Source organism: Nicotiana sylvestris, chromosome 2 (genome assembly GCF_000393655.2).
Source record: "Nicotiana sylvestris chromosome 2, ASM39365v2, whole genome shotgun sequence".
Lineage (NCBI taxonomy): Eukaryota > Viridiplantae > Streptophyta > Magnoliopsida > Solanales > Solanaceae > Nicotiana > Nicotiana sylvestris.
Genome location: NC_091058.1, coordinates 147,148,266 through 147,220,354, shown reverse-complemented (window position 1 = coordinate 147,220,354; position 72,089 = coordinate 147,148,266). Strand labels below are relative to the sequence as shown.

The window sequence follows — 72,089 nt, the reverse complement described above, 5'->3', positions numbered from 1 at the left end:
TACCATGATATAGCTACCCCTGAAAATGTAAACAAATATCAAGTAGTAGATTTTTTGTTATCAATGTCACCTGCCATATCAGCAACTGTATAGCCCTTCAACATTGGATCTGATCCTCCAAAGCACAAACAATCTCCCATGGTACCTCTCAGGTACCTGCGTACCAACTTGACTACTTCCAAGTGTTCTTTTCTAGAATTTTCAAGAAACCTACTGATAATACTAACTGCATGAGCAATATTAGGTCTAGTACATACCATTGAATACATCAAACTTCCGACGATGGGGGAATAAGGAACTTTGGTCATGCTTTCCTTTTCTTCCATTGTTGTAGGACACATCTTCTTGCTTAACTTCAGATGACTAGCAAGAGGTGTGCTGACTGGCTTAGCATTCTTCATGTTGAAGCATTCCTGTACATGTTCAATGTACCTCTCTTGAGACAACCATAATTTTCTGCTTGTTCGCTCTCGAACTATCTTCATACCCAGAATTTGTTGCGATGGGCCCAAGTCCTTCATATCAAATGACTTGGACAAATCTCCCTTCAACTTTGCGACCAGCCCCTTGTCTTTTCCTACAATTAACATGTCATCCACATACAACAACAAAATAATAAAGTTGTTTTTAGAAAATCTTTTGAAGTATACATATGGATCAGAATAGTTCTTTATGTACCACTACCTTGGTGCCAGCTTCAATCCATAAAGATTGTTATTCAATTTGCACATCATGTGTTTCTTTCCAGCTATTTCAAATCCTTCTGGTTGCTCCATATAAATCTGTTCCAAATCTCCATGAAGAAATGTAATTTTCACATCCAACTGCTCCAATTCAATATCTAGGCTAGCTGCTAAGCTCAAAATTGTTCAAATAAAAGTCATTTTGACAACAGGTCAGAATATTTTGTCAAAATCAATATCTTTCTTCTGTTCGATGCCTTTAACCACCAATTGAGCTTTAAATCTGACTAGCTTTCCATTTCCATCTTTCTTGAGTTTAAAGACCTACTTACATTTGAGTGGCCTTTTACCTTTTGGAAGTTCAACCAGCTTGTACATGCTATTTTTTTGTAGAGATTCTATCTCTTCTTGCACGGCTTTCATCCACTGGTTCTTTTCTGGATGGGAAAATACCTCTTTAAGACTTTCTAGCTCCCGTTCATCACTGATAAGGACATATTATGTGAAAGGGTATATGCATGACTCTACACTTGGCCTTTCTGATCTCCTCAGAGGTTGAGGTTGTTCTTCTTCCTGATTAGGGTACTCCACTTGCTCGACATCATTATTAAGTTGCTCCCCCGGCTCAATAACCTCATCAGGTTGCTCCCCCTGCTCGGCAACCTCGTCGGTCGTACTTTCTACACTTGTGGGATAGTTAGAAGTAGAAGGAATGGTGACAAGGTTATGGATTACACCATTCTTTGTCTTTTATTATTGGTCATCTGCAGTTCCAACTTTACTTTCTCGGAAGACAACATCTATGTTTCTGATGACTTTCTTCTTTACAAGATCCCACAATTTATACCCGAACTCTTCATCTCCAGATCCGATGAATATGCAGGGAACAAATTTATCATCCAGCTTTGTTCTCTTCTTCTTTGGTACATGTGCAAAAGCTCTGCAACTGAATACCTTTAGATGCGAGTAGGACACCTCCTTATTGTCCAAACTTTCTCTGGGATGTCAAACACCAATGGAACTGATGGACTCCTATTGATCAGGTAACAGGCTGTTTGAACTGTTTCACCCCAGAATGACTTAGGCAGTTTAGCCATTCAGAGCATGCTTCTCACCTTCACAATGGTGTGATTCATCCTTTCGGCTACACCATTGTATTATGGGTTTCCGGAAACTGTCTTTTCATATTTGATCCTATGGCTCAAACAGTACTCTTCAAATTCCTTTGAAGTGTACTCACCTTCATTGTCACTTCGGAGACGCTTTAGCTTTTTGGCATGTCTCCCATTCCACCAGGGCATGAAACTTCAGGAAAACTTGAAACATCTAATCTTTGGTTTTCAAAATATAAACCCATAATTTTCGTGAAGCATCATCAATAAAAGTAACAAAATATTTGTTACCGCCCATCGATTCAATTTCTATTGGACCACAAACATCAGAATCTACCAAATCAAGTATATTCAATTTTCTCTCAAACGATGTCTAAAATGAGACTCTATGCTGCTTACCAAATAAATAGTAGTCACAAGGTTTTACCATTGTACCTTTCGCATAAGAAATGAGTTATTTCCTAGCAAGAATCTGCAATCCATTTTCACTCCTATGACCCATTCTTTTGTGCCACAAATCTGCAGAAATATCATCTTGTGCCGCGTTCAATTAACCTTAGCATATTTCTACATTTGTCCTATACAACGTGCCACGAGCAACTCCCTTTGCAATCACCAATGATCCCTTGGTGAGTCTCCACTTTTGATTTGCAAAATACTTCTCGTATCCATCTCGGTCTAAAGCAATTCCCGAGATCAAGTTTATCCGCAAATCAGGTACATGTCACACATCCTTTAGAACCAAAGAGCATCCGACATTTGGCTTGATAAAAATGTCACTGATCCCCGCAATCCTTGAGTAACTCGTGTTACCCATTCTCATAGTTCCAAAATAACCTGCTATATATCTACAAAAAAATTCTCTTACCGATGTGGCATGGTAAGTTGTTGTTGTATCAACCACCCATTCTGACTCTGGACCTGGCAAGTGCATGCATTCCTCTTCCTCATTTATAAAGAGGACAACATTATCATTGTTTTGCACCATAGCGGTTGTATTGTCCTCATTTTTCTGGCCACTGCTTTCACTTTTGTCTTTCCTTGGATTTGGGCAATCTCTTTTGAAGTGACTTGGTTGATCACAATTGTAGCAATTTCTAGATCTTGATTTGTATCGGTTCTTAGACTTCCTACGAGCTCCGGATATACCATAGTTGCTCGAACTCCTTTGATAACTCTTGCCTCTACCTTCTGTGTAAGATTATGTCCTTGATTTTCAGGCTTCTTCTCATCTTCTCATTGAGTAGAAGAGCCAATGTGATGTCTTTCAACTCAATGGTAGTCCTATCGTGCAAGATTGTTATTTCTAAATTATCGTACGAAGATGGCAATGGGTTCAATAGCAAAATGACTTTATCTTCTTCCTCGATTTTCACTCTAGGTTGGCGAGCTGTGTGATTAGTACGTTAAACACATTTAAATATGACAAAAATTTGTACCTTAACCCATGTGTAGGGCGTATAATTGCTTCTTCAGGTACAATTTATTTATCGGCGTATTGGACATGTATAGGCTTTTGAACCTTGTCCAAATTCCATATACGGTGTCTTCATTAATGATGTTATTTATCACATCATCTTATAAGTGCAACCTGATTGCACTAGCAGCTCTTTCATCCAAGTCAGCCCAATCCTCGGCTTTCATGGTATCAGGCTTTTTGGCATCCGTATCTAGTACCTTGTGTAATCCTTGTTGGATGGGCAGATGCCTCATCCTTCTTTTCCATGTTGAGAAACCGTTATCTCTGTTGAATTTTGCTACCTCGTACTTTACTTTGGATATTTTTTTCACCGAGTATAGTATTACCGATCGTGAAAAGTACTTTTGTGAACGAGCAGAACTTGTGCTTTGATACCTGTTATTGGGAATAAACCCCCACAGAAATAATATTCATGGTAATAAAAGCGAATAATAACGTAACACCGAGATACGATAATTAAATGAATAAAAGAGTGACAACGACACCAAGATTTTTACGTGGAAAACCCTTTTGAATAAGGGAAAAAACCACGACCCTGAGAGGAGCAACTGATATCACTATAGCAAGGAATTTTACACTTTGTAGGTCCGAGTAAAATACTCCAAAGACTACTACAACACTCAAAAAAATAACTCCCTTTGGATATTCTCCCATCACTACAATATCGTTCACTCTCTATTTTTCTCGCAGACTATTTTTTTATACCTTATCTGTAATGCCTCTCTCTTTCTTTCTCTCTTTGTTGGTGCGATCAAATAAGAAGTTGAAGTCTTCTATTTATATGAAGAAGTGTCGTACCTCTTAACCAATTAGAAGTTGGTTTCGTGCAACTTGCGATTTGCATTTGCAAATCGAAAACCAAAATCAATTTTGGTCAAAAACGTGCTTCGGTCATCTGACATCCCACCACCAATCTTGCAAATTTTCCTTCCTATATATTTCTTCTTCATTATGGGGATAGACCCCTAATAATAGGTGAATTTAACTATATTCATGCCCTAAATAACTGCCTTCTTGCATAGTTTTGATAATAAAAGTGATAACAAAATGCTCTTATTAGTAATTTTCATGACTTGCAGGCTATATATGACTAAGGAAGGCTAGGGAGTACTTTTGGAGTCAAAAATTGAAGAAAGAGAGGTCATCCGTGAAATATCCCAAGTGAACCACGCAAAAACAGGCTGAATAATCAGAGAAATGATTCTGCCGCGGTTCCACCGCGACCGCGGCAGAACCGCGATGAAGACTGCTCGCGGACAGAATGAGATTCAGAGGAGCTATTTGGCCGCGGTTCCACCGCGACCACGGCAGAACCGCGGCAGGCACGAGAAAGTTCAGGGACTAAAGTGCAAAACACTGGATTTTTAGCCCAAAACCCTATTTTAAACACTAGACTTCGCCCAAGAGAGGCATGTATTGTTTTGGAGGGTATTTTTGGCAAGAAGAACAAGTGTGAAAGATCACCCAAAACATCTTGGTTTCTTCTCTCTTTATTTTTCTTGCAAGTTTTATGATGAATATTGTTTTAGTTTATTTACCCATAGTTATGAGTAGCTAAATCCTTTGTCTAAGGTTTTGATGGAACCTATTGGGGGATGAACTTCTTGTTTATATGAATACAAATTGCTAGTTTCAATTTTTATTTGTTCAACTATGTTCTTGTTGTAGTTAATTGACAGGATCCTCAATTAGTTGTGCCTATTTAGTGTGCATAACTCGGGAGAGAGTGCATATTTAGGTTATTGTTGAACAACACTACTCCCAAAGTATAAGAGGGATCAATAACTGCGGGTTTAAAGGCGGGATTAGGGATAACGAAGCCTTGAGTGCAATCTGAAGTGAACTGTGTTAATTAAAGCTATCTAGTGTATCTCGGGAGAGTGCATTGAGTATATTACTGTGATTACTCGGGAGAGATTTGCGGTAAGATGAGCGTTTATGATTGATAGAGGTGTGTTGGTAAATTTGTATGAAGCATAAACATAAGGGATTCCATCATTAGGGGAAGTCATTACCTTAGCATTTTCTCATTATTGTTTACAACCTTAGCATTTTAGTTTACAGCTTGTTATTTACTTGCAATCTTAGTTAGTAAAGAAACCATTGATGGTGATTCAAACGCTTGGGGAAGTTGGTTCTCAAGAGTTTAGTAGTTCTAAAGATTGTGATTGATAGGTTAATTCTCTGTGGATTCGACTCTGGGCAGAATACTCAGGTTATATTTGCAACGTTCGCATTGTCCTTTTTATAAGGCATAGTTGGGCGTGATCAAATCTTGGCGCCGTTGCCGGGGAGTTAACGGAATTATCAATTACCATTGATAGAAATACAAAAAAATTCTTAGTATAGTCAGTTTTCTCTACACCAAGATTTGATTGAAAATTTTGATGGTTGTTGACGTGGTTGCACAGGTGTATGCCTAGAAACTCTACGAGGACTGCAGAAGTACTTGAAGGACTCTCAGACCCCGAGAAAACATTACGGATATTGAACCGTGCCAACAAAAGACTTCAACAACCTCATCAAACACACAACCTCGAAATTGACATGGGTGATGTAGACAACGTCAACGGAAACGTTAGAGATTGGGCACCTCCTGTGCCTGAGGCTGCACTATATGACTGCGCACAACCCACAGCTAACAATCTGGCCACTGCCATTGTTGTGCCCGCGATACAAGCTGAATCGTTCCAGATCATGAACAACATGCTGCACTTGCTGCAAAATAAGGGATTATTTTCTGGGACACTAGCCGAAGATCCTCAGCAACACTTGAAGAACTTCTTGTCGATTTGCAAAACTCAAAGGCAACCCAACGTAACTCTGGAAGCAATCAGACTGTTATTATTTCCATTATCGGTGACAGGAGCTGCTCAGGGCTGGTTAAACTCACTCCCCATAAACTCTATAGAAACTTGGGATGAGTTAGTCAAGCAATTTCACATCAAGTTCCACCCGCCTAACAAAACAGTTCAACAAATTGATGAGATCGTGAGCTTTAAACAGAAACCAATGGAGACACTGCATGAGACATGGAGCCGGTTTAAAGGAATGTTGGTTATATGTCCACACCATGGTATTCTGTATCAGATGTTGGGACAATGGTTTTACATGGGACTGTCAGATAGCATGAAGAACATTGTAGATGCCTCAGCTGGTAGGGCGTTTTTGAGCAAAACTTGGAGGAAAGGTCAGAGTCTGCTTGACAAAATGGCTCAAAATTCGGGGTGGACGACAAGGAATGCACCTATCACTCCAGTGGTACACTCAGTGCCTTTTGACCCATCAAATTCCATGGCTGAAAATGTGGCGACCCTTTTGACACAGATGAGCATACTCACCAAAAAGGTGGAGGAATCGGGGCAGAAACAGCAAGTGCACATTGTAGATACCACCAATGGGGGCTTGTGCACATCTTGCATTAGTCAGCCAATTGGTAATCCGTGGAATGCTGAACATAATCATCATCATCAGCACCCTGAGGACATGAACTATGTGTCAAACTATGGAGGCCAGAGACAGGGCAATCAAAACTGGGGTCAGCAAACTCAGCAGCTATACAAATCACCTCAGCCATAGTACAACGCTGGAAACATGAGAGGTATGAGACCCCCCAACAATATGGCACTTTATCCAAGGTCACAGGGGTACAACAATCAACGGCAAGGGTATCTCCCACCTCAGCAACAGCATGGTGGAAGGCAAGAAGATGGGTTCACAAGACTTGAAGCAATGATGCAGCAGGTGATTAGGTCGAATGCAAAAATAAATGAAAGAGTAGATGCACATGACGCAACAATCAAAAATATTGAAGTGCAATTGGGCCAAATTTCAATGTCTCTGAACAATCGTCCTCAGGAGACATTACTTGCAGATACCCAAATCAATCCTAAAGATCAGGGCTCGAAGCAGCTGTTGGCGGTGAGTCTCCGTAATGGCAGGGATCTTGATGTAGAGCAGGAGAGAGCTCGTGACAATATACAGGCTGAGACACTCATTCAGGTACCCATTGAGCTAGATGATTCCACAAGGCTGACAGATGTGACAATCCAGCCTGCTCAGGAAGAAAAGAATACTCAGCAGGAGACCGAGAAAGTTGCTGAAGCAGTTGAAGAGCCGGTAGTAGAGATAGTAGCTGAGAAAGAAAAGTCCCAAGAGATTGGGAAGAAAAGACCTCCTGCTTCATTTCCACAGAGGTTGGCCAAGAATCAAAAGGAGGAGCAGTACAAAAAGTTCTTTGAGATGCTCAAGCAAATTCAGGTTAATATTCCATTGATTGAAGTTTTAAAGGAGATGCCTGGATACGCAAAAATGATGAAAGATTTAATGTCCCGGAAATTTGACTTCCAAGACTTGGTCACGGTGACACTTACTCAGACGTGCAGTGTAGTGGTAACTAGACCTGTTGCTGAAAAGCTCTCTGATCTAGGGAGTTTTACTATTCCATGCACTATTGGAAACTATGCTTTTGCGAAAGCACTCTGTGATTTAGGGGCCAGCATTAATCTTATGCCCCTGGTCATTTACAAAAGGTTGGGCATTGGGAGAGCTAGACCCACCTCTATGTTGTTGCATCTAGCTGACAGGACTGTGAAGCGTCCATTTGGGATCCTTGATGATGTACTTATTCAGGTGGGGAAATTCGTGTTCCCTGCAGATTTTGTGATATTGGATTGCAAAGTGGATGAAGAAATTCCTATCATCTTAGGAAGACCATTCTTGGCCACAGGGAGAGCTCTTATTGATTGTGAGATCAAGGAACTTAAGATGAGGCTCAATGACGAAGAGATTATATTCAATGTGCAGAAATTTATGAGGCGACCAAGTGAGTTCACCAATTGCTCTCTTATTGATGTCGTGGATGTAATCGTACAGTCTGATGATGAAGTGTTGATGGTTAAGGATACCCTCCTGCATGTTTCACGAATTTGGAGGAAGTGAATGGTGAGGACTTGGCGGAATGGGTGTGGGCACTGGAAGGTAGAGGGTCTTGGGAAAGAAATCTAGAGTTTGAGCCCCTACACTTAGAAAAGAGGAAGACTCCTCCAGCTAAGTCATCCATTGAAGAACCGCCGAAGCTGGAACTAAAGCCATTGCCAGCCCACCTCAGGTATGAATTTCTGGGACATGACTCCACTTTACCTGTTATTATCTCATCTGGTTTGTTAGATGTGCAGGTCCAATAGCTTCTACAGGTATTAAAGGAGTGCAAAACTGCCATTGGGTGGACCATGGCAGACATCAAGGGGATCAGCGCCGCTTACTGCATGCATAAGATTCTGCTGGAAGAGGGGCACAAACCTTCCAGGGAACATCAGAGGAGGCTGAACCCAAATATGAAGGAAGTGGTGAAGAAGGAGGTGATAAAGTGGTTAGATGCGGGAATTATTTTCCCAATCTCTGACAGTAGCTGGGTTAGCCCAGTTCAATGTGTGCCTAAGAAGGGTGGCATGACGGTTGTGAAGAATGACAACAATGAACTAATCTCAACGAGAACCGTCACAGGCTGGAGAATTTGCATGGATTATCGAAAGTTGAATCTAGCCACCTGGAAAGACCACTTCCCACTTCCTTTCATCGATCAGATGCTGGATAGATTGGCAGGGAGGTCACACTTTTGTTTTCTGGATGGGTACTCAGGGTACAATCAGATTTCCATTGCACCTGAGGACCGAGAGAAGACCTCCTTCACATGCCCTTATGGCATTTATGCCTTTAGGAGGATGCCCTTTGGCCTATGCAATGCACCCGCCACATTCCAACGGTGCATGATGGCCATATTCACTGACATGGTTGAGGATATAATGGAGGTGTTCATGGATGACTTTTCAGTGGTGGGAAGTTCATTTGATGAGTGCCTGGTGAATCTGACGCGTGTGCTGAAACGGTGCATCGAGACTAATCTGGTGCTGAACTGGGAGAAGTGCCATTTCATGGTACAAGAAGGCATAGTCTTGGGGCACCGGGTGTTAAGCAAGGGAATAGAAGTAGATCGAGCAAAGGTTGATGTAATAGCAAAGCTGCCTCCACCAACTTCGGTCAAAGCAATCAGAAGTTTTCTTGGACATGTCGGTTTCTATCGGCGGTTCATAAAAGACTTCTCCAAAATCACCAAACCTCTCTGTAAGTTATTAGAGAAAGATTACCCGTTTGTATTTTCTGATGATTGCAGGGTAGCGTTTGAGGAGTTAAAGCAGAGGCTGGTCACAACACCCATCATTGTTGCCCCCAACTGGGAGCAACCATTCGAACTAATGTGTGACGCTAGTGACTACGCAGTGGGGGCAGTGCTAGGCCAGCGGAAGGACAAATTGATGCACCCAATCTACTATGCCAACAGAAAGCTGAGTGGAGCCCAGTTGAACTATACGGTGACTGAAAAGGAGATGCTAGTTGTGGTGTTCGCATTCGACAAGTTCCGATCCTACCTGATAGGATCAAAGGTAATCGTCTACACTGACCATGCTGCCATCAGGTATTTAATAGAAAAGAAAGACTCTAAGCCACACCTAATTCGTTGGGTGTTGCTGCTGCAAGAGTTCGATCTTGAAATACGTAATCACAAGGGCACTGAGAATCAAGTCGCTGATCACCTATCACGACTTGAGGGAGCTGAAAATGCAATTGAAGTTGAGGAAATTCTGGAAACTTTTCCCGACAAGCAACTGCTCGCCACCACTCATCAGGAAGCGCCATGGTATGCAGACTTGGCCAATTACCTGGCCAGTGGTATAGTTCCTCACGACCTTTCATCGGTCCAGAGGAAACGATTTTTTCGTGAAAGCCGCTTGTACTATTGGGATGAGCCTTATCTCTTTCGAATATGCCTGGATAAGATGATCCGGAGATGCGTCTCCGAGATAGAACAATCTTCTATTTTGCAGGCTTGTCATGCATCGACTTATGGTGGACACTTTGGAGGGATCAGGACAGCAGCAAAGGTGCTAGAAGCCGGATTTTTCTGGCCGACTGTGTTTAAAGATGCTCACTCATGGGTGAAGGGTTGTAATGAATGTCAATGCACCGGGAACATTTCCTGACGCCACGAGATGCCCATGAACCCAATTCAGGAGATAGAAGTGTTCGACGTCTGGGGGATTGATTTCATGGGTCCCTTCGTCAGCTCCTATGGCAATAAGTACATCCTTGTTGCTGTAGACTATGTGTCCAAGTGGGTGGAAGCTGTAGCATTGCCCACCAATAATGCGAAAGTGGTGGTGGGGTTTCTAAAGAAGAACATATTCACCCGCTTTGGGACACCACGTGCGATTATCAATGACGGAGGCACTCACTTCTGCAATAGAGCCTTCGAGAAGTTGCTTATAAAATACGATGTGCGCCACAAGGTGGCTACTCCATACCACCCGCAGACTAGTGGACAGGTTGAGGTATCCAACAGGGAAATCAAGAGTGTGTTAACGAAAACTGTGAATGCCACAAGAACTGATTGGGCAAGGAAGCTAGATGATGCACTCTAGGCCTACAGAACAGCTTTCAAGACACCAATTGGTATGTCACCATACAAGTTAGTGTTTGGGAAGGCATGTCACCTACCTGTAGAACTCGAGCATAAAGCGTAGTGGGCACTGAAACAATTAAACTTAGACATGGAAGTTGCGGGCACATCAAGAGTCACAGAATTGCATGAGCTCGAGGATTTCAAGTATCTTGATTTTGAGAGCACAAGGTTGTACAAAGAGAGAATGAAGAGGCTACACGATCAGAACATTGTTGAGCGAAATTTCAAACCTGGGGAGATGGTATTGCTATACAACTCAAGACTGAGGTTATTCCCGGGTAAGCTGGAGTCACGATGGTCTGAACCATTTCGAGTAGTTGAAGTTTTCCAGTCAGGAGCGGTTGACGTTGCCACTGACAATGACTCTCGTACATTTAGAGTCAATGGTCAGAGATTGAAGTTGTATGTGGGTATGAGCGAGCCCAAGGAAGGGTCTGAACTGCAGTTGACTGAACCACGGAGGTCGAGCGAGCCTTAACTACACTCATCTAAGTCGTGCCGCGACGTTACATCAGGCGCTGCATGGGAGGCAACCCATGAAATTGTTGTAAGTGTAACTCTTCTTAAAAAAATAAAAAAAAAAGCATCAGAATCAGAGATGGGCTCAGACCGCGGTTCCACCGTGACCGCGGTCAAACCGAGGTCCTGACCCTTCTCTGAACATAGCTTACCGTGGTCCTACCGCGACCACGGCAGAACCGCGGCAGACGCAGACGGGGTCCAGGTAAGTTTGTTTTAATTTGTTTTTTTTCTTTCTTTTTCTCTCTTTCTTTTCCCCTTTATCCAAAATACCCCCCACCTACCACTAAACCCTCCCCCACACGCCCAGAACCACCAAAAATAACCCCCCCACTCCTTTCTCTCTAATTTCTCTCTAACCTCTCTCTATCTTCTCTCTTCTCCTCTCATCTTCACAAAACTTCATTATCATCCTCACCTCCTTTCCACCTTCACCACCCACTTCCCCTCAACCAAACAAGTAAGTTTCTCTTTCTCTCTCTCTATTTCATCTTCTAACTTAGTGTAAATTTGGTCTAAACTTATTTAGTTAAACCCTAGGTAGGAATAGTGTAGATTTCCTTTCAATTTTTGCTTCTTTTTTTTTATTGTTGTATTTGCTTCTTGTGGATTTATTTGGTGCTAAAATATTTGGGTCTTTCTTCTACTTCAATTGTGGGGGTTGTTTAGATGCTTTGGAGGCCTAGAAATAATTTTGCGGTGTAGCTTGGTGGTGGGACCTTTTTGGCCGGAAGTTTGGGGCTTGTGGTGCTATTTTGAGGCATTTTGTGCCTACCCTAGGTTGTGGTGGTATTGTATTTGGTAAATGGTGGTGTTATTATTAACGTGACTCACTTGAGGGAGTAAGTGTGGGGTGTTGTATGCTTGTGGGGCCATTGTGGAGATTGTAACTTAGAACACATCACGAGTTGAGGGTTTGGCATAGTGTCTAAATGGAATAAATGGGAGATATTATTTGGTGCCATCGGGTGGTGAAGTCTGAGTAACCATCCGGCTGGCACATGTAGGATATATTTTATGGTTCTTCTATATTCTTTGCAGGTCATATGGCTCGTAAGAAGCAAAAGAGATCGGCAGGCACGTCCCAACAGCCTACTTATGATGCTTCTAGGTTCGAATCCGAAGTGGCAGATGACGACTTTCATGCCAAGGCCTCAAAGAGCTTCATCCCTGAAATACCGATTGACAGGGCAGCCCTCCGTGCAGAAAAGGAAGAGATGTATGCGGAAATCTGGCGGAGGGAAATGGAGTTCTTATTTGATGAACCTGAAACGGTGAACAGGATGCTTGTCCGAGAGTTCTACGCGAACTGCCCAGCTCATATGTTGCGGGAGGTGACTGTGCGAGGCACATGGGTAGATGCCTCAATTAAAACTATTCGATAGGTATTGCGGCTGCCCCGGTTTACTGGTGATGTCGACTATTACCAGGACACCCAGGTGTCACTTGGGATACTATGACTGATGTACTCTGCGCAGGGGGGCAACCAATCTGGATACGTGACCACATCACCCTGAACTCCAATTCGTTCACCCATTTGGCTAAGTGTTGGCTCACTGTCATTTGCAGTCGGTTCTTTCCCTCAAGCAATAAGACTGATGTGAACTTCCAAAGAGCCCTTTTGACGTGGTGCTTCGTCACAAAGAAAGATTTTGATGCGGCAAGGCTTATTGGTGACGAGATGACCACACGGTCCCCCGCTGAGGTCAAAAGAATTCTACTTTCCCTCCCTGGTGACTACATTGTGCCTGCAGAAGAATGTCCCCACAAATCCTGCTGATGGAGAGTTGCCCCCTAAAGCAACCTTTAAAGCTTCGAGCATCAGAGTGGGCAGGGGGGCACGCACCAATATTGAGATCGATGATGAGGATGATGACCCGGTTCCCATGGCACCATCCAGGAGATCCTATGACAGTGTCGGACCCTCTCGGCGTCCACATGCTGGGGCTAGCTTATCCAGATCACAGTCCACCCATCCTATGTTGCGTTCTATGAAGGAAGAGGTCATCGATCTTCGCACCTCGGTGGAGGGCCTACACACGCGTATGGATGCCATGTCTCAGTGGCAGGCCAGGTCTGAGAGCCGGTTCATGTCCTGGTTACGTGCTTTGGGGAGGGCTTGCCATGTGGACCCCAACACAGTCTCCAACTCTGATTGAGTCTCAGGGAAGTCTTCTTACCCTTCTGCTCTTTACCTTCTTGATATGACATGGGGACATGCCATGACTTTAAGTGTGGGGTGGGAGACTTGCTTTAGTGATATGTGTACTGTACATAAACATTGTGTGTGTTGTAGCATGAAATTGATGTTGTTATATACAATTGACTGTACTTATATGAGGAGTCTGACTTGGCCCAACGACGGACACTTGTCGACGGGTCTCTTGAGGGTCCAAATTGGATATATAAAAACAAATAAATAAATAAATAAATAAAGGTAGAGGACTCTTCCTGAGGACGGACCACTTGGACAAGTACTCTTGAGGTAAGTAGTCCATGAAGATTTTTTTTTCTTTTTATTTATTTTTTTTCCTTTTTAGGTAGTGTAGTAAGTCCCCCTTGGTTTTTCTTTTGGCCACGGTTCTTTTCCAAGGGTTTTTCTTGAACCGGGTTAGGTAGATTTTCCTTTTGTAGTTAGGACTAAGATAGGTAAAGGCTAGAATGCTACCCTGGATGTACACACCTACAAACAACTAAAATGAACTTAAGAGTGTGACGTCTAGGCTCAGTTGTGGACTTGTAAATCTATGCCTTAATTTTTCACATCTTGCTTTGCTTGAACGCTCGTGTGAGTGTGTTGATAAACTAATTCAGAACGAGTTACATGCTAAGTGTGTGTGAGATTTTACTTGCATTCTGTGCTTGCATGTGATACCTAGAACTTGCCCTGTGTGTTTGCAAAGCGAAATAGAAGTTGTTTGGTTTTAGAGATGATTGAGGCATTTCTTTGTGTAAGCCTATATATAATGGTGAATCCACCTGTCTATATTGCCATAGTTAACCCTTTTGAGCCTGAAGCCTGTTCTTTGATAACCCTATAATGACCTATATCCCTGTATTTGAATAGCTGATTGTTTGAACCTATACCTCCGAGAAGCACTTGAATCACTAAGGAACATACAAAAGTCAAAGTGTGGGGTGGTAGGGAGTTAGCGAAAAAAGGGGAATCAGGAATGAATCATTTGAATAGTGCACTGGCATTTAAAAAAAACAAGAAGCCAGTTGCACCTAAAGAAAAGTATGGGTCACCTGTGAAACAAAAATGTGGAGGAATGATTAGGCTGAGCAGGGAAATTGAGATAAAAGGAAGTGTGTATTAAAAGTCCTTAAGGAGGTTAGTTACTACATCCAAATGTATCCTACCCGGACCTTAGCCTACATTACAACCAAATAAAGACCTCTTGATCTTTGACTAAAACAGCTCGATTAGTAGAGTACTACACTATGGGCAAGCTTATGGTGTGTCTGTGTGGCATGTGAATGTTCTTTGCTGAGAGTGAGTGAATTTTTTCTATCTTTGGTTCCTTGTGTTTGAATTTTATGTGTGTGGAATTTCTCTCAGACTTTTGATGTGAGGGAATGTGACTCGGGAAAGAAAAGTAAGTCTTCACCTCTGTTAGAGTAACTAGAGTGAGCGCAAGTGTGTCATGGCAGTAGAGTCTGCATCTGAGGTATGACCGGCACATTGCTTAGGTTGTTCCGTCAAAAAGGCGGGTGTGATATACTTGGGGTAATGCATCAAACGGTTAGGCTTAGAAGTATGGTTTAGCTTGCTCGAGGACGAACAAAGGTTTAAGTGTGGGGTGTTGATAATAGGTGAATTTAACTATATTCAGGCCCTAAATAACTGCCTTCTTGCATAGTTTTGATAATAAAAGTGATAACAAAATGCTCTTATTAGTGCTTTTCATGACTTGCAGGTTATATATGACTAAGGAAGGCTAGGGAGTACTTTTGGAGTCAAAAATTGAAGAAAGAGAGGCCATCCGTGAAATATCCCAAGTGAACCACGCAAAAACAGGCTGAAGAATCAGAGAAATGATTCTGCCGCGGTTCCACCGCGACCGCGGCTGAACCGCGGTGAAGACTGCTCGCGGACAGAAGGAGATTCAGAGGAGCTGTTTGGCCGCGGTTCCACCGCGACCACGGCAGAACCGCGGCAGGCGCGAGAAAGTTCAGGGACTAAAGTGCAAAATACGGGATTTTTAGCCCAAAACCCTATTTTAAACACTAGACTTCGCCCAAGAGACGCATGTATTATTTTGGAGAGTATTTTTGGCAAGAAGAACAAGTGTGAGAGATCACCCAAAACATCTTGGTTTCTTCTTCACTTTATTTTTCTTGCAAGTTTTATGATGAATATTGTTTTAGTTTATTTACCCATAGTTATGAGTAGCTAAATCCTTTGTCTAAGGTTTTGATGGAACCTATTGGGGGATGAGCTTCTTGTTTATGTGAATATAAATTGCTAGTTTCAATCTTTATTTGTTCAACTATGTTCTTGTTGTAGTTAATTGACAGGATCCTCAATTAGCTGTGCCTATTTAGTGTGCATAACTCGAGAGAGAGTGCATATTTAGGTTATTGTTGAACAACACTACTCCCAAAGTATAAGAGGGATCTATAACTGCGGGTTTAAAGGCGGGATTAGGGATAACGAAGCCTTGATTGCAATCTGAAGTGAACTGTGTTAATTAAAGCTAGCTAGTGTAACTCAGGATAGTGCATTGAGTATATTACTGTGATTACTCGGGAGAGATTTGCGGTAAGATGAGCGTTCATGATTGATAGAGGTGTGTTGGTAAATTTGTATGATGCATAAATAGAAGGGATTCCATCATTAGGGGAAATCATTACCTTAGCATTTTCTCATTATTGTTTACAACCTTAGCATTTTAGTTTACAGCTTGTTATTTACTTGCAATCTTAGTTAGTAAAGAAACCATCGACGGTGATTCAAACGTCTGGGGAAGTTGGTTCTCAGGAGTTTAGTAGTTCTAAAGATTGTGATTGATAGGTTAATTCTCTGTGGATTCGACTCTGGGCAGAATACTCAGGTTATATTTGCAACGTCCGCATTGTTCTTTTTATAAGGCATAGTTGGGCGTGATCAACCCCACACAAAGAAATTTGAAAAGTGGCAAGTCTTTGAGGCATGTAGAAGCGTAGTCCCTTTCTCCGTACTAATCATCTTATCACAATTTAAGAATGATAAAGTGGCATTTTTGAACTATTTCCAAGTTCAATCCGTAGCCATTTTCAACCATAATACTTAGCATAAATTGTTGAAAAATATATTTCTCGGGAAATATGGTTGATAGAAAGAAAGAAAATGAACCAAGGAAGTTTGAAAAGTAGTAAGGCTTTGAGGCGTGTAGAACACTATCTTTTGAGAATTATTTGGCCCTGGTCATGCTTTGCTATCGAGTTAAATGGCAAGTATTCTCCCAGGATACAACAAAGCCTAATGAATTCTGCAACTAGCAACGTTGAAGAATTCTCTGATACTCATTCTAATTTTGGAAATTCACTTTGTAGATAGGAAATTTACAGCCAAATCTCTCGTTCAATGAACTAAGTTGGATAATTCCCGGTCAACTTTGTAGAATGATCAGATTTATGTAAATTCATCTATGTTGTTAATAATGATATTTACCTTTATAGAATGATCAATACATACTTATTTGAAACAACTACTAAAAGTTACATCTGTTTCAACCTTGGTGCACCTCCTACTGTATTTGCAGGTACGTTGTCTCAAGTGGAAAGAAGAGAAATTCTACATGGAGAATAAGAGACCTTGACCCCTAAGCTGACTTTAGATTTTTGCTTCTCATCGTGCATTATTTATTTATTTATGAAATTTGGTGCTTCTGCTACCAGTAGAACATGCAGGAATGTTGCTGACCTCGACCAAAGTTAAGTATGAAAATCTAGTATTTTCTGCATAGATATGCAAATCTTGATGATATGTACTAAAATTATGGTCTCAGGTCAGTGAGCATCACCTGACAACGTGACTTACATAGAGTATTGGTGCATATATACCTAAGAATTACCTTAAAACTCGAACACAACTGTTCCGAAATTAACTTTTCAGAAAACAAGTTAGTGAATAAATGCAGCAACCATGATATCATATAAGCTTCAGAACAAGTGGCTTCTCTATGTAACATGACTTGCATATACTTAAGGAAGTGTAGATCGATGTAAGTGTTGAAGTCATCGAGCACAGAATGTAGCATAATCATCCAAGTAATAAGAAAATTTGACAAACATAAGAAGAAACGGAGACTTCATGTGAAGAGGAAGCACATGAAAAGAGTAGATCATACGATTTCGCATATAATTGAGGGAGTGGATTATACACATGACTTCATATAGAAAAATACTAGGAGATACAACATTATATGAAAACTGATGAACACTCTGAAGACTATTCACTTTAGCTCTTAGGATAGGTTTACAAATGCAGGGAATCCATGATAGCTCTTAAAAAGGTATCCAGATAAACAGTATAGGCATATGAAGGATATCGAAAAACTGAACCTGCTTGTTACCGCATCAATCCTTTCTCTCAGGTTTTGTATGAGAATCGGTAAAGAGCTCGCATGGCTAATTCAGCTCTTATTTTCTTTAGCTGCACAACCACATCTCTCATGTTTATTCTGTCCTCTGGTAACTCTTCCAAACATAAGAATGCCACATGAATGATCGAAACCAACACCTGTTTGATTCCGCTTTGATCAAAGCCAATCTCATTGACGAGGTCTGCTTCTAGAATGTCAATTACAGCATCAGGAAATGAGAGAGATACCCATTTATGCAAGCTTAAGTCTCCTCCAAACATGTCATCTGTAGGCTTCTTTCTTGTGAATGTCTCAAGCAACAAAATCCCAAAGCTATAAACATCACTTCTTGTGGATATTTGCCCATCTAAACCATATTCTGTTGCAATAAACTCCCAATCAAACTATGCACACATATATATACCATGAAAAAATAATTGGAAATTGTTCTAGCCATGGCACTTGCAACGACAAAATTGAGTTTTTTGGGAGTCAAAATGTACTACAAAATATTGCAAAATGCCACTGTCATAAAGTAAAAGTTTCTTGACTATGTGAAATTCCCAATGCAAAATCAATTATGACAGAGGGGATGAAAATCAAAGTTATGGTAGACATAAAGGAAAAAAGAAACCAGCATAGGACATCTGCAGTTCAAGACATTGTCACACCTCCTTTTTGCGCGCCCGCCCCGAAGGGTAAAATGCGCGATGGGAGTTTTTCCAATTTAAGTGACAATATTCGAAATGGGATTATTTATTTAATTCAGAGTCGCCACTTGGGAAAGGTTTGGCTTTTGGTGTCCCAAGTCACCGGTTTATCTTGAATCCTAAATCGAGGAAATTTTCGACTTTTCCAAATGAAGTCTGCGAACCAGAAATTCTAAGTAAGGAATTCTATTGACCCGAGGGAAGGTGTTAGGCACCCTCGAATCCCGTGGTTCTAGCACGGTCGCTTAAATTGTTATAATGGCTAAATATCTGATTTAAATACATGTTGTGACTTATGTGCTTTTATTAAGTTTAAACCGCTTTCATTATTACCATTTTTATAGAATTGCAATGTCGTAAAAATGCATCTTGAACCACGTCGCAATCAATGCACCCGTAGTTGTTAACACATCTTGACTCCGTTGAGATTTGGATTTGGGTCACATCAATGTACACCCGAATTTAAGAATGTAATTTAATTAAGTCGCGCCTAAAGAGCCTAACGCGTTATTATCTTTGGGGAAGGAGTGAACTTTTCTAGACGGTCCATCCCAAACCTATGTGTTTATTATGATCAATTATTGAGGGCCCCGCAATGTGTATCTTTGTTTGACGAGGCTCGTCTCATTACTTTTTTTTTAAAAAAAAAAGGACGTCCTAAAGTGACTACATTTCTATTATGTTCGTCTCTAATAAAAGAAAGAAAAATGTATGTTGATTAAATGGCCTGCTTAACTAATCCTGGCCTCTTATTAATAATCTGATTGATTATTTACAAAAATGAAGGATATTAGACTTCATGGAACATACTTTATTTTTGATGAAAATTACATACAATATTGGTGAAACGCTACAACTACTACAAACGCTCCTTGAATTAAATTTAACTCATTTAAAACAGGATTAATCAAGACCACTTACTAAAGGATGCTACTAATGATATTTGGAACTCGTCCTATGAACTGCCTAATGAAGTTGAAACTCGAGAATCTAGAATGGTATTGTATTTTTTGCGAAATTAAAGAGAAACGTCCACCTTACATAAAAAATTCTAAAAAAATGAATTAATAATTATACTAAATGATAGCGCATTTCATAAATTATACGGCTATATCATGTGTACTGCTAAACCAACCATATCGCAATATTAGACCAGAATAGTTTCAATTGAGTACAAACTTACTAATGTTTTTCTATTAGGCTACAGATTAAAGAATTTATACAACTTTGACAATATTTGCAAAGCTGTAAACAAAGCAACAGACTATTAAAAATTCTTCAGATATTTCAATTCATGCCTTTCATGGTTACATCAGTAGGAAATGTGTACCTGGATGTTGAATATAATAGAAGAAGAGGAGAAATAAGTGGAGTAACAATGGCGACAGAAACAGCAGCAGTAACAACAGATAACAATAGAACAAATCCCAGTGCAAGATGCAACTATAGACGATGGAACAAGCAGTAACAAAATAAAAGCAGCAAACAGTGCAGTAGAAACAAGGCTCCAAGACAGACCAAATCCAGGAGAACAACCAATGCAAACCAACCAATAACTTAGTTGAGACTTGGAAGAAATCAGAATTGATTGAACAGGTTGAACAAATGAAAACCAAATAACAGTAGAAAGAAACAGTTTCTGATTTTTGTATGTTTTTCTCTCTTGTTTATGTGTCTGTATACGCCTCTCTGCCTTTCCTCAACGATGTTTTCCTCTCCTTTCAAAATCCAGTATCAATTTTCAGTCTCCAAATCTGTCTGTGCTTTTTCTTTTTTAAAATTCAGTCTCTCCCCCTCTTTCAGTCTGAGTTCTCTCCTTTTATAGCCTAACTTCAGCCCCTTTTAGTTTGTTAAACATATCAGAAACCCCTTCCTTTCTTGCTGTTTTTCCACTCAACATTAAAATATGAAAACCTCCCATGAGATTCCTGACAGCCCTTTTAATTGGCTTATTAAACTAAAAGCAGACATGGGCAGCAAGAACATAATCTGACAGCATATGATGTCAAACTATTTTAATCTTAACAAAGGCCTTTATGCACATGTTGTGCACAAGTGCACATGCCCCCCAATTCAGACTGCAGTTACAGACCAAAACCCTTAAATTTCTGATTCAAGTACAACAACTATAAGTAGTTAAACTCAATTCCTAATTTGATTTAAGTAGGATTTCAACAAAAAAACCAATCAAATTATTATCATTCAAAGCTTTGAACTTATTGACGATGTGTATCGACTCGACTATACTAATTACAACATATACAATCGAAAGCCATGATCAGAACTCTAACAGTATCAACATACGATTCAAATTGTACTGACTAAGCAAAAAGTTGTACTAGGGAATCAATTAATCAGTCAATTTCAAAGTTCAATTGATTGCACAGCTCATACACATATACACATTATCAGTGAATGAAGAAGGACTTGACCAAATGCAAAGGCCCGGGCAAGGTGGATAGGACACAGTCGACTAATTAATTCAGAAATAAAAATCAACTAACATTTTGGGGCAATAAGCAAACATTTAATTACAACAAAACTCATGAACTGATAGAAAAGAAAACAAAAATTCCTGAAATCTTGAAAAATCAGCAAACCCTAGCTCGGATTTGAATTGATCTTTCTTAGGGTTGAACAGACTTTAATCGAAGTGTTCTCAAATGAGAAACACTTCGATTAAGGTCCACTAGACCCTAATCACTTGGCTCAAACAGACACAAATCAGTCATGAGGAACCCTAGGGCTCCTAAAAGCAGATTTGGGATTTATGTTTCCCTGGTTAGATTCGGACCAAACCAAGCATGGTTTGGTCACGAGGGAGGTCCGGGGACTGCCTGGTGTGAAGCTGGGGTAGATCGGTGTAAGTCGAGGTCCGACTCGAATCTTCAAATGAAGATTCGAGAAGGTGGGAGGGGATTCGAGCTAAGTGGTTGATGGATTTAGGTTCAGGATGGTGAGGTGCATCTATGGTGTTAAGGTGGGGGTCACCGGCGTCCATGCCGCCGGGATTAATGGTGAGGGGAAAGGGGGCGGCTAGGGTTATGAAGGGTTTAGGTCTGTTGGAGGGGATGACCTAAAGGCAGGGGTGTTCGGATAGGGGGTGGGGTATGAGAGGGAAGCTTATATATGGGATGGATGGCTTGATCTCGGCCGTTAGATCAAACGCGATCAACGGCCTGGATCTGAAGGTCTAACTGAAACGATGTCGTTTAGCTTACTAAGGGTCACGGTTGGTTCGGGTAGAACGGGTTATATCTGTTCGTGGGTACGGGGTATGTGATCTTGGCCGTTGATCATTCTGAGATCAACGGCCCAGATCAAGCACGACCCAAACGACGTCGTTTGGGATACTCCTGGGGTCGAACTGGACTGGACCGGATAATTTAGTTTGGGCTTGTCTTATTGGACTGGCCCAATCCAAAATCCCTTTTCCTCTTTAATCCCTTAATTAAATTAAACAACACTAATAAAAACATTAAACAAACAATTAATCACACAATTAAAAAATAACATCACTTTATATTTTTACACATGACACATATATTTTGTTTTGATAAAAAATACAAAAGGGGAAGATCACAAATAAATACCGAAAATGCCACGTAAAATCCGAAAAATTGTGCAGCGAGACCAAACTACTATTATTTTGTTTCTTTTGGAGTGATTGTCGCGAAAACAAAATTTACGTGCTCACAGCTGCCCCTCTTTGTTCGGAAACACGAAGAGTTTTCGTGCAAAGATAAAGTGAGCGGATATGAGCGATTTTTTCCTATTGGACTACTCCGTGTGAAGCACATTTTTTTTTTGAAAAATCTGACCGAATCTTTGCTTCAAAGATTTCCTACATATCCTGGGCTAAATAGAAATCAGGTCAATGTAGTTCGGGAAATTTTGGCAGCTGGGACTACCATGGGATTGCAATGCTTGCTGTTATTACTGTTGATGTTGTCATTGTTGCTTTACTGACCTCCTTATTACAACCAAAGAAAATTGAAACTGAGCTAAATACTTATATGCATGTCAACTGCTAGTTACAAGATTCCTATCTATGATTCTTTTACGACTTGATCTTGGGTCTTAGCTGATTTTGCTTGGAGACTTCGATCCGAATCTTGATGCTTGCGAGTTGTAGGTGCTTTTTTATCTCTGGGATACTGAGTGAGACATGATTGGCAGAGTTCGGGACCTTGATCAAGTCTTGGAGCGATCCGCCTTCCATTTTCTCCGGTATCTCGGGACATCTTCTTCTTCTTCCCCCCTTTTTATTCTGGGTTGAGACTCATCTCGTGGGTCGTCTCGATCCATGCGCCTCGAGGTTAGATCTGCGGGGAAAAACAAATGAACGAAATTTTCTGCCCCAGTTTCACTAGGAAAATTTCGTGAGTTATTTGCCAGGAAGTTCATAGAATTGATGAAGGAATTGGAAAATTTTAGTTTCCGAAATGCCAATTCCGGGATTGGATCAACGATACGGCCACAAGATATGAATGCTCAGTTTAGGGTTGGAGCCCTAAGGCTGGCGGGATGGACATAGTTCAGTTCAGGGTTGGAGCCCTAATGCCGACTAGCTAGGGAGAAGCTCAGTTTAGAGTTGAAACTCTAATGCTGACCAACTGGGGAAAAGTTCAGTTTAGGGTTGGGGCCCTAATGCTGACTGAATGGACAGAAGCTCAGTTTTAGGGTTGAGGCCCTAATGCTGACTAAGGAAAAGTTCAGTTTAGGGTTTAAAACCATAATCCTGATTAAAGGGAAAAGTTCAGTTTAGGGTTTAAAACCCTAATGCTGACTAAATGGAAAGAGTTCAGTTTAGGGTTCAAAACCCTAATGCTGACTGAAGGAAAAAGTTCAGTTTAGGGTTTAAAACCCTAATGCTGACTAAAGGGAAGAGTTCAGTTTAGGGTTTAAAACTCTAATGCTGACTGAATGGAAAGAGTTCAGTTTAAGGTTTAAAACCCTAATGTTGATTAAAGGGAAAAGTTCAGTTTAGGGTTTAAAACCCTAATGCTGACTAAATGGAAAGAGTTCAGTTTAGGGTTTAAAACCCTAATGCTGACTGAAGGAAAAAGTTCAGTTTAGGGTTTAAAACCCTAATGCTGACTAAAGGGAAGAGTTCAGTTTAGGGTTTAAAACCCTAATGCTGACTGAATGGAAAGAGTTCAGTTTAGGGTTTAAAACCCTAATGCTGACTGAAGGAAAAAGTTCAGTTTAGGGTTTAAAACCCTAATGCTGACTAAAGGGAAGAGTTCAGTTTAGGGTTTAAAACCCTAATGCTGATTAAAGGGAAAATTCAGTTTAGGGTTTAAAACCCTAATGCTGACTAAATGGAAAGAGTTCAGTTTAGGGTTTAATACCCTAATACTGACTGAAAGAAAAAGTTCAGTTTAGGGTTTAAAACCCTAATGCTGACTAAAGGGAAGAGTTCAGTTTAGGGTTTAAAACCCTAATGCTGACTGAAGGGAAAAGTTCAGTTTAGGGTTTAAAACCCTAATGCTGACTAAATGGAAAGAGTTCAGTTTATGGTTTAAAACCCTAATCCTGACTAAAGGGAAAAGTTCTGTTTAGGGTTTTAAAACCCTAATGCTGACTAAACGGAAAAGTTCAGTTTAAGGTTTTAAAACCCTAATCCTGATTAAAGGGAAAAGTTCAGTTTAGGGTTTAAAACCCTAATGCTGACTAAATGGAAAGAGTTCAGTTTATGGTTTAAAACCCTAATGCTGACTGAAGGAAAGGTTCAGTTTAGGGTTTAAAACCCTAATCCTGATTAAAGGGAAAAGTTCAGTTTAGGGTTTAAAACCCTAATGCTGACTAAAGGAAAAGTTCAGTTTAGGGTTTAAAACCCTAATGCTGACTAAATGGAAAGAGTTCAGTTTAGGGTTTAAAACCCTAATGCTGACTAAAGGAAAAGTTCAGTTTAGGGTTTAAAACCCTAATGCTGACTAAAGGGAAGAGTTCAGTTTAGGGTTTAAAACCCTAATGCTGACTGAATGGAAAAGTTCAGTTTAGGGTTTAAAACCCTAATGGTGACTAAATGGAAAGAGTTCAGTTTAGGGTTTAAAACCATAATGCTGACTGAAGGAAAAAGTTCAGTTTAGGGTTTAAAACCCTAATGCTGACTGAAGGAAAAAGTACAGTTTAGGGTTTAAAACCCTAATGCTGACTAAAGGGAAGAGTTCAGTTTAGGGTTTAAAACCCTAATGCTGACTGAATGGAAAGAGTTCAGTTTAGGGTTTAAAACCCTAATGCTGACTAAATGGAAAAAGTTCAGTTTAGGGTTTAAAACCCTGATGCTGACTAAATGGAAAATGTTCAGTTTAAGGTTTAAAACCCTAATACTGATTGAAGGAAAAAGTTCAGTTTAGGGTTTAAAACCCTAATGCTGATTAAATGGAAAGAGTTCAGTATAGGGTTTAAAACCATAATGGTGACTGAAGGAAAAAGTTCAGTTTAGGGTTTAAAACCCTAATGCTGACTGAAGGAAAAAGTACAGTTTAGGGTTTAAAACCCTAATGCTGACTAAAGGGAAGAGTTCAGTTTAGGGTTTAAAACCCTAATGCTGACTGAATGGAAAGAGTTCAGTTTAGGGTTTAAAACCCTAATGCTGACTAAATGGAAAAAGTTCAGTTTAGGGTTTAAAACCCTGATGCTGACTAAATGGAAAATGTTCAGTTTAGGGTTTAAAACCCTAATGCTGATTGAAGGAAAAAGTTCAGTTTAGGGTTTAAAACCCTAATGCTGACTAAAGGGAAAAGTTCAGTTTAGGGTTTAAAACCCTAATGCTGATTAAATGGAAAGAGTTCAGTTTAGGGCTTAATACCTTAATGCTGACTGAAGGAAAAAGTTCAGTTTAGGGTTTAAAACCCTAATGCTGACTAAAGGGAAGAGTTAAGTTTAGGGTTTAAAACCCTAATGCTGACTGAAGGGAAAAGTTCAGTTTAGGGTTTAAAACCCTAATGCTGACTAAATGGAAAGAGTTCAGTTTAGGGTTTAAAACCCTAATGTTGACTGAATGGAAAGAGTTCAGTTTAGGGTTTAAAACCCTAATGCTGACTAAAGGGAGAAAGTTCAGTTTAGGGTTTAAAACCCTAATGCTGACTAAAGGGAAAAGTTCAGTTTAGGGTTTTAAAACCCTAATCCTAATTAAAGGGAAAAGTTCAGTTTAGGGTTTAAAACCTTAATCCTGATTAAAGGGAAAAGTTCAGTTTAGGGTTTAAAACCCTAATGCTGACTAAAGGGAAGAGTTCAGTATAGGGTTTAAAACCCTAATGCTGACTGAATGGAAAGAGTTTAGTTTAGGGTTTAAAACCCTAATGCTGACTAAATGGAAAAAGTTCAGTTTAGGGTTTAAAACCCCGATGCTGACTAAATGGAAAAAGTTCAGTTTAGGGTTTAAACCCCTAATGCTGACTAAAGGAAAGAGTTCAGTTTAGGATTTAAAACCCTAATGCTGACTAAAGGAAAGAGTTCAGTTTAGGATTTAAAACCCTAATGCTGATTGAAGGAAAAAGTTCAGTTTAGGGTTTAAAACCCTAATGCTGACTAAAGGGAAGAGTTCAGTTTAGGGTTTAAAACCCTAATGCTGACTAAATGGAAAGAGTTCAGTTTAGGGTTTAAAACCCTAATGCTGACTAAATGGAAAGAGTTCAGTTTAGGGTTTAAAACCCTAATGCTGACTGGCTGGGGACAAAGTTCGAGGATACTAACTGACCTCTTTTTTTGAATTTTCTTGTTTTAGTAGAAGATAAAAGGGAATCTCTTGGAAACTTACCTTTCGAGTGAATTCCTTATTGCCAAACTGTTTCTTGTACTCATGTACCTTCTTCTTTGGGTGACACCTGCTTCTTGCACGGTTGTCTTGGATTATGCCTGTTTCAACTTCTCAAACAAAGAATAATTGTTAGTTCGGAAATGGCGGTTGGTTCGGTGACCTTGATTGTTCCCACTGCTCAGGCTTGTATTTCCAGATTCTGGGATGATTTGCCTCGTAAGGCTCTTTTTGGTCCCGTTTTGCTCGGGGATTTTCAACGGGGATTTTATTGGGGATACTCTGTGGGGATTTGTACAAGGCGGTCTTGCCGGGGATTTGTTGCAAAGCGGACTTGCCGGGATTTGTTGGGAAAGCTCGCTGGGGAATTTTACAAAAGTATGGCGCTGTGGGGGATTTGTACAAAGGGAAGTTCTGTGGGGATTTGTACAACAGAAATAAGTTCTGTGGGGGTTTGTACAAGGCGGACTTGCTGGGGAAATTTCTCTCCCTTTTTTTTTTTTAAATGTAGTCGAACATCATGATTCATCAGGTTCGGACAAACATATCAACGAAACGGGGCATTTCCTTCGCGAAACGGAATTTCGTGAAACCAAACCTACCACCTGTCCTTTCCGGTATATCTGAAAACTTAGGGTTAAAAATGAAAGGGATTTGAAGAAAAGCAAAGAAAGGAGAAAGCAAACTTCAAAAAAAAAAAAAGTGTCCCTTTCGGGATGAAAAGACTTATCTGAGGAAAACAATGCTGACTTTAAATGGACATGACATGCTCTTTGGACTGGACGTCTGACCTTCAATGAACTTGCATTCCCTCCTAAACCAAAATGGGTTTGTGTTTCAAACCGGTGGAACTTTGCCGAGACTTCCTGGGGTGAAGTCATCTTTTCGGCCAACAGTGCCCTTTGCGGGTTTTCGCTAGTTGACCTCTCTCGTTTCCCTCCTTGCTGTCGCTTGATAGCACTCTTTACGAGTTTTTACTACACAAGCTCTCTCTTTTTGATTTCTCTACTCCCGTCGCCTCGTGGTGCCCGGAGGTTTTCACCGACGAGACTCTCTCATTTTATTTCTCTCAATTTATAGGGTACCGGTCTCCATTCGTGACGCTTTTTGGCTTCCCGTTACCTTTGGTAATTGATATGAAAGGCTTGTGCTTGGCAAAGAAAAGTAGATGATACTAGCTTCTAAACCGCTTGACATGCCTCGGTTTCAATTTCAAGGTAAATGGGATTTTATTGTTGGTGTGACTATACCTCAGGGAGAGGCTGCCTACGTATCCTTTCGGAATCAAGTCAGATGTAGTTCAGGCCTCAATCAATGTTTTGTTTTGTTTGTTTTTGTTTGTTTTGTTTTTTTTTCTTTTTTTTTTGTAACCGGCTCAAAGGCTTGTAGAGAGAGTTGATAGTGGGAATAAAACCTTCAGCATTTCAAATGTGTCAGGATCGCTGGGGCGTCACTCAGACATAGTATCTTTTTACTGCGTCCGCATTCACTGCTATTTCGGGATCATTTCCTTCAATGTCACCTAGGTACAATGCTCCTCTTGGAAATATCTTCCTGATGATGTATGGGCCTTTCCAGTTTGGAGCAAATTTCCCTTTTGCTTCCTGGTGATGTGGCAGAATGCGCCTCAGTACCAGTTGACCTACTTCGAAATTCCTAGGTCTGACTTTCTTGTTGTAAGCACGGGCCATTCTTCATTGGTACAACTGTCCGTGACAAACCGCGGCCATTCGTTTCTTATCAATCAAAGTCAACTGCTCCAATCGAGTCTTAATCCATTCGCTGTCCTCGATTTCTGCTTCAACAATGGTTCGAAGCGAAGGGATTTCTACTTCCGCTAGTATCACAGCCTCGGTCCCATAAACCAAAAGATAAGGAGTTGCTCCTACTGACGTGCGTACCGTAGTGCGATACCCCAATAATGCAAATGGTAACTGCTCATGCCACTGTCGGGAACTCTGGATCGTTTTCCTCAAAATCTTCTTGATGTTTTTGTTTGCCGCTTCTACAGCGCCATTGGCCTTTGACCGATAAGGAGTAGAATTCCTATGCGTTATTTTGAATTGCTCGCATACATCTCCCATCAAGTGACTGTTCAAGTTTGCTGCGTTATCTGTAATGATAGTCGTAGGAATACCGAAACGACAGATAAGATTTGAGTGTACAAAATCCACTACAGCTTTTTTAGTGACCGACTTGAGAGTGACAGCCTCTACCCATTTTGTTAAGTAGTAGATGGCAACCAGTATAAATCTGTGTCGATTTGAAGCCTTTGGCTCGATTGGTCCAATGACGTCCATGCCTCATGCAACAAATGGCCAAGGTGCAGACATGGGATGCAATTCCGTAGGAGGTGCATGAATCAAATCACCGTGCACCTGGCACTGGTGACACTTCCGAACAAAGCTAAAGCAATCTTATTCCATGGTTATCCAGTAATAACCTGCTCGAAGGTTTTTTTTGCCAAGACGTACCCGTTCATGTGGGGTCCGCACACTCCTGCGTGTACTTCGTGCATGATCTTTCTTGCCTCCTCGGCGTCAACACATCTTAGTAGGTTGAGGTCCGGGGTCCTCTTGTATAACAATTCACCGCTCAGAAAGAAATCGCTTGCATGCCGTCTAATGGTTCTCTTTTGATCTCCAGTAGCGTGCTCGGGGTATTCTTGCGTCTTCAGGAACCTCTCGATGTCATGGTACCAAGGCTGCGTATTTGATCCTGCCTCGATTACGTTGCATTAACCGTGTCTTTCCCTGATTTGGATTTCCAAAGGATCGACATGGGCGTTGCCTGGGTAGGGTAGCATTGAAGCCAGAGTAGCAAGTGCATCCGCTAATTCATTGTGACACCTCGGGATATACCTGAACTTTATTGATTTAAAACGCTTGCCGAGGTCCTCCACGTGCTGTCGGTAAGGGATAAGCTTGACATCCCGAGTTTCCCATTCACCTTGGGCTTGCCGGATAATCAGGTCAGAATCTCCCATAATCAGTAAGTCTTCGACATCCTGATCGATCGCCATATGTATGCCTATGATGCAGGCTTCATACTCAGCTGTATTGTTTGTGCAAAAGAAACGCAGTCTAGCTGTGGCCGGATAATGCTGACCGGAGGGCGAGATCAAAATTGCCCCAATCCCTACACCTTTGGCGTTTACAGCTCCATCAAAGAACATCTTCCAAACATGAGCATTCTCCGAGACCACTTGTACAGTGTTTATTTCTTCATCTGGAAAGTAGGTACTCAATGGCTGGTATTCCTCATCGACTGGATTTTCGGCCAAATGATCTGCTAGCGCCTGGGCTTTCATTGCCGTGCAAGTGACATAGACTATGTCGAATTCAGTAAGCAAGATTTGCCACTTGGCCAGTTTTCCAGTAGGCATCGGTTTCTGAAATATATACTTCAAAGGATCCAACCTGCTTATGAGGAAAGTAGTGTGAGCTTGGAGATAATGTCTCAGTTTCTGAGCCACCCACGTTAAAGCGCAACACGTTCTTTCCAACAGAGTATACTTGGCCTCGTAGCCGGTGAACTTCTTGCTCAAGTAGTAGATTGCTTGCTCCTTCTTTCTGGTTATGTCATGTTGCCCGAGGACGCAACCGAAAGAGTTTTCCAAGACCGTCAGATACAAGAACAGTGGTCTCTCTAGCTCTGGCGGGACCAAAACTGGGGTTTGAAAGATATTCCTTGACTTTGTCAAAAGCTTCCTGACATTCAGCCGTCCATTTGATCGCCGCATCTTTCCTCAACAGCTTAAATATGGGCTCACACGTGCTTGTCAGCTGGGCAATAAATCGACTGATATAGTTTAATCTGCCCAACAAACTCATCACGTCTTTCTTCGTTCTTGGGGGAGGCAGATCCCTGATAGATTTTATCTTTGTTGGATCTAACTCGATACCTCTCCTGCTCACTATGAAGCCCAAAAGTTTGCCCGACGGAACTCCTAAAGCACATTTGGCTGGGTTCAGCTTCAAGTCATACTTCCTCAATCTCTTAAAGAACTTTCTCAAGTCTTGGATGTGATTATCCTGCGTCCTGGACTTGACTATCACGTCGTCCACGTACACCTCTATTTCTTGATGCATCATGTCATGAAAAATGGCAGTCACGGCCCTCATGTAAGTAGCCCCAGCATTCTTCAGACCAAATGGCATGACCCGATAACAGTAGGTGCCCCAAGGCGTGGTGAAGGCAGTTTTCTCAGCGTCTTTTTCATCCATCAATACCTGAAGATATCCAGCGTAACAATCTACGAAATACTGTATCTCGTGTTTGGTGCAATTATCAACGAGGATGTGGATGTTGGGCAGTGGGAAATTATCTTTGGGACTTGCTCAATTCAAATCTCGGTAATCTACACATACCCGAGTTTTCCCGTCTTTTTTCGGTACTGGAACCACATTTGCCAACCATGTTGTATACTGGACTACCCGAATCACTCCCGTTTTCAGTTGTTTGGTGATCTCCTCTTTAATCTTGTCACTGACCTCAGTTTTGAACTTTCGTTGCTTTTGTTGAACTGGAGGACAATCAGGATGAATTGGCAATTTATGAACCACTAGATCAACACCTAATCCCGGCATGTCATCGTATGACCAAGCAAACACATCTTTAAATTCAAAAAGAAGTTGAATTATCGCGTCTCGCATTTTCTTGTCCGTGTGAATGCTTATTTTGGTTTCCCGGATTTCTTCAGGAGTTCCTAAATTAACCGGTTCGGTGTCATTCAGATTTGGCTTAGGTTTATTCTCAAAATGTTCCAACTCTCGGTTTATTTCCCTAAAAGCCTCTTCTTCATCATATTCTGGTTCTGGGTTCATTATTTCACAATTAAATAGCTCGTTGTGATCTGGGCGTGAAGTCCGCAAGCATGTCATATTTAAAGCCGCATTATTATAACTGAAAGAAAAAGATAAAGGAAAAAATAACAAAATCAGAACAAAGGAAAAAAAATGGGAAAACAATGATGATTTTTTTTTCATTTTCTTCTTGAAATCTGGAAGACAACAATGTTTACAAACTCAGAAATTCAGAACAACAAATAAAAGAAGAAAACATCCAAGTTATATCCTGGAGATAACTTGTGATGCAGGAAAGGTGGCAGGACAGGTCTACCCAGACTTCCGCCTAGTCGGGAATGGCGTGGCCTCCCAGTTTCGGAGTTTGGCGTTTTGCCCCATATATAGTATTTCGGCGGTGCTGGTGCCTTCTCCTGGCTAAACCATATGAGCCTCGTAGAGCATTTCTCTCATTGCCCCACATATCTCCTCGATTTCCTCAGCCGTGAAAACCTCGTCGTCTTCTTCTTCAGTGTATCTTGGTCCGACGAAAGTTTCATATAAATCCGGCAGTGGCCAAGGCAATTTCCACCTCTTATTCTTCCTTTTCTTTGCCCATTCTTCATCTTCTGGAGTGGGTTGAAAACCTATCCCAAAAAGTTTTTTGGCGGAAGGCAGGGTGATGGGTTCCGTTATTCCCTGCAATGTTCGTCTGAGCCCTTTTCCTGGCCTAAATCCGTGCCGGATCATCTCTTTAGCCACCATAACCGAGGTGTTAGACAAGAAAGGTTGGGGGCAAGGTTTTCCCTCTTCATGCTGCTCTGCTAACACAATCTCGAAAGCTTGATAGATCGTGTGTTCACTCCCTTCTCTTGGTTCAAGATATGGGATGGATGGGTCCCGATAAATAGCATGCTCGTCTTCTCCATGGACCACAATCTCTCGGTCTTCGTACTCAAACTTCACCATCTGATGAAGAGTGGAAGGCACAGCTCATGCCGCATGAATCCAAGGTCTTCTAAGGAGGAAATTGTAGGACGTATCCATGTCAAGCACTTGGAAAGTTACCTCAAACTCTACTGGCCCTATGGTCAAAGCCAAGTCTATTTCTCCAAGGGTGTCTCTTTTGATGCCGTCAAAAGCCCTCACGCAGACATTATTAGGGCGGATTCTTCCGGTCCCAATTTCCATTCTCTGTAGCGTGGAGAGCGGACAAATGTCAACACCTGAACCCCCATCCAACATCACTCGCTTGACGTAGTAGCCTTCGCATTTAACTGTTATATGCAAGGCTTTGTTGTGTGCTACTCCCTCTGGGGGTAAATCGTTCTTGCTGAAAGAGACTTGGTTGATGGCAAAGAACCTCTCCATCATCCGTTCCAGTTGTTCAACTGAGGTTTCAGCTGGTACGTATGCTTCATTCAAGGTCTTGAGTAAGATCTTTTGATGCTCGGTTGACCTCATTAGCAGAGATAGCATGGACACTTGCTCAGGGAATTTGCGCAGTTGATCTACTACTTCGTAGTCTGGCATTTTCATTTGTTGGAAGAAAAATTCCGCTTCTTCAATGCTTACAGGCTTCTTTGGCGGGAAGCGTCTCCGTGTGGCATTGTTCAGCTCTTGGGTGTTTAAATACCTTCCAATGAAAGTACTTTCCGGAAGTTCCCCCGTGACTTCTTTACCTTTGTACGTTACCAACGTCCTTTGATAATTCCACGGCACTGTGGACGGGTTGGTCATCGGCTTTTGTGGCACGCGTCCGATAACCACTGGCTCACTCAGCCGAGGTGGTTGAATCGTTCCCCGGACCACATAGGCCCCTTTCTGTATGTACATAGGTTTTGCCTTTTTGACCTCGAAGCTCTGCGGCTTTTCTGCTCGATCTCGTGGGATGTAAAGAACTCTATTCTTCACAGGCACCGCTTTCTTCTCCACCTTCTTTTCGGGCTCGCACTTTACAGTATTGGCCTTTTCCCCTTTTTCTCATTTCTGGGCTGTTTCAGGCTTTTTCCCTGCGTCAACAATGGCGATTATAGCTTTCAAAGCAGGGTCAAATTCTTTGTCTTCGCAAATCATTCCGATCAGCGGCCCATTATTGTTAGCAGGTAATGGATTGTTAGTCACATTTGGGACCTCCTCGTCCCTTAGCACTATTTTCCCTTGCTCTATTAAATTCTCGACCACTCTTCTCAATGACCAGCAGTCATTTGTATCGTGCCTCTCGGCCCCTGAATGATAGGCGCATCTGACACCGGCTTTGTAAGAAGGTGATGCCGGGTTGTGCCTTGTCTGAGGGACTGGCAGCAGGAAACCCAACTGGACTAGCTTCGGGAACAAAGTAGAGTATGGCTCACCGATAGGCGTGAAAGTTCGCCTTCTAGGTGGTTCCTGATGACGGAAATTATTTTGCGGAGGCTGTGGGTTATAGTGGTTGCGGTATGGAGGCTGATTTCTGGGAGGTGGAGCTTGGCCTCGGTTGGCTTGTTGTGGCGGATGGACATAAGGATGGGTGTTCATAACCATGTATGGTTGAGGAGCATATGCCATGTTTTGGTGAGGGTAGTAGTGTTGTGAAGTCCTTTCTGGAAAACGGGGCCTGGGATTACGATATTCCCTTGTTTCTGATGCCGCCATAGCCGTTTCCTCCTTTTTCTTCCCTCTTGCCATTCCTCCAGACCCGCTTTGGACGGCTTGGGAGGTTGCCCTTATGGCTGCTTGACTCAAAATCCTACCCGTTTTTAGCCTATTCTCCACCATCTCTCCAATCTTAATCGCTTCTGCGAACGGCTTTCCCATGGATGACATCATGTTTTGGAAATAGTCAGACTCTTGAGCCTGGAGAAAGGTAGTGACCATTTCCACTTCATCCATGGGAGGCTTCACCCTCGACGCCTGCTCGCGCCACTTAATAGCATACTCTCTGAAGCTTTCTGAAGGTTTCTTTTTCAAGTTCGACAGAGAATTTCGGTCTGGTGCGATGTCGATGTTATACTGGAATTGTCTCACAAAATCTCTAGCGAGATCATCCCAGACATGCCATCGGGACATGTCCTGGTCCATGTACCATTCCGAGGCTATTCCTACCAGACTTTCCCCGAAATATGCCATTAGCAATTCCTCTTTTCCGTCGGCTCCCCTTAATTGGTTGCAATATTTCTTGAGATGAGCAATAGGGTCACCGTGCCCGTCGTACTTCTCAAACTTTGGGGTCTTGAAACCCACTGGTAGGTGCACGTGAGGGAACATGCATAGGTCGGCGTAAGAGACGCTTTTCTGTCCGCTCAAACCTTGCATGTTCTTCAAACTCTGTTCAAGGCTTCTCATTCTTTTGGCCATCTCATTTTGTTCCGTAATTCTGGGGTTCTGATCCTGCCCAGGTGCAAGATCGCACTGAGGCTGTGGAGGATTAGTGCTGGTAACGAACCTAGTTGGTTCCATCGAGAAAGATGGGGCTTGGAATGTAAGCGAGGACGAATCAAAAGTCGGCTTGTATGCAGCAGGTTGTGCCGTGATCGGGCAAGGTGGTGCAGTAAAGATATTTGTTTTTACATCTGTCGTTGACACTCGAGGATGAGATTCAGAGGGCGATCCAGCAGAGAAGGCTGAAATGGCTGGGTATCCGAATGGGGTAGCAGGATAACTTATGGGGACATTAGAAGTCCCGCTTGTCCTGGAGAATAACTCAGGGAATCCAGGGACGATGCTTGGTGGCTCTTTTCCATTATTCCAGTAATCAAGCATTTCCAGCATGCGTAGCCGCAAGATTCTATTTTCCTCCGTAGTTGCGGATTCGGGCGTGAGGACGGCCGAGATAGAACTTTCCTCGAAAACAGGGATTGTTGGCAACGGAATCTCCGAAGACATTTCTATACTTCCTTTTGACCTTGTGAAGTAAGTGTGAGCACTGCCTCCTGTCTTAACAATAGGTAATTGAACACTCCCTTTCGACCTCGTAAAGTATGAGTGTGAGGCCAGACTTTCACCAAACCAACCACCTTTTCCAAAAACCTAGAAGGAACTCAATGACAAACGAACGGTTAATTCGAATCAAATAACAGATAGGCAATCTCACGTTGGGTCATGATGCACCTATACAGTTAAATGGATTCCTACATGTTTGCGATGAAAGCATGTGTCATTCCGGCATTCTTTTAGGCTTTTTATTATTTTCCCCTCTTTTTTTTTCAATTTTTCTCTTTGGTTAAACCGCGACCGGATCCGATGAGGATTGCCTATGTATCACGATGCCACGTGAATCAGATCATTACGTAGTTCAAAAACACAAATGAGCGTAAAGAAGCAACCTTTTTATTGTTGAAACGGTGTATTACAAACTACATTTTGCAAAAGAAAGAGCAAACTTTATAAATAAACCTAGACTCAAATAGACTAAAACAAACTGATGGGAAAAAAATAGGCAGAAGATGCTTGACTTATGAGTACATTATGGTTTTGAACATTGGTGGCCGCGGGGCATCATTCGGCCTCGCCGCGGTCCTAGGTGTGAGATCCCTTTCAAGTTGCTCCAACTCGTGCATGGTCTGCTTGACATAACCCATCACTGCTGAGAGAACGGTAATGTTGGTCATGTTCTCACACCGTAAACACCGTCTGATGATGGCGTGGGCAATGGCCCTGATCCTATCTCTGGTCTGTTTCTTCTCTATGAGTAGGCGTCTTATCTGATCACTGCACGTCTTGAATATCTGAGAATCCTGTATATGCTGATTCTTTAGTCGCCGCACTTCTAGTTTCATCTGGCTTAACATGTCGTAACAGTATCTGCTCTCAATTTGGAAATCCTTGGCCTGATTAGCTGCTTTGATTTCAAGTGTAGCCATCTCTCTCTTCATTTTAGCAACAGTTTTCTCGTGGTCGCCTTTCAATTGATTCAAGTATCGGCGATGCTTATCTGCTCTTGTATCCCACTGTGCCCTGAGCTCTGCTGTGACGTTTTTAGATTCCTCTAAACCCTCTTGCCATTCCCTGACTTCACTTTTTAGACTTTTTATCAACTGCTCGTCTGATCGACACCTTGGCTGTTTATCCGCATCCATCCTTATCTGTTTGATCTGGGCTCTAAGCATTTCATTTTCCTGAATCAACCTGTTCCGCTCTCCCAGATCGGTAGCAACTTGCACGTTGTGCTCATATTTCAGGCTTTCCACTTGTTGCTTTAACCTGCTGATTTCGGCGCAATAGCCTCTTTCTTTTGCTAACCAATCCCACTGCCTTTGCGACGATTCGGCGAAATTCAGGATGTGAGGTCTCTTAGACGGCCTTTCATGCTCATGTTCCCTTCTATACCATGCAAGGTAACCTGGCGCTGTCTCACCTTTGGCTCGATCCCGCACGTAAGTATCTGATTTCAAATATTGACACTCACTCCAGATTTGGCAAATTTTCGCTTCTGGAAACTGTCCGTCAGGACTTATCTCAATTGTTTGAGCGCTAAGATCTTCCTCATGCGGTACTGTCTGGCATCTTCCGAGCTGTCTCAAAACTCGGCAGGGCGCGTAAGGTTGAATGCTCTTAAGCCCCATTAGTAAGAAATGAGTTCTAGTTGCTGGCATATATATGACTTCGTCAACAGGCAACCATCCCAGTGTCCACCGTATTTGACTGGCAGTAAGAGCTTGAAGGAATGAGGTCCATGCCATAACTCCTTTAGGCAGACTGATCTTTTTGGTTCTCATGTAAAATTCTTCTATGCAAGTTTTCTCAGAGGAACTATGGCTCAAGAGCTCGGAACGATGGCAAAGATGTTCAGTCATCCACATTTGTAGCAGCAAGTTACAACCTTCGAAGAAATTCCCCCCGGCTTTGCAGGCTGTGAGAGCTCGAAAGATATCAGATACTATCATAGGCGCGAGAGCACTATTGTTTTGAGTGAGCAAAGTACTGACTACCCCAGATATTTTCAAATCAATATTCCCGTCTTTCCTCGGAAATATCAGAAGGCCCAAAAACATCACCATGAAAGCTACCCGTTTGTGCTTGTCCCACTTCTGACGAATACCTTTGCTACACAGTTTGTTGATCGGATTGTTGAATCCTCATTCATGACCGTACCTGTCATATATGAAGCATGGAGTACAAAAACCGGCAGCCAGATCCGGGTTGTGGACCGTCCTGGGTATCTTTAGTGAATCTAAGAACCGATGCACCATGACGACCCTTGGGACGACCAGGTATTCTTGCTTTAATGGAAGTTCAGCATTTCCGATGTACCCAGCCATTTCTTCCAGAGTCGGGGTGAGTTCAAAATCGGAGAAGTGGAAAACATTGTGTGTCGGGTCCCAGTAGGTGATCAAAGCTCTTATGATATCCCCTCGAGGCAGGATTTCCAGTAAACCCGTGAGACCTTTCAGATACTTCTTGACCTCGTCTTGCCCCTCAGCACCTAAATCATTCCACCATAGCCGTAACTTGACAGGGATTTTGGTCATTATTGAAAAATGTTCATTTTGCATCGTGCTCATCCTGCACATTTATTAAGGTGATTTTAACAAAATAACTTGACTCAAAATATTTTACAAGGAGGATCAAGTTTTCGAACACGGCCTTTCAGCACTTCGGGGGTGAAGATTTTAAGGCTGTGTGGGTCAATTGGACAAAAATCCTAAACATGACCCAAAGGGTGGCTGTTTATGCAAAGTCAGCCTTTCGGCGTCCCTTTGGGAACATTCGGCTATTTATGATAAAACAGCACCACCTGACTTATTTTGACACATCATTTTTTTTGGTTTTGGCTATCTTAGCAAAAGCGGGGTTGAACCCGATGGGGGTTGCCTACGTATCTCACATCCGGTGAGAATCAAACCGGCGTAGTTCGGTACATCGTGAATAGAGAAAATCAATTAAAACCCTTTTGAATAAATTTTTTTTTTTTTGGGGGGGGTTTTAATAAATCAAACTAAAAGACAAATTTTATTTTTTCTTAGAAAATACCGGTGAGGTTTTGACATTACTTGGACATTGGTTTTATTTTTCAAAATAAGTACTTATCTCCCTACACTGCTATTTTTGTTTTTTAAGTTTTCCTTTTTTTTAGGAACCGGTCAGCACGCAGATCCGAAGCAAATAAATGCGCAAAACAAAATGGGATACAGCAGGATGGTCTTTTCGTTTCAGGTTGCCTGTCTTAGACGGACCCAACCCCTGTGTTGAGTCCCCTATGTCAAATGCAACATGATGCAAATAAACGTTCCTACTAGGGATACGGCATGAAGTTTCGTTATACTAGGTTTATAACCTGGGTATATGTTCTAGACTGTGTACCCGAGCGGACAACTTGAGTCGAGGAAGGGGCTACGTACTGGGGACCCGCGAGATTGTCCGGCTTTGTAACTTGTCCGGCCTCTTTCTTATTTCAGGTATTGACACTAACAGAATAGGGAGTCTCGACCAGCGAGCTTCTCCCCGGAGGTAAGAAGAGAAGGGTTTCGGTACAGTTTATATATAGTTCAAATAATATCAAAGCGGTAAAAGCATCATTTAGCACCTTGAGTTAAAACATGTAATAAAATCAGATAATAAATAAAGCCAAATAATAACAATTATTCTAAGCTCGAATTCTTAACCCTGAACCAGTGGTTCTGGATCTAGAAAATCCCCAGCAGAGTCGCCAGAGCTGTCACACCTCCTTTTTGCGCGCCCGCCCCGAAGGGTAAAATGCGCGATGGGGTTTTTTCCAATTTAAGTGACAATATTCGAAATGGGATTATTTATTTAATTCAGAGTCACCACTTGGGAAAGGTTTGGCTTTTGGTGTCCCAAGTCACCGGTTTATCTTGAATCCCAAATCGAGGAAATTTTCGACTTTTCCAAATGAAGTCTGCGAACCAGAAATTCTAAGTAAGGAATTCTGTTGACCCGAGGGAAGGTGTTAGGCACCCTCGAATCCCGTGGTTCTAGCACGGTCGCTTAAATTGTTATAATGGCTAAATATCTGATTTAAATACATGTTGTGACTTATGTGCTTTTATTAAGTTTAAACCGCTTTCATTATTACCATTTTTTATAGAATTGCAATGTCGTGAAAATGCATCTTGAACCACGTCGCAATCAATGCACCCGTAGTTGTTAACACATCTTGACTCCGTTGAGATTTGGATTTGGGTCACATCAATGTGCACCCGAATTTAAGAATGTAATTTAATTAAGTCGCGCCTAAAGAGCCTAACGCGTTATTATCTTTGGGGAAGGAGTGAACTTTTCTAGACGGTCCATCCCAAACCTATGTGTTTATTATGATCAATTATTGAGGGCCCCGCAATGTGTATCTTTGTTTGACGAGACTCGTCTCATTACTTTTTTAAAAAAAAAAGGACGTCCTAAAGTGACTACATTTCTATTATGTTCGTCTCTAATAAAAGAAAGAAAAATGTATGTTGATTAAATGACATGCTTAACTAATCCTGGCCTCTTATTAATAATCTGATTGATTATTTACAAAAATGAAGGATATTAAACTTCATGGAACATACTTTATTTTTGATGAAAATTACATACAATATTGGTGAAACGCTACAACTACTACAAACGCTCCTTGAATTAAATTTAACTCATTTAAAACAGGATTAATCAAGACCACTTACTAAAGGATGCTACTAATGATATTTGGAACTCGTCCTATGAACTGCCTAATGAAGTTGAAACTCGAGAATCTAGAATGGTATTGTATTTTTTGCGAAATTAAAGAGAAACGTCCACCTTACATAAAAAATGCTAAAAAATGAATTAATAATTATACTAAATGATAGCGCATTTCATAAATTATACGGCTATATCATGTGTACTGCTAAACCAACCATATCGCAATTTTAGACCAGAATAGTTTCAATTGAGTACAAACTTACTAATGTTTTTCTATTAGGCTACAGATTAAAGAATTTATACAACTTTGACAATATTTGCAAAGCTGTAAACAAAGCAATAGACTATTAAAAATTCTTCAGATATTTCAATTCATGCCTTTCATGGTTACATCAGTAGGAAATGTGTACCTGGATGTTGAATATAACAGAAGAAGAGGAGAAATCAGTGGAGTAACAATGGCGACAGAAACAGCAGCAGTAACAGCAGATAACAATAGAACAAATCCCAGTGCAAGATGCAACTATAGCCGATGGAACAAGCAGTAATAAAATAAAAGCAGCAAACAGTGCAGTAGAAACAAGGCTCCAAGACAGACCAAATCCAGGAGAACAACCAATGCAAACCAACCAATAACTTAGTTGAGACTTGGAAGAAATCAGAATTGATTGAACAGGTTGAACAAATGAAAACCAAATAACAGTAGGAAGAAACAGTTTCTGATTTTTGTATGTTTTTCTCTCTTGTTTATGTGTTTGTATACGCCTCTCTGCCTTTCCTCAACGATGTTTTCCTCTCCTTTCAAAATCCAGTATCAATTTTCAGTCTCCAAATCTGTCTGTGCTTTTTCTTTTTTAAAATTCAGTCTCTCCCCCTCTTTCAGTCTGAGTTCTCTCCTTTTATAGCCTAACTTCAGCCCCTTTTAGTTTGTTAAACATATCAGAAACCCCTTCCTTTCTTGCTGTTTTTCCACTCAACATTAAAATATGAAAACCTCCCATGAGATTCCTGACAGCCCTTTTAATTGGCTTATTAAACTAAAAGCAGACATGGGCAGCAAGAACATAATCTGACAGCATATGCTGTCAAACTATTTTAATCTTAACAAAGTCCTTTATGCACATGTTGTGCACAAGTGCACATGCCCCCCAATTCAGACTACAGTTACAGACCAAGACCTTTAAATTTCTGATTCAAGTACAAGAACTATAAGTAGTTAAACTCAATTCCTAATTTGATTTAAGTAGGATTTCAACAGAAAAACCAATCAAATTATTATCATTCAAAGCTTTGAACTTATTGACGATGTGTATTGACTCGACTATACTAATTACAACATATACAATCGAAAGCCATGATCAGAACTCTAACAGTATCAACATACAATTCAAATTGTACTGACTAAGCAAAAAGTTGTACTGGGGAATCAATTAATCAGTCAATTTCAAAGTTCAATTGATTGCACAACTCATACACATATACACATTATCAGTGAATGAAGAAGGACTTGACCAAATGCAAAGGCCCGGGCAAGGTGGACAGGACACAGTCGACTAATTAATTCAGAAATAAAAATCAACTAACATTTTGGGGCAATAAGCAAACATTTAATTACAACAAAACTCATGAACTGATAGAAAAGAAAACAAAAATACCTAAAATCTTGAAAAATCAGCAAACCCTAGCTCGGATTTGAATTAATCTTTCTTAGGGTTGAACGGACTTTAATCGAAGTGTTCTCAAATGAGAAACACTTCGATTAAGGTCCACTAGACCCTAATCACTTGGCTCAAACAAACACAAATCAGTCATGAGGAACCCTAGGGCTCCTAAAAGCAGATTTGGGATTTATGTTTCCCTGGTTAGATTCGGACCAAACCAAGCATGGTTTGGTCACGAGGGAGGTCCGGGGACTGCCTGGTGTGAAGCTGGGGTAGATCGGTGTAAGTCGAGGTCCGACTCGAATCTTCAAATGAAGATTCGAGAAGGTGGAAGGGGATTCGAGCTAAGTGGTTGATGGATTTGGGTTCAGGATGGTGAGGTGCATCTATGGTGTTAAGGTGGGGGTCACCGGCGTCCATGCCGCCGGGATTAATGGTGAGGGGAAAGGGGGCGGCTAAGGTTCTGAAGGGTTTAGGTCTGTTGGAGGGGATGACCTAAAGGCAGGGATGTTCGGATAGGGGGTGGGGTATGAGAGGGAAGCTTATATATGGGATGGATGGCTTGATCTCGGCCGTTAGATCAAACGCGATCAACGGCCTGGATCTGAAGGTCTAACTGAAACGATGTCGTTTAGCTTACTAAGGGTCACGGTTGGTTCGGGTAGAACGGGTCGGATCTGTTCGTGGGTACGGGGTATGTGATCTTGGCCGTTGATCATTCTGAGATCAACGGCCCAGATCAAGCACGACCCAAACGACGTCGTTTGGGATACTCCTGGGGCCGAACTGGACTGGACCGGATAATTTAGTTTGGGCTTGTCTTATTGGACTGGCCCAATCCGAAATCCATTTTCCTCTTTAATCCCTTAATTAAATTAAACAATACTAATAAAAACATTAAACAAACAATTAATCACACAATTAAAAAATAACATCACTTTATATTTTTACACACGACACATATATTTTGTTTTGATAAAAAATACAAAAGGGGAAGATCACAAATAAATACCGAAAATGTCACGTAAAATCCGAAAAATTGTGCAGGAGGACCAAACTACTATTATTTTGTTTCTTTTGGAGTGATTGTCGCGAAAACAAAAATCACGTGCTCACAGACATTATCATACCTGGAGCAATATAACCAATAGTTCCCAGAGTCTTGGCTTTGAGCAATGTTTCCTTCTTGTGCCAACATTTTTGCAATTCCAAAATCTGCCACATGAGCAATCAGATCCTGATCAAGAAGCAAGTTAGCCGGCTTTAGATCGCAGTGCACAATGGGCACAGTATAATCATGATGAAGATACTCCATGGCCAGTGCTACGTCGATCATTATATTGAGTCTTTCAACCAGGCTCAAACAATTTCTATCGGAGTATAACCTTTTGTCTAAGCTTCCATTAGGCATATACTCCAGTACCATCGCCACGAAATCCATATTTGAGCAAGTTGATACAATCTTGACCAAGTTCCTGTGCCTTACATTGCTCAAAATTTCACATTCTGAATCAAAAACTTTTAAAGCTCCTTGCCATTGCATATCAAAAACTTTGATTGCGAAGACATTATCACCAGACAACTTATCCTTGTATACTGTACCGGAACTTCCACTTCCTAGTAGGTTGGACTGACTGAAGTTTTCAGTAGCTTGGAGAAGCTCATAATAACTGATCTTCTGATGACCAATTCTGAATGAGGAATCTGATCCATTTTTGCTCTTCACATGCTTTTTCCTTGACCAAATCATCCATGTGAAAAACAATGCGACCAATATAAGAAATGTTGAAACAGCAGGTACTGTTGTTCCAAGGATAAGAGACTTTTTTCTTGTTGTCCTGCTGCCTTGAGCTGGACACAAAGGAATATGTAAGTCAGGTGCTCCACATAGTCTTGGATTTCCCATCAAGAATCGGTAACTAAGATTTGCAAATACCCCTTTCTTTGGAACTTCTCCTTGCAAGTTGTTGAAAGAAACATTGAGATACTTGAGATCTCGCAATAGCTCGAGAGACTTGGGAATCATACCAATTAGAACATTACTAGACAAATCCAAATACTCAAGAACTATTAGATTGTTAAATGTATTTGGCATGGGACCTTGAAATTCATTTCTTTACATATCTAGTGAAACTAGATTTTGAAGTGACCCTATGGAATTGGGTATTTCACCAAAAAACTTATTAAAATAGAGGTCCATGATGTTCACTGCTTTCAGGTTTCCAACATCAGAAGGTAAAAAACCATGCAGCAGGTTTTTGGACAAGTTCAGACCGTCAAGTTTTATTAATCTCCAGAAACTTGAAGGTAAGTTGTAGTTGAAATTGTTGGCAGCAATTGACATTTCTCTTAATTCAGTCAGATTACCAATACATGAAGGTATTGATCCTGACATTCTGTTTTCTCCGAAGTGCAAAACACCTAATCTTTGTATGCTGCACAGTTCAGTTGGAAAAGGCCCTTGTAATTTATTTCCAGTGAGGTACAGCCTTTCCAGGTTTTGCAGGCCAACAAAGGAGGGGTGCACATTACCGACAAGGTTATTATTTGCTAATCCCAGGTAAATCAAGCTACTTAAGTTTCCAAGGCTTATTGGAATACTGCCTCTAATCCCACAATTCGCTGCAGGAAGGACCTTCATTTTGCTTGATAAATTTCCTATTGATTCCGGAAACATTCCATTCAAAGGATTAGATTCAAGAATTAGGTACTCGAGATTCCTGCAATTTACCAATGAATTCAGGAAGTCAAGATATGTGGCTCCAGGCTTGTTTCCCAATAAATTGTTTTGCAGATTAAGATTCTTAAGGTGCACCAGGTTACCTAACATCATGGGAATTTGTCCACTAAAACTATTGTTTGCAACTTCAAGATACACAAGCTTTGAGGCATTGCATATTGCAGATGTAAATCCCCACTAAATTGGTTGTGTGAAAGAAAAATCTCCTGCAAATTAGGCAGCCAAGTACCAAGATCATGAGGAACATGTCCATTTAAGTAATTATGCCTGGCTTTGAAGATTTCAAGCGACGAGATATTGAATAAGCTGGACGGAATGGCACCAGAAATTCGATTATATTCAAATTCAAACCAGACCAATTCATGCAACTTACCAAACTCACTTGGAATATTTCCTTGCATATCATTTTCAGTGAACAAGAGATAAGCTTTGATTCATTAGATAGAGAAGCAGGGATTTTCTCAGTTATCCTATTGCTGTCCAGAAAAAGACGCTCAAAGATAGGAAGATAATTACCCAAATCACTTGGAAGTTCCCCTGAGAAGGTATTTATGGACAAATCTACAATTTGCAATCCTGAAATGTTGAAAATTGAAGCAGGTATTGAACCAGTGAATCTATTGCCACGAAAGGAAAGGAAAGGAGCTTCAAATTGGAAAGATCACCTAGTTCAGATGGTATTTCACCCTCCAAATCATCATTTTCATGTAGATAAAAGTATTCTAGCTTTGATAAGTTTCCTAATAAAGATGGAATCTTGCCTGTGAGGTTATTGTTGTTGAGACGCAAAAACCCGAGTTGGTTTAAAAGGCCAAGTTCTTGGGGTATACTTCCTTTGATCATGTTATCTGATAAATGAAGTTGTTGAAGTAAGTGACAACGGCTTAAGTTTGGAGGAATGGTTCCTTGAAGAGAATTCCCGGTCAGATTCAGAAGTCTCAGTTGTTGCAAGAAGCCGAATTCACTTGGCAAATTGCCGTTCAAGTCATTGCTACTAAGATCAAGAACAGCAAGTTGAGTCAAGTTGCCAATGTCTGAAACAATACTTCCTTGAATGGCCAAATTAGGAAGTTGCAAACCTCTAACTCTCTGGTTCAAGCAAGAAACTCCATACCAGCTGCACAAGTGTGTTTCTGAGGTCCAGTTTTTGGACAAAATGTTGTGAGGTTCCAATAAAAGGCTAGACTTAAATGCTAGTAAAGCAGCGTAATCAGTGAAGTTGGTTTGTTTAGCTAAACAAGGTGGACAAAACAAGACCAAAAGTGCAAGAAACTCAATCAGAATGTTCATGATTAGTGATTTCGGATTCTTTTTCTTACTAAGAGAAGGGCTGAAGGTAGAAACTCTGCTGATCAAACTACAAAATACTAGGTTGGTGGTGGACTGGTGATCGGAAGAATTCAACTCCTTTTACTTTTCTTAGATGGAAGAATTTAATTTCAATTGGATCTACTCAACCACAAAAGCAGAAAAGCCAGCTCGTGAGGTGAGCATTATTCAAAGTCATCTAATGACACTAATCAACGTGGAATTCCAGAACTTCCCAACACGAGCGTTACTCTATCGCTATATTCCTAACTGGATCATAAAGACTAACTCATGAGATAAGGATTGTCTAAAACTATATAAAGAGATTACAATTCATACGCTCGTGACTCTAACAGTATGTGGAAAGTTTTTTCCGAAGCACCATGAAATCAGATTTTTCTTAATCCTTGCACCCTATAAGAATTTCTGGTTAACTTTAAAATAGAGTTGTTTCTTTATGCTTAGTGGTAATCGTGTTTATATGCCCAACCCACTATTATGTTTTAGTGGGATGGCCGTATCAATATTATATAACATCAAAGGAAACAAAGGTTAAAGAAAAGGGAAGATCAAGATTAATGGCTATATATTAAGCTATTTTGTGCCAGCATATGTGCTAAAGTTGTGCCATACTCACACAAAGAGGTAGTAAGAAATTCATCATCTATATATTGAAAAAGAGAGAGGTGGAGTGTTATCATATTGCTGTCCAGAAAAAAAAGGCACTCAAGGCTAGCAAGATAATTATCCAAATCTATATCTAATTGTAACAAGGGTTGAAAACTGATTTAATTGAAGGGGTCCATGATGCAACCCATCATCTACATCCGCAGTTAGCTTAAAACCTAAAATCACATTAGATAGATAGGAGCAAAATGGACCATTTGCAGTCTTGGAAATGTATTCTGTCAGAGGAACAGGAAGAAAGTCAAAAACATTACGTATGTCATAGGTTGGATAGTAAACGTCTCATTTTAACTATTATGTTTGACTTATTCATCCAGATTAGCTATTATAAAACTCTATTTTTTTTTGCTATGATATTATACTAAATATAGTATTATTTTGGGACACACATAGTTCTCAACTTGTTTCCGAATAGTATAGTATATAACTTCTCGACCAGCATTCTAAACTATGTTCTAAACTACGCCAAGCCTTTTTTGACCAAGATGCCAAAAATTCTTTTTTTTTATACAGAAAATGCTTATTAGAGAGTTGAGGTGTTTGGCAAAAGCTTTTATGAAAACATCAAGTGCGCTTGAGCAGCAGTAAAGTTGTATTTAAGAAGTTGAAAATAATAACTTCTCCCTAGAAACTCTTTGAAGCTTGCCCAAGCACACATTGCAACTCTAATATTGGAGAAGTATTTTCCAGATCGATTAGTCAAACACAACCGACTACTCTCCAAAAGTACTTTTTGAAAAAACACATCACACAAAAAATACTTTTCAAAATAAGCAAAGTTTGAAAGCTTAGCATTAGATAAATTAAAAGTATCTAGCTTGCGCTTCAAGCGGACATATTCTAAAATTTTGCAACAAAGACAACCGTTAGAAGCTCAACTGTCCATATATATCTGTCCATATATATGTATATGTTTTAAACCTTTCCAATAGACAATTGTTGAGATCCGAAAATTTAAAAGAAACCTGAGTTTAGAGGTTAAAAACTCACTGATTTACCTGTTATTTTTTTCCTTCACTTTTTCCACACACACTTATTCCATTCAACAACTGATGCAGATACTTGACGATCGTTGCTTTCTTTTGTTTTATTCTTTTTCTCTGGAGGATTGATCCTGGATTGTGTATCACTGAACCCGTATAATGAGCTAACTATAACAACTTTCCATCCTTCTACTGATATTATGCCTATATACATGCATACATTTATATTACAAGGTTGGATCGGCCAACTTTAGCAGATGTGGCACAACTCTCACTTATCCAAAAAGCTGCTGCATACTCCTGCTCTATATAAGTGCAAACCAGAAGATGTTGCAACTGTAATGCTGGTGTTTGCTGGTGCAAATAAGACATCACCTTCACAAACAATCTCGTCTGATGATGTGTTCATTGTTCCCTCTCCCTCCATGACCAGAAAAATAGAGGGACCAAGAATAGCAGGGAATTCAGCCGTTGATTTTTCGGGAAGAATACAGCGATCGACCTCAAATTCATCAAAAGGAGGAATGAACCTCATAGTGTATGGATTTACTGCAGTACCGTTCAGAATTTCAGGAAAACCCTGCAGCAAAGAACAAATTTATATGTGTAGATAAATAAGCAGACACCCAATACCATTTTAATTGCACTTAAGAGTCTTGCCAAATATTTAGCCTTCCCACGCAGCCAAAAATGTGGAATAGCCCAATAGAAACTACAAATAGGGTATACACGGAGATGTTCTAAATATAATTGATGCATATTACGCATCAATTGACAAGACAAGTGACTTGAACACTTGAAACATTCTTGATGGAAATTAGACTCTTGAAAGATGCTTAATATATGCATCATAATGCTAAATGTCCTAACCAATTTTATTCAGTAACTCGATGTCAGAATAATGCAACTCTTTCCTAACCTTTGTCAACTCCGAATGTTTTGAAGTACATAAAAAGGTTGCTGCTATACTCAAATTCCAATCAGGAAGTTCAATTTTAAAGAATGACCTTAATGGTGTCTGTGACAGTACGTACCTGTCTGTAAGTGAGCATTGAGCATAGAGTTTTAACATCCCGGTGTTTTGGAGTTAAGCCAGCACGTACCACGTTGTCTGATGTTGCCATGATTTCAACACAATCACCATATATATAAGCATGAGGTTCATTTGCCCCTAAATACAAAGCTTCACCAGGTTTGAGTTTTACATAATTTAACAAGAATGCAGCCAAGACACCAACATCAGCTGGATACTGCTTCTCGAGTCTTAGGACCACTTGTTCTTTCTCAGTCAGCTGCCTTGCCTACAATGTGAAAGATGAAAAAGTCATAATTACCATCCACATGAATAAGTCTCCACCATGCAAAAGTACAAAAAGAAGAATTACAACTAGTGCTGAGATTTACAAACACATACTAACTTATAGCTTACCATGGACTATTGTGAGTTTACCTGATTTTTAATGTGTAGGCGACTAATCAGCCTGGCTATCACTTCAGCAATCATATCCTTACTTGCTGACATTATCTCAGTAAACACTGATTGTAGCACTAGTTTAACTTTCTCCTTTTCACCATCCTCATTCAAGTCTAATACTTGCTCTGCACATGCGTTACCAACCACTTCGATAATCTCGGGCACAGTTTGAACAATCAACTTAAGCTCCTACAAAAATTCATAAGTATTGGTTAAATCACATCGAACTTGTCTTTTTGTATTTCAAATACTCATGGAAGTTTAAGTCCATTTATTATCGCAAGCTAAAGAGCACAACAGATACTGCTTCTCAAGTGAGCCAACTACCTAACTAAGTATAAGTTACACCATTCTTCTATGTGCAATATTAGCGCTTATGCTACAATAAGATTAAGGACCAGGATAAAGCAAATGTAACTATGCCAGTTCCAAAGTTGAAAACACTGCAAATATTATAGACCAAAACAAAATTTTAATTTAAACAATTCCATAAACTCCTTTTTCTTTTAAAACAGACAGGTCTATGTACATGGCAGCAGCCAGGTGGGATTTTTATCTACCACACTGAAGCACCTCTTCCTCTAAAACGCAACTCAATGATTATAAATCTAAATAAAACAAGTTGCTTAACTGTGGCAGAGCTCATTTTAAGGGGATTGTAAATTTAAGGGCACCCCAAATGTGCATTACTCTAGAGTATAGTCTAACAAAATTCCAAAATTTTTAACTAGACCTACAAAACAACAAAGATGTTGAGTACCTCAAGACTTATAAATCCACATAAGGCCTCAAATTCTGTCAATGCCAATGCCATCTCCGGTTTGTGATTGTCATCCTTATAAACATCCGGGAGCTCACTATGCAGACGAGTGGCCAAATCCTTGTCTGGATGGGCCTGTATGGACAAAGCTTTTGCAACAGAAAGTACCTAAAAGTCGACACACGTTAGACACTTATCAATGCCATACTGATAGACAACTACTACAAAGGGATTTAGCTCATCCAAAATGTATCAAGTTAACTTAAATAAATAGAATTGTCTCCTTATATGATATTTGGAGTACTCTCAACTCTTGTATTTCTACTTCTAATTTTATATTGACTCCACTACTACATGAAAGAGTGAACTTTCTTCATATGATTTTTAAATGTTTATAAATATAAAAAAAAAATCATGAACTGAACTACTTTTAATGTAGTTCCTCCGTATCAAAATCTCTCTTAATTTTTTGCTTAAAAATGAAATCTATGTTCGAATTGAAACCAAATGTTAGATAATTTGGCCCTGAATCAGTAGCTATTATAGAGGAATATAATTATACGGGAGAGCATATAATGAAAAATCAAAACTTGATACGACTCCAAAGGAAACTGGCCAACAATCCAGTAGCTTTGGCTCACACCGTGTTAATAAATCTAGCAAATATTAAATTTCGAAAGCAGTAACTCAGATGGGTAGAGTTGCAACAAAAAATAGGAATTCTTAGACAAACGATTGAAGGGAGCAAACCTTGAAGAGAAAAGGAAGGTTGGAACCCCACTTGTTCACAATCTTATCTCCAACAACACTTGGGTTGCTTTCAATCCAATTCTTCAATGTCAACGCCAATCCATTCTCAGCTGCTCCTTTCACAAGATAAGAAGGCCCAGAATCGTGAGTACCCATCCAAAATTCCGCATAAGGCTTGTCCTGCTCAATAGTATGGTCACCAGTATTGCGCGAATATAGGCGCGCCACACGAGATTCCTTCCCCGGTCTTCCCCAATCGTAATTCTTCACACAACCCTTCAACCTCACCACCCCTCCTCCTTCCTCCATTAAAAAAAAAACAAAAATTCGAGTTACTCTACGAAACTTGTAGTAGTCTCTGTTTATGTTAAAGTGAAAGGAAAGTCTACGAAGAAGGATGAGGATTATGGGGTGCAGAGGAGCAATAAATATTTGCTGCTTCTCTATTCAAAGAAGCGAGGGGGGCTTCTTCTGTTTGAAGGCAAACTGTTCAAAGGAGGGAACGAGGAATAATCAAAGGAGGACGGATTTAATAAATAGGAGTAATTTTTAGCGTTATCACGCAAGGTTGCGGTTTCACACATATAATAAATAAGAGAAAAGATTTAATATTGTCAATTGTCAACCTCTTAATAGTAGTAATACTGTACAAAATCAGATTTTGTCAACTTAAGGATAATCAATACAAAATTATATTTTTTTCAAGCTACTAGGAGTAGTTATTAATGCAAATTTGGATTTTATTTGCATTGAACACGGTAAAGCCCACAAAGTCATAAAATAATTTTATCAGAGTGACTTTTATAGTATTTAATTTAATTTTATATTTTTATAAGAAATTATTTTCACTACTAGTACTTGTAAATTTTTTTGATAACTAAAATATATTATTAATTACCAGTAAATAATACAAAATTACTGCTTAACACATTTTGTTAGTCGGAGGTGTACATAGATCGGGTTTGTTCGATTTTTATCAAAACCAAATCAAACAAAGTATATCAATTTGGATTAGTTCGTTTTTGTTGGATTTTTTCAGGTTTTTTTGTAATATAAATATTATTTCAATCTTACTTTGGTAAATTTTTTATAAGTAAATATATATTTATTAATTACCAGTAAATAATACTCCCTCCGTTTTAATTTATGTGAACATATTTCTTTTTTAGTTCGTGCCAAAAAGAATGACTTCTTTCCTTATTTGGAAACAATTTACTTTTACACAAAGATTTATAGCCACACATAATTATGTGCCTCATTAGACCACAAGATCAAAAGTCTTCTCTCTTTCCTTAAACTATGTGCCCAGTCAAATGAGTTCACATAAATTGAAACGGAGGGAGTACAAAATTGCAGCTTAACACATTTTGTTAGTTGTCTTAAGCAACTGGTGCAAAATATACTAATAGCATGTTTGGCCAAGTTTCAAAAATTAGCTTATTTTGAAAGGTATTTTTTTTCAAAAGTGTTTTCCTCAAAAATATTTTTGGTGAGAAGCAGCTCGTATTTGGCTAATTAATTTGAAAAGTACTTCTGAGCAACAATTAGTGTTTGACGAAGCTTTAAAAAGTGATTCTAATAAGTATTTTTTTCAAAAGTGCTTTTTCAAAAAAGGTGTTTTTGCGAAAAAGCTAAAATTTTCTACTTCTCCAAAACAGGCTTCTATTCAAAAGCACTTTTTTCTTCTAAAAACTTTGTCAAACACTTTAACTTTAAAAAAAATACTTTTGGTTTTGGGGAAGCTTGGTCAAACAAGCTATAACTCGCTATGACACTACTAAGGGGTCATTTGGTAGGAGTTATATAAGAATAGTGCTAAATGAAATGTATTACTCCATGTTCAGATTACTTTTTATATATCATTGTTTGGTATATTAAAGCATTACATAATTTCTAAATAAATTGATTGCTTACAAAAATATTCTCCACATTCTTAAACTTCCACTTTCACTACCAGCCAAGAGGTTGTAAGTTCAAGTCTCCCCAAGAGCAATGTGAGAAGTTTTTGGAGGGAAGGATGCGGGGGTCTATTTGGAAACAGTCTCTCTATCCCAGGGTAGGGGTAAGGTCTGCGCACACACTACCCTCCCCAGACCCTACTAAGTGGGATTATACTGGGTTGTTGTTGTTGTTGTTGTATTCTTAAACTTTGCATACTATTTTTATTGCAAAAGTTTATTACCCTCCACATTCTTTACTCTCTCTAAAGTGAACTTCTTTTTACGGGGAGCACAATTAAAAGAGAAAATTAATGAAATATTAAAGTTAAAATAGAAGAAAATTTTAATTTCTATGACATATAATACAAAATACTAATTATTAAAAAAGGTAGATTTTGAGCAAATAAAAAAAATTCATGCAGTTTATACTTTGAACGAATTTAAAACTAAAATTAATATTAAATATGACATTATTTTGATTAAAGTAAAATGCTAAAGGGAAAAGCTAATTAAAATATCACAATATAAAAATATACAAGATATGGTGGAAAGTATTTGGAATATGTTTTGAGGGGTTGGATTATGTCTTTAATAATATTTATGCAAGTATTAAAAACTCTTTCATTGCTAAGCCTAATACCATGGTTTGCTACGTATTAATTATACGTAGAATAATACCAAATATGATATATAATTAGTTATACATAAATTAAAAAAATATACCAAATAAGTAATAAGTAATGCACAAAACTAATGACTACATTATTTTTTTCTAATAACCCCATGCCAAAGGACTCCTAAGGGGTAGGGCATACCTCCTAGGGAGGTTTCTTTTCCCCTTCGAGTAAACAAGATAAGAGAGAAAAACTCAAATCTAAGTAAAGAAAACTCAACGGCCAAAAAGAACGCGTTTGAAGCGATATATTACATGCTAGTTGATGCCCTGGCATTACACATGCATGCAAACAATATCATCTGTTGCTTCGCTTCTCAAACACTCTCACATTTCTCTGATCTATCCCGATAGAATGAATAGTCTCAGCATACACCAATTAAAATGTATTACTTCATCTGTTTTAAATTGGATGATATACCTTTTTTTAGTATGTTTCAAAATAAATAACATATTTTTAACTTTTGAAATAATTTAACTTTAATTTTTCATTTTACCTATTTTATCCTTAACGAGAAGCTTTTATAACCATACAAAATGTCAGGACCTCACAAAACTTTTATCCCTACCATAAGTTTCAAAAAAAAATTCTTTCTTATACTCCATGCCGAATCAAACTACCTCATCTAAATTAAAACGGAGGGAGTAGCAGTAATTGTGCTTTGCCTTCAGCATTATTCTTTAGAGTCCACTGTAAAGCGATGCTCCCATGTAGCCACATAATATTGTAAGGATTCTTCTGAAGCCATATATTATCAGTAGTCTGCTCCACATATACATACATATGTGGCAAAAGTACATTCAACAAATATGTAATCCCTGCTTTCAAGATAAATTTGACAGAATACATAATTTGTATTAACATTGAGTCCTCATTTAGCAAGTCTGTCAGTACTAGTGAGCAGCTTATCCTGAAGGTGAAGCCACGTAGTAAATATAACCTTTGGCGCCTTGCATCATTTTTTGAACATTAATTAAACACTTCCATGATACCCTATCAGAGTTTCCAGGTACATGTAAATACAACTCATGTCTTATCATCCGTGTTTGTATCTTCTTTGGTCACAAAATCAGTATGTCTTGTACTAATAATTTTTCTAACCATCTAACAAGCTTGTTTTGGAAATGCTATCAATATATAATATAACAACAAGAATTCTTTTGAAGAAAGATATGTAAAAAAAATAAGTTATACTCTCTCGATTCCAGTTGTTGCGATGATGTTTGATTAGATATAGAATTTAAAAAAGAAAAAGAGACTTTTGCAATTTATGATCTAGAATAACCTATATATTTATTTGTGTGGCTATAAATTATCTTATTAAGGGTAAATCTAACATTTTTAAGCTAAACTACTGTTGGAGTGCTAAATATAAATGTATTATTATTTTTAAAATTAACTAAAAAGGATATATAGAGTATCACATAAATTAAGTCGGGGAGTAAATAATTGATAGTACAAAAACTTATAGATCACTTTAATTAATTTAAATTTGAAATATAATCATTAATATTGATAAATTGATATGTTAAGTTTAGTGCAGATATCAAGAAAAAGGAAAATGTTTATGTTAAATTTGGGGGCACCAGGGAGAAAAAGGAAATATGCAACTACTTATCTTTTGGGTATATTAATATTGAAATATGCTCCGAATTGCGGAAGAGTCACGCACGCCGTCATGATCTCAAATCTCAAGCGGTGCCTTTCTTTTTTCTGCTTCCACAGTACACGTCATGCTTGGGCACACCTTTACGTATTGTAATAAATAAATAAAATATTTGACTTCAAACACGTCACTTATTCTTCTTTTTCATTTTTTTTACGATATAAATTGGTAACTGAAATTCTACCGTTCTAATTAACGGCGTCTAATTAATCGCCATATACAAGTTTTAATCTTATTAAGTTTCCTAGCCACTCTTGTCTAGCTGGATTGATCATGTTGTTTTGTTGAATTTTTGTTTTTTGTCTTTTAAATGCTGGTATTTTAAAAAAAAAAAAAACATTTTAACTGGAGAGGCAGTGTTTTTATATGATACGAAGAAACCAAATTCGAGTATGTCATGTCAAATGTTTTATGTTAGCCGCCTAAGGGGATATCGATATCTCGGGATTGGAGAACAAGAAATGCGTGAGGTTAAAGAACAGATATATAGGAAAAGAAGTAAAGTGGTTTGCAACTTGGCATAAATATTCTAAAATTGGCTATGCAAAACAAACTTCAGCAATGAAAAATATTTATGAGCTGATAACATTTATACTTCAAAATAATCTTTATCAACTTCAATTGTTACTAATACTTTTTTTCTTTTCTCAACCTTCAATCAAATATATTTCATATGTTAAAATTTGTAAATTAAAGTGATAATACATCATATTTTCTTTAAAATATGTTGTTTAAAGTATTGAGGCACTTATCATAAAAATATTTGATACGTAACATTTTTTTATGAAGGGTATTTAACAAGTTCGATAAGGATTTCGAATTCATTTTTTTTAACTTGCTTCAATGATTTTGTTATCCATCTTGCATGATTTAATCGTATAATCAGTAATCTGTATGGTTTTGGCATAAAATAAGTACTTCACAAATACAAACCTTTGGTCTTAGTAGCTAGGTTCTAGTACTTCATTGTTGGAAGACCAATCTCCCCTAATTAACTAATAATATGTCATAATTGGAAGTGTTTTACTTAATACTTGGCATTAACTTCCCAAGTGTCAATATGCCAAGAAACTTTAGCATTAGCGCCATGAAATACAGTAGATAGTATGCGGTTTGTTACTTTAATTTGTATTGAGACTTGGCCGTAAGCAATAAATTTTTAGCTCTATACCGTAATCGACGGACAATTCCGGGAGAAATTTGTTTATGATTGTATACAGTAGAAATCGGGCTCGGCTATGACATGATAGATCCGGCTCAGAACGTGAGGGACTAAAGATCGACCCCAAGTCCCACTGGGCCAGAACCCGAAATCGAAATGTCTGTCCTCGAGAACATTGAGCCCGTGATCCCGGAATCGACCCTGACCCCGAACGAGCTTGAGGAAACATTGTCAGCGTAACCAACAGAAGACCGAAATAACATAAGGCTGAAATATCCGTGACTAGACGGATATTAAAGTGAAAATCTCGGCACGTATCAATAAGGAACCGGCAAAACAACAAATCAAAAGATTTTTACCTTTTATAGAATTGCACCTAAAGTAGGATTCACTTACTATATAAAGGGGGTCTGATTACTTGTAAAGGACATTGTAACACACATTCCAAAGTAGTATATTATTAATTTCTTTCTTTAAGCTCTTGTTCTTCTGTATCTTGATTTTGATCAAATTGCATCCAATTCAAGTGAGACTTACTTTCCAAGACTATAACTGTTCAAGTTGTGCGGTTTGAATTTACTATCATTGTTCACTTTAATTGCAATTTAATTTATCGATTTGTGTCAAATTAATTCATGTATCTTTAAAACCACTTACAAATTCAATTGTTATTGATTTTGAGGGTAAACAGTTTGGCACCCACCGTGGGGCTAAGGATAATAGTGGTTATTTGATATAAATTTCTATAACACACGCTACTTTACACTTGTTCTTTGAAGTGCCTCTAATTTCAGGTTAAAGCTCAGAATGTCAAACTCACAATTAGCACCCCGACCTGTTGACAATGAGTCCGGCCACCAGGGTGAAAATAACAACATAGCGCTCGATAATGAGGTACCGCCCGTTGATCCCATCGGAATTCCAGTCGCGGACCCGTTAGATGCTAACTCGCATGTGGCTATCAACACAAATCTGCCTACCGACCCTAAGCATAGAATCTATGGTGGAGCCTGATTGATAGTGCAAAATACTCAAAACAATGGAGGGGACGAGATTAATTTACGGATGATCTTCGAAATGTTACAGGCTCAACATGCGACTATAGCTCAATTACAGAACCAAAGCCGTACACCGAGTAGAATTGAACCCGATCTGTCCCAGGAAATCACCCGTAGGGACGAACCAGTCGTAGAGAGGTCGAATGGAAATGAATCGGGGACTAACACCGAGATCATAAAAATGCTCGAGGAGCTGACAGAATGGATGGAATCAGGAAGAAAAAAATCGAAGCAAATGACAAAAAGGTAGAAACCTACAATTCCAGGGTCGACCAAATCCCGTGAGCCCCGTCGATACTGAAAAGCCTAGATTCCAAGAAGTTCGTGCAAAAACCATTCCCTTTGAGTGTGGATCCAAAACCGATCCCTAAAACATTTTGCATGCCCGATATTCCTAAGTACCCGAGCCGAATAAGCATGTTACCTCCTACACATGCGCCATCAAAGGGAACGACTTAGAGGATGATGAGATCGAGTCTGTCATGTTGAAAAAATTCGGAGAAACGGATGGAACGGATGGACCTACCACTAGTCGCTGATGATTGAGTAGTTCAAGTTTTTACCCAGGGACTCAATGTTTGAAGCTCGGTGGCTTCATAGCAGTTGAAGCAAAATATGATATAATATCCGGGTATTACTTGGGACAACATGCATAACCGGTATCAATCAAAAATAAGAGTCGAAGATGACCAACTTGGGGTCCGTTTATCCCGTCAGAACCGTTGACGGAGTCAAGAGAGATATCGATCGTGAACCTATCGTCCTTACAATAGATATCAAAGAAGTAGTGGGTCCATGCGGAATTCTATGCGAAGTGAAAGGAGAAGTGATCTGGTCAGAACAACTGGGGACTCATGTGCAAGAACAGTTTCTACAGGCATATCAAGCCTAAGGAAGCACCGAGGTTATCCGAATATAACTTTAACGTTGATGTTGTCGCCATTGTATCAACTATCGGACGCATCAAAGACACAAATGGCCTTGACCCCTACAATCTGATCCTGCCCAAAGGGATCCTAACCAGATGTGCAAATATCATGGCACTCATGCCCACAGGACAGAGGATTGCCGACAATTGAGAGAGGAAGTAGCACGTCTATTCAACAACGGGTACCTTTGAGAATTCCTTAGCGACTGAGCCAAGAACCATTTCAGGAATAGGGAATCTAATAAACAAACTGAACAAAAAGAACCTCAACACATCATTAACATGATCATTGGTGGGGTCGATATCCCTCAAGTGTTGAAACACACTAGGGTATCCATCACAAGGGAAAAACGTACTCGAGATTACATACCGGAAGGAACCTTGTCATTCAACAACGAGGACACAGAAAGGATCGTGCAGCCCCACAATGATGCACTGGTAATATCTGTACTCATAAATAAATCTCGAGTTAAGCGTGTGTTAATTGATTCAGGTAGCTCACAAAACATCATCTGATCGAGGGTCATAGAACAACTCGATCTACAAGATCAAATCGTACCTACAGTCCAAGTTCTGAACGGATTCACCATGACATGTGAAACCACTATGGGGGAGATAACATTACCAGTGCATGCCACCGGGACATTCCAAGAGGCCAAGTTTTATGTGATTGAAGGAGACATGAGGTACAACGCCTGTTCAAGAGGTCGTGGATCCACAACATGAGGGTAGTGCCCTCACCTCTTCACCAAGTGTTAAAATTCCCAATGCCAGGTGGGATTAAAACAATCTACAGGGAACAATAAGCCGCAAAGGGAATGTTTGCAGTCGAAGAGGTGATTCCAATATCAACACTCGCAACGTCAAAGGAACCAAGTTCTAGTACAAAGCAAGAGGCTAAATAGCAACTACCGACACCGGGCACAACCCAATTGGATAAACAGGGGACTGATGAAGACGATAATTACGGGGTTCCCAGATCTTTTATAGTCCCCGATGATTCTTAAGCCACTAAATCAACGGTCGAGGAGTTGGAACATGTCATATTTATCGAGCATCTACCCGAACAGAAGGTAAACCTAGGCACGGGGTTAATTCCCGAGCTTAGGAAAAAATTATCACGACCCAGATTTCCCACCCTCGGGAGTCGTGATGGCGCCTACTCGTAGAAGCTAGGCAAGCCATGAAATTTAGAAATTTGAACTCCTTCATTTTAGTCTTTTTTAACAATTTGTAATAACAGGTGATCAATGTTTAAATAATAGTGGAAGACGAAAATATGCGAATGACTTAGACTAATATAATGCCAAAATCAGTACGAAAATATCAACATACGTCTCTACCTAGAAATCAGTGTCACAATATTCACGGACTGTCTATGAATACTACATATAGATGTCTGAAGAAAAGGAAAACAATCTGTCATGAATACAAATGAAAACAGAACATATAGGTAAATAGAAGAGACGTCGGGCATGCGGATACCTGCAGGACTACCTCGGGGTCTCTATGGACTGAAGGCTGGCTCCCCAAGTGTTATTGTCCCAGTGCTGCTCCGGTATCTGCACAGAGTGTAGAATGTAGTATTAGCACAACCTACCCCATGTGCTGGTAAGTGTCTGGCCTAACCCCGACGAGGTAGTGACGAGGCTAGGACTAGACTCCAAATAAACCTGTGCAATTACATAATATACGGCGGAAAATAAACAGGAATATGCAGTTTAAATGGAGAGAAATATGAGAGAAACAACTCGAAATCTACAGCAAGTAATAATAACATTGTTGCGGCGCGCAACTTGATCCAATATATATCTAACATAGTTGCGGCGTGCAACCTGATCCCATATATATAACATTGTTGCAACGTGCAACCCGATCCAATATATAACATTGTTGCGGCTTGCAACCCGATCCAATATATATATAGCATTGTTGCGGCGTGCAACCCGATCCAGTATATATAACATTGTTGCGGCGTACAACCCGAACCAATATATATATATAGCATTGTTGAGGCGTGCAACCCGATCCAATATATATAACATTGTTGCGGCATGCAACCCGATCCAGTATATTTATATACCTTAAACTCAATCGTACCATGAGTCCAAGCAAGGGATTAACAATAAACTACACTATCCCGGCAAGGGAATTCAACAGTGAAGTATATACGTCCTATCAAGGGAGAATCAGTTATAACCAATCTTAACTCAATCCCTACTCATCTCAGCTAATACGAATACTCAACCTTAATTAATTTCCATGTAAATAAACTAAAGCTTTGCTCAACATCGAGAATCACCAGTCAGAACATCCGTAGAATCATTCAAGAACATAACACATATCAATTTAAGACTTACGGTCATGCTCGACACCAACGTATAGATACTCGTCACCATGCCTATACGTCGTGATGTTCTAATCGTCAATACCACACAAGAGGGGGTACCCAATTTTTGCTCTAAAAGAACCTGGTTCTTCTAGGTGTTCTAACTATTACTGTTTGCGGAATAATAAGTACATAAAATAAAGAACACAGAGATTTTTACGTGGAAAACACCTGGCTCAAAAGGTGAAAAAACCACGACCTACTACTCAGTAGGATTTTCCCAAATTTCCACTAAAATCACTGAGCCAAAACAGCATTTACAAAACTCTTTGTAAACCTAAGGATTAACTCTAATTCCGTTGTGGCACACAGCCTCAACTGTTGCGACAACTTCAAGTTAGCTATAACTTGAATACTCTAAGTACCTAATACAATTGCTTCTATGAAAGCTGAAAGGTACAACTTTAAACCACCTACTACAATTGAACTAGAATAAAAGAAAGACACAATAGAACTGGTTCTTCTATCTCGTTCAAGTAGCTTCAGGAGTGCACACTCAAATCTCACATAAATTGCTTGCATAATCGCCTTGCTCTTTTGCTCTCAATTTAGTTTAACTTATGCGTTTGTGCAATACCTGTAAAAGAGAACAATCACTGTCATTATAGGTTAGTAATCAGAGTTTGATTGGGACTCAATTGTTGATCTTCTATCGTAGTTGAGTCCTTGAAGATCTCAAACTCCAACACTATCTTTATCCTGGATTGTGTTCTCTTCGTATAAGGAGACTTTTTCCCCTTATCCAATATGTAACTTTTTCGATCAGATCAGGAGATATTGCTGCTTGATCAATATGACTTATCTCCTTCACGTACACCTCACATGTATAGGTTGATCATGATTGTGCTTCATAAGATGGACCTGGTCCATGACTGAGTTCATTTGTCATTCTTCAAAACTTCACATGTTCTTGAGCCAACAAATTCCCCCTTTGATGATGACAAACTCTGTGCTTTTTATTGATCAAGGGACATGTAAGAACTCAGCTTAACCATCAACACTAAACTTAGAAAATTCACTTATCATCAAGGACCAGGTTAATTAGGTTATAAATATCACTTATTTCAGAATAATGTGTAAAGCACAAATCTCTTCCCCCTTTTGGCATCATTGAAAAGTTGCATACACCATGTGAATCCCAGATTTTAATAAGTACTCATGGCCTCTGGGGCAACTGCAAGTGCAATCATCAGTAATCAAACAAACATATTTAAACTATCAAGGTCAGAATGATCATTGAACAATAGAAAACAGTATTTGTCATTGATAGAGATATGTTGCCACTAACAATCCACAAAAAGAAAGAAAAACATTCAAACCATGAGAAAAAAAATAGAAAAATCCCTAATCTGGGTCACTGGGGGTAGTAGACCAGTTCAGGAGACAGAGGCTAGGAGTCCTAAGGCTTGGAGGAACTGGAGGGTTGAGTTTGAAGAAGATTCGGCATGTTCTGAAGAATTCCATCATTCTTCTCCTTTTCTTTGGCAAGCTCAATTCTGAGACCATCCCTCCCGGTTTCCACTTCAACCACACGAGCCTTGAGCCTAGCAATTTCAGCATCCTTAGCTGCACATTCCTGAACCAGAGTCCTAACTTTGCTGTTGATGGGTGTCTTTAGAGATGAACCAGGTTCAACTGGGATGACATTGACTAGATAGTCATAAGCAAGAAGAGTTTTGATGCCAAAGTGTTCCTTTCTCAAGGCCATTTCCCATTTCTTCAGAGGCACATTTAGCATGTCTAGAATTGTGTTTAGTTTGAATCCATATGGAGTAGCATGAGCCTTGGAGCAATTTATGACCCTGTCTAGCAGTTTGATAATGAAGGCAGACCAGTTGATTTACTTTCCTCTCTCAGGCACTCCATAAGAACCAGATCTATATAGTTAGCAGTGTGCCTTCTCTCCTGTCTAGGCAATAAGCACTTGTTGAAAAATTCAAACACAACCTTGTGCTCAGGACTTATCTCACTTTTCTGCACAGCCCTGGCTTCATTCACCTCCTCTGAATCACAAAACCTCTTGGTGATTTGAAGGGCAGTAGGGAGGGAGTCCAGGCATGGCCACCTTTGCCTAGTATAGTCACCAAATGCTTCAAAGGGTATGTCCAGGATCTCTCCCAGTTTCTCTGCATCAAACTGCACTTGGACTCCCTTCACCAGGCTACTAACAACTCCATCCTTAACAACAACATTTGCCATAAATTCAATCAGCTCATTTCTGGCTAGCCTACCATCCATCTAAAGGACCATATCCTTCCATCCCTGAGCAGCTAAAGCATCCACCAATCTCATCATCTCTGGTTCCACCAGGTCCTTCAACAATCTACCTTTTAAAATCTTTCTTCTGCCAAAAATGACAATCTTGTCCTGTTCCTTCTTAGAATCATTTTCTTCTTTTTCTCCACCCCAGTCATCATCATCAGAAACTTTTGTTTGTTTAGCTTTTACTGCAGATCTTGTCCTCTTGGCTAGTGTGGGTTCAGCAGCCACAGGCACAAAGGAAGACTTCTTGGAGGAAGTCTTGGGCTTTTTAGGCTTGGGTGTAGGAACCTCCACTGTTGTACCCCTTTCTTGATAGACCAGTTCCATCTCCTCTTCCTCAACAGCCTCTGAGGATTCTGCAATCTTTCCCTTATCTATTTTCTTTTTCTTACTTTCTTCTAAGGCTTTTTATAGATCAACTTCACTCTATTTTACCCTGCTTCTTGTGGCTCTACCCCTAGGCACTGAAGAGGCAGTAGGTGTTGGGGATGGAGCTTTTCTTTTCTTGGAAAGCTTGGGAACATTTGGGGATTTTGTTGTGGGAGTTCTGCGTTTCTTTGGGTCATAGCTTGCCCCAACCCTTTTCAGTAGATCAGCCAAGGTCTCTTCAGTAGATGAAATAGGTTCATCTCTCTGTTTGCTTAGATGAACCAACCCCTCAACAGCTTCCGCAGAACCACTTCCCCCTGACTTCAGGCCACTCGCTTCTACCCTTTCATGTTCAACCCCACAAATAGCGAGTACTACACTATTCCCAATTCCCCTCTCTTCACCACATGCACCTTCTCTCTCTTTTTCTTTTTCATAATTCTTTTTACCTCCACTCCTACGTTTCTCAAGCAATTCAACATCCCTAATTGGTCAAACCAGAACAAACCTAGTCTCTAAGTTTTCAATCACAGATGAACTTACCTCAGTAGGAAATTCTTGAGTCTTCTCATAGTCAGAAGACCCATGTCTTTCCCCCTCAATCGCTGATTAATATAATTCAAACTCAGAGCTGGAGTCGGAATTTGGAGCTTGGCTTTCTTTCATTTGGCTTGCTTTCAACCTTTCATTTAAAGTCTTTCTCAAAGCCCCGGATGTTATAGTCTTTCGAGCAAGCATTTTCTACCTTCGTAGTCTAGGTTTTGGGGATACATGGGGGAGTAGATGAGGATGAATTTGAGGGAGGTGGTGGTGGAGGAGTTCTAGAATTTTCTTGTGGGTTAGACATGATTGTCAATTTCTTGAAAGAGTTTGGGAATTTTGGAGAAGAGGGCAGGTGATAGTGAAGACGAGTTTTTGACGGTTTGGAGCTGTGATGAAGGCTGTAGAATTGATGTGTATTTAAAGTGAATTCCACATTTAATAAGTAACGACAGCCTTTTGCAGTGGTTAAATAGGAGTCTAATCAATCTGAAATTCCAGATTTTGAATGATCTATTTAGCTTCCCTAGATATTAGGCAAAAATTATGATTTAGAGTTCTAGATGGACGAAACTGGTTCAATGCTAACGGATAGAATTTTCTAGGAATTTGACAAGTATAGGACTTTTGCTCATGATTGAATTATCAATCTTTCTAATTGTGCAGAGTATAGAAAACATACCTGAACTTTCATATGAACCCATACTGATGAACCAGGTTCTTCATTTAGAACTCTCTTGAACATGCCTCAAATGCCATAATAGAGAAAAAATTTTAAGAGATCAGTGAGTCATATTAACACATGTCACAGGAGTGTACTAATTAAAGTATGACGCTGAGTAAGAGTTAATCTAGATATTTACACATGATTAGAATTCCTAGCCATTTTTTTTTATTTTTCATTTTTTTTCATTGTGCATTCTGAGCTGGACCTATTAGGTGATCTTAATCATCCCTAATTCTAATCTGTTCCTCTCAAAGTTTTCTCTACTCAGTGCTTTAGTGAAGATGTCAACAATTTGTTTATCAGTAGCACAGAATTCTATGGAGATCAATCCTTTCTCATAGTTATCTCTCAAGAAGTGGTGTCTAACATTTATGTGCTTAGTCCTCTTATGATGAACAAGGTTCTTTGTCATACTTATAGCACTAGTGTTATCACAGAATATAGGAATGCAACCAACGTCAATTCCAAAATCTACCAGCTGCTGTTTAATCTATAGCAATTGAGCACAACAAGATGCAACAACAACATATTCAGCCTCAACAGTGGATAAGGCCACTGAATTTTTCTTTTTAATGGCCCATGATACAAGACATGAACCAAGAAAGTGAGCCATACCTGAGGTGTTTTTCCTATCCACAAAGAAACCTGCATAATCAGCATCAACATATTCTACTAGATTGAAATTACTACCTTTAGGATACCAAAGACACAGATCAGTGGTGCCTTTCAAATATCTTAGTATCCTCTTGACAACAGTCAAGTAAGACTCTTTAGGATTAGCCTAAAAGCAAGCACAAAGCCCTACACTAAAAATAATGTCAAGTCTGCTGGCAGTAAGATATAAGAGTGAACCAATCATCTATACAACTTTTGATCAACTGATGAACCAAGTTCATCAATGTCTAATTTAGTGGCAGTTGCAATGGGTGTGCCTATTTCTTTTGATTCTTCCATTTTAAACTTTTTGATAAGCTCTTTTGCATACTTATGCTAATGGATCATGGTTCCATTAGGACTTTTTTTGATCTGTAATCCTAAAAGAAGTTAAGCTCACCTATCATACTCATTTCAAACTCACTCCCCATTAGTTTTGTAAAATCCTTACTTAGCTTATCAGTGGTGGCCCCAAAGATGATGTCATCAACATATATTTGTACCACAAGGAGATCCTTACCTTTTTTTTCTTAGGAATAAGGTACTTTCAATTTTACCTCTTTTGTAGCCATTTTCAAGAAGAAATTTGGATAGTCGTTCATACCATGCTCTGGAGCCTGCTTGAGTCCATAGAGAGCTTTGTCTAATTTGTACACATGCTCAGGACATTCCTTGCTCTCAAACCCTAGAGGTTGTTTCACAAACACTTCTTCTTTCAGGTAGCCATTCAGGAAGGCACTTTTGACATCTATCTGATGAAGAGTGAATTCCATGTGTGTTGCAAAGGCTATGAGGAGTCTTATTGCCTCTAGTCTTGCAACTGGAGAAAAAATCTCATCATAATCTATGCCCTCCTCTTGGCTGTAACCTTGGACCACTAGTATTGCCTTGTTTCTTGTAACTGTTCCATCTTCATCAAGTTTGTTTCTGAAGACCCATTTTGTACCAATAACTGATCTGTCTTTGGGTCTTGGAACTAGATGCCAAACTTGACTCCTTTTGAACTGATTGAGTTCATCTTGTATTGCATTCACCCAATCTGCATCCTGAAAAGCCTCAACAACATTTTTAGGTTAAATAAGAGATAAAAAGGCATCAAAAGCACACAGATTCTTTAATTGTGATCTAGTTTTGACTCCAGATGTTGGATCAGTGATAATGTTCTCAATAGGATGAGAACTTTGATACTTGTGAGGTTTCACAATCAACTGGTTTCTACTAGATGCTTCTCCCATGTTCTGTTGCTAAGGAACAGGGTCATGAACAGTTTTTTTTAGGGGATTTATTTCAATTCCTCTTTGACTAGTTCCCCCTATCAGGTTGCCCTGAATGGAAGAACCTGTTCCATCACCTGTTCCTTCTTTTGGTGCCACTTTGACTTGTGCTGAGGCTTCAGTCAAATCTTTTACCAACCCAATGGCTTCATCTTCATGTTTCTATCTCTTAGAAAGAATGTTAGTTTCATCAAATACTACATGTACACTTTCTTCTATACACAAAGTTCTTTTATTGAACACTTTATATGCTTTACTATGTGAAGAATATCCCAAGAATACTCCCTCATTACTTCTGGGGTCAAACTTACCTAGGGAGTCTTTTCCATTATTGTGCACAAAGTACTTGCATACAAATGCCCTAAGATGGGATTTATTTGGTTTTCTCCCTTTAAGTAACTCGTAGGGGGTCTTCTCTACAAGAGGTCTAGTCATGTATCTATTGATAATATAACATGTAGTATTTACAACCTCTGCCCAAAAGTTATGGGGCAACTTACTAGAAAGAAGCATAGTCCTAGCCATGTCTTCAAGAGTCCTGTTCTTTCTTTCAACTACTCCATTTTGTTGAGGAGTCCTAGGGGCAGAGAAGTTATTATCTATACCATTTTCATTATAGAATTCAGCAAACTTAGCATTTTCAAATTCAGTTCCATGATCATACCTAATGGATGCAAGTTGATTTCCTAATTATTTCTGGATTTTTCTAGCAAAAGCAGTAAACATGTCAAATGTTTCATCTTTAGATGTTAGAAATAGTACCCAGGTAAATTTAGAATAATCATCAACAAGTGCCATTACATATTTCTTTTCACCTCTGCTCATGGTTCTCATAGGACCACAGAGATCCATATGGACCAGTTCCAACGACTTGGTTGTGCTTACCATTTTCTTGCTTTTGAAGGATGATCTTACCTGCTTTCCCCTTGCACAGGCCTCACAAACTTTGTCTTCCTTGAACTTGATGTTAGGTAACCCTATCACCAAGTCCTTAGAGACTAATTTGTTTAGCTGATTCATACTGGCATGACCAAGTCTTTTGTGCCACGGGAGGGGATCATTATCCAGCACACTTAGGCAGGTATGTTCATTTTATGAGAGAGTAGACAAATCTACAATGTAAATATTGTTAACTCTTTTTCCCTGCAAAACAATCTTGTTAGTGGTAAGGTTAATCACAAAGCATTTGGTAGAGGTGAATGCTACAAGGTTACCTCTGTCACACAGTTGTGACACACTGATCAGGCTGTATTTCAAGCCATCTATCAAGTAGACATTCTCAATGGAGTGAGAGTCTGTCTTACCTACCTTTCCAGTCCCAATAATCTCACCTTTCTTCCCATTTCCAAAGGAGACATTACCTCCCTTTAAGTCCTCAAGTGAAAGGAACTGGTTCTTACTTCCAGTCATATGTTTTGAGCAGCCACTATCCATGTACCATATTTGACTACTTCCCTTCACTTGGACCTGCAAAAAGAAACCAGGGGTTAGTCTTAGGAAACCAAACTAGTTTGGGTCCCTTTCTATAGGCAAAGGGATAAATCAAATTCCTTTTAGCCCACCCAGGTAGCCTATTTTTTTCTTGAACAAAAGTTTTGTTCTTTTTGACTGGCCTTTTCTTTTGCATTACATTCATTTTTGTAATGGCCAGTCTTGTCACAGTGTGTGCAGATTTTGTTCTCAGGAAGAGTGAGGTAATTTCTTTTAGGATCCCATTTAGGTGCTTGAGTCCCATAGCCAAGTCCTCTTTTGTTGCTACTGTGATGTTCTTGTAGCCAGGAAAGTGCATCAGAAGACTTGTTCCATTTGCAAGTTCTGTCTAGTTCATGCTTTACCTTCCATAGATCTTCTTTTAATGCTCTTATCTGCTCATCCTTCCTGTACATCTCATCCTTTATTTTTCCTAAGTTTTCTTCTAGGGTGAGATGTGTCTGATCAGCTTTCTTCTTTCCTGTTCCTAGTTTCAGTTTTAAGTTCTCAGATCTAAGTTCTAGGACACTAGTGTCAAGTTCAAGAACCTGGTTCTTCAACTCAACATTTTTACTTTCACTCTCATTAGCCCTAGACTCTAGATTTTTGCACTTGGCTTTTAGCATCACACATTCCGTAGACAGATCTTCCTTCTCATTGTTAATTATCTCAGACTCATCAATGAAGTCTAGCAGTAGCTCAAACAACCTTTCTTTAGATATGAATTTAATCTTGTCTTTGAGATGAAGAATACTTACCTCTTGTTCATCATCTGATTCTCCGATGGCCATAAGTACTTGTTCATCTCCAGCTTCATCTTCTGTGTCCTCATCTGATGTTTCTCCCCAGGTAGTAACCATAGCCTTTGTTGATCCTTTGTTCCTTTTTGGTTGAGCCTGTTCCTTATTCATGTTGCTTCGTTCATCCCTTTCCTTCTTCCACTCAATTTCCCATTGAGGACAATTCTTGATCATGTGATCAGTCTTACCACCTTTTTAGCAACCCTCATTGGTCTGTTTCTCAGCCCTTGGTTTGTTGAAGGTTGTACCTCTTGAAGAACCCTTTCTTCTCATCAGATACTTTTTGAAATCTCTTGTGATCATAGCCATTTCATCAACCTACAGATCGGAACCTTTAGCAATTCTGAGAGCCAGACTTCTTTCCTTCTTGGGTGCATCCATTTTCATGGTTTGCCTTCTCAGTTCATAGGCAATGAGGTTTCCAATTAGTTCATCCAGCTTGAGGGTAGCAATATTCTTTGATTCCTGAATAGCAATGATTTTGCTTTGCCAAGAGACTGGCAGAACCCTTGTCAAAATCTTCTCAACTTTGTCTTCTTCAAGAATAATCCTTACAAGATACTTAAGTTCATTTGTCATTTGGTGAACCTTGTATACATCTCTTGGATGGTTTCTCCTTCCTTCATGGTGAAATTCTGATATTGAGAATACAGCAGTGTTCCTCTGGACCTTTTTACTTGAGATGTTCCTTCATGAGCCACTTGCAGAGTGTCCCAGATTTCCTTAGCAGTGGTACAACTTTGAATTTTATTGTACTCATCTGGACCCAGTCCACACACAAGCCATTTCTTGGCCTTGGCATTCTTCTCCCATTTCTTCAAGTCTTCAGTAGTACAATCAGCTCTTGTCTTTGGCACATCCACTCCTTCAGCATTCTTCTTTGTAGTTACTAGACGACCATCAGTGACTATGTCCTAGAGTTCATAGTCTTCTCCTATGATGTGATCCCTCATCCTGTTCTTCCACCAAGAATAGTACTAACCATTGAAAAGTGGAGGCCGGATTGCCCTTCCCAATTCCAAGTGGTGCACTTATTTTGATCTTTTCCTAAGGTGTTAACCTCTACAAGGATAACCGGCCCTGATACGTCGTGATGTTCTAATCGTCAATACCACACAAGAGGGGGGGGTGATTTGTTTGGTACCCAATTTTTGCTCTAGAAGAACCTGGTTCTTCTATGTGTTCTAACTACTACTGTTTGCGGAATAATAAGTACATAAAATAAAGAACACAGAGATTTTTACATGAAAAACATCTGGCTCAAAAGGCGAAAAAATCACGACCTACTACTCGGTAGGATTTTCCCAAACTTCCACTAAAATCACTGAGCCAAAACAGCATTTACAAAACTTTTTGTAAACCTAAGGATTAACTCTAATCCCGTTGTGGCACACAACCTCAACTGTTGCGACAACTTCAAGTTAGCTATAACTTGAACACTCTAAGTACCTAACACAATTGCTTCTATGAAAGCTGAAAGGTATTACTTTAAACCACCTACTACAATTAAACTAGAATAAAAGAAAGACACAATGGAATTGGTTCTTTTATCTCGTTCAAGTAGTTTCAAGAGTGCACACTATAAATCTCACATAAATTGCTTGCAAAATTGTCTTGCTCTTTTGCTCTCAATTTAGTTTAACTTCTGCGTTTGTGCAATATCTGTAAAAGAGAACAATCACTGTCATTTAATAGGTTAGTAATCAGAGTTTGATTGGGACTTAGTTGCTGATCTTCTATCGTAGTTGAGTCCTTGAAGATCTCAAACTCCAACACTATCTTTATCCTGGATTGTGTTCTCTTCATATAAGGAGACTTTCTCCCTTTATCCAATATCCAACCTTTTTGATCAGATCAGGAGATATTGCTGCTTGATCAGTATGACTTATCTCCTTCACGTGCACTTCACATGTATAGGTTGATCATGACTGTGCTTCACAAGATGAACCTGGTCCATGACTGAGTTCATTTGTCATTCTTCAAAACATCACATGTTCTTGGGCAAACACGCCGTACTAAAAAAGAAGCAATTAGCAAATAGAACACAACTCCTAATCCCTCAAGCTAAGGTTAGACCAAACACTTACCTCGATGCCACGAACATAATTCACAATTCAATTATAGCTTTACCCCTTGAGTCCACCGCCAATTCGCTCGTATCTAATCACAAATTACTTAATTACATCAATAAACGCTAAATAAATCGACCCCAATGCATGAAAATGAGTTTTTCAAAGTTTTATCCAAAAAGTCAAAAATTGCCTCCGGGCCCACATGGTCGAAACCCGAGGTTCGAACCAAAATCCAATTACCCATTCCCCTACGAACCCAAATATATGATTTGTGCGGTTTGAATTTACTTTATCATTGTTCACTTTAATTGCAATTTAATTTATTGTTTTGTGTCAAATTAATCTACGTATCCTTAAAACCACTTACAAATTCAATTGTTATCCGATTTTGAAGGTAAACAATGATGTCAGACAGTCAGAGTAATGTTTATTCAATTTTTAAAGGTAGGTGTATAATATGCGACATCGTGTGTCAAAGCAAAATAGTAAAGCAAACTAAACACTTGAATTTAAGGTTAACATATGTCTGATTACCTTTCTAAAACATAGGGAATTGGGCATATGCCAGCATAAATTCCCTTTATGAAGAAGGATATGGAGATGTTGTTACGAATTGACATCGATAAGAAATAGGAGTAGTAATTTGTTCACATGACGAGAATAAAGAGATATACTTAGAACTAAAGAAAAAGGACAACTTAGATAATTTTGTTTCATAGAGTTTCTTTGCCGAAATTTATATTAATATACAAAAAATTATTTGCTTATTTCACGAATGAAGTATAAATCCATTTATGCATGTAATTAAATTTTGTATGGGGAGAAAAGTTTCAGCTGTAACAAGTGTATTAACGTACTGAATCCAATAATTGTATGTCTATTTAGCATAGGAGTACTGTTGTCTCGAGAAGAGAGCAGAGAAATTCAAAAATAACCAGATTTATAAGTGGTCATTAAAAAATAACCAGATTTATAAGTGGTCATTCAAAAATAACCACAATTTCAAAAGTAATCGAAATTTCGCCACTCTTCATGTAAAGATAAATTTGAACGAAAACACTATTCAAAATCCGAAAAAATACTCTAGTATAATATACCGGTCCAGCATAATATACTGGAACTTTCCGCGTGTTGGAGTTAAATCATAATATGCTGGAAGTTCATACACAAGTGCATCAATCTCCAGTATATTATGCTGGAACTTTCCGTGTTGCAGCAAAATAGTAGCTATTTTTTAATGACTTTGCAAATGTTGGCTATTTTTGAATGACCACTCCGAAAACTTGCTAGCCGTGCTATTTTTACAGAAATGTTGCCAAACAGATCGTGTATACTTGGGCCAGTTAAGTTTAGCGGCCCAGTTTATACAAATCCGAGTGAAAAGGAGCCTGCTTGGCGACTCCCTTGCAAAAATTGCATATAAAAGTCACAAACTAAAATAAAAATACATATGTGTCGCACCTCCTTTTTCCGCACCCGCGGGATGCGTGGGGAGTTTTCTCTAATTAAAGGACAGTCGAAACGGGATTGGTTTATTTGTTTCAGAGTCGCCACCTGGGAATTTTAAGGCGTCCCAAGTCACCGGTTTTAATCCCTGAATCGAGGAGAATATGACTCTGTTTGTTATTCTGCGAACCAGAAATCCTGAGTAAGGAATTCTGTTAATCCGGAAGAAGGTGTTAGGCATTTCCGAATTCCGTGGTTCTAGCACGGTCGCTTAACTGTTTTTATTATTGGCTTAATTATCTTGATTTTACTAAATACGTTTTTATTGCATGATTTTACTACCGCTTTTTACTTATTGTTTACAATTATATGGACGAATTACGCGTACGTATATTCGTATTATATACTTTTTATAATTATCGGGGATCATGCCACGCGTACGTGTACACAATAAAATTGTCCATGTTATAGTTTTTATAAAAAATATATGTTCGAAATTTAAAATAAAATTAAGAACATCATCGCCCTTATATTGAAATAGTGAACTGCACATCTC

The 72,089-nt window shown here is 39.6% G+C and overlaps 3 protein-coding genes across 3 annotated transcripts in view; all 3 read right to left on the bottom strand.

Annotated features, from left to right (window-relative positions):
- Window positions 1-42,375: 42,375 nt before the first annotated feature.
- On the bottom strand, window positions 42,376-45,430 carry LOC104210079 (receptor kinase-like protein Xa21). The gene is made up of 4 exons (XM_070166721.1): window positions 44,902-45,430; window positions 44,514-44,716; window positions 43,581-44,317; window positions 42,376-43,514 (listed from the first exon to the last, which is right to left on the bottom strand). The coding sequence occupies exons 1-4, from the start codon at window positions 45,428-45,430 to the stop codon at window positions 42,464-42,466; spliced, it is 2,520 nt and encodes an 839-aa protein (XP_070022822.1). The 3' UTR covers window positions 42,376-42,463.
- Window positions 45,431-46,905: 1,475 nt separating this feature from the next.
- Window positions 46,906-50,622, bottom strand: LOC104210078 (mannose-6-phosphate isomerase 1-like). The gene is made up of 5 exons (XM_009758882.2): window positions 50,103-50,622; window positions 49,353-49,520; window positions 48,569-48,781; window positions 48,153-48,419; window positions 46,906-47,698 (listed from the first exon to the last, which is right to left on the bottom strand). Exons 1-5 carry the CDS (start codon window positions 50,409-50,411, stop codon window positions 47,390-47,392), a joined length of 1,266 nt encoding a protein of 421 aa, XP_009757184.1. The 5' UTR covers window positions 50,412-50,622; the 3' UTR covers window positions 46,906-47,389.
- A 17,968-nt stretch (window positions 50,623-68,590) lies between these two features.
- LOC138885741 (uncharacterized) overlaps window positions 68,591-72,089 on the bottom strand; it is an 11,886-nt gene continuing 8,387 nt past the window's right edge. Inside the window, exon 2 of the mRNA XM_070166720.1 lies at window positions 68,591-68,929. Within this exon, the coding sequence (XP_070022821.1) occupies window positions 68,591-68,929 (339 nt within the window). The remainder of the gene's footprint in view (window positions 68,930-72,089) is intronic.

Coding starts and splice junctions, on each gene's coding strand:
- LOC104210079 (XM_070166721.1), bottom strand. CDS start 45,430: ATGAACATTCTGATTGAGTTTCTTGCACTTTTGGTCTTGTTTTGTCCA. Junction 44,717..44,901: donor CAACAACAATAACCTCACAG/GCAAGATTCCAT, acceptor TCAACATTTCAG/GATTGCAAATTGTAGATTTG. Junction 43,515..43,580: donor ATGGACCTCTATTTTAATAA/GTTTTTTGGTGA, acceptor AGATATGTAAAG/AAATGAATTTCAAGGTCCCA.
- LOC104210078 (XM_009758882.2), bottom strand. CDS start 50,411: ATGGAGGAAGGAGGAGGGGTGGTGAGGTTGAAGGGTTGTGTGAAGAAT. Junction 49,521..50,102: donor ACCTTCCTTTTCTCTTCAAG/GTTTGCTCCCTT, acceptor GTCGACTTTTAG/GTACTTTCTGTTGCAAAAGC. Junction 48,420..48,568: donor GCCTACACATTAAAAATCAG/GTAAACTCACAA, acceptor TTCACATTGTAG/GCAAGGCAGCTGACTGAGAA.